We start from the raw sequence: 63,034 nt of genomic DNA, 5'->3' as shown, positions 1-63,034 counted from the left end.
CAAGAAGTAAAATATCACCAAACATTTAAAATTTTACAAAATTAATATTATGTGAATACCTCGTAAGAAATGAAATGAATCGATCACATACATATTCTGTAATAAATTGATCTGCAAACATCCAACATAATTGTAAAATATGACTAATTAAAAGACTAAACACTTAAAAAATCCAAAAACTCTATCAGGACTATATCAAACACGTGGCAAGCGCCTCTCAAATCTTGAATATCAGCCAGTGGCGGAACTAGAAATTCATGTAAGGAGGACCGACATATAAATAATATATTATTATAATGATCTAACTTTCATTTTGCATGAAAATTTATACTATTAATTAATCCACCTGTTTATATTTGAGTTTGTTTTTATGTTTTACTATGTGAATATAGTAGTGAGCCTGGGTCAGTTTTAATGGACCAATGAGTTTGGCTATACTTCTTAATATTTAAGGGGGCATCAAACAACTATCCACAAAATAGACCTATAAAAAATTTGGTTAAGCAGGGTCAGCGGACCCTCCGGTCACATGGCTGCTTCCGCCCCTGATATCAACTAATATTCACATATATATTCAGAAAAATTATCATATAAATATAAATATATATACCTTAAAATCATTTCATGATATTAACAACTTGAATCATATCATCATAGTGTGTAACTCAGTTTTCAAATAAAACAATAAAGCTGAAGAGAACTTTAATCAGACACCTTATATTCATTTATTTCTTTTGCGAGTAGATCCTCTTATGCTTGATTTCCGGCCACAAATCTGAAAAAATTAACATTGAGAATTCGTTAGTTTTATTTGGAAAAATGAAAAGATGTATCAGTTTTGAACTTTTGGTGAGACTTGAGAGAAAAGGGAGAGGAATATCAAATTTCAAATTTTGAACTGAAGTATGTGAGCGTGTGTATCAGTTTGGTATAATAGGTATGCTTATCTAGGTTTCAAATTCAAAGCGTGCAGAACACAAAAGTATGTAGATATGAGTAGAAGACAACTGTTATACTGTACTAAATGAGTACTCCCTCCGTCCCACCAGGTACTTTACAGTTTCCTTTTTGGGATGTCCAATCCAATTCTTTACATTTCAAAACTTACCAAAAATAGTCGATGGGTCCCACCACTATCCAACTTTTCTTCCCTTTTCACACTACTTTTACTTCCTTTTCACACTACTTTTACTCCACTATCTCCCTTTTATACATTAAAAAATAATGGGTCCCACCACTTCACCCACTTTTCTTTCTCTTTTTCACTACTTTATACATATTTTTTAACTTCCGTGCCCAAACCAAACGTAAAGAATTGGCTGGGACGGAGGGAGTATTTAAGTTGTCTAAGCACGGGTGTCACACTGTAGCTTTGACAACAACAAAGAAGCCGTATATTTCAGAAAAGGACAGTGACATACGGTGTAAATACGGCTGCTTTTAGGAGGACACACTTGTAATTAGCCGTGGTAAAATCCTTCAGGCTTTATAATTTAAAGGGATAACAGGTTTTTTTCTGAAAACTGGATGAAAATTTGTTTAGATCTGTTTGGGGTGTTTTTACAAATTATTGTGCTGTCAGGAAAAGTGCTCGTAAAAAAAGTGGTGCTTTTGCAAAAACTGAAAAGCAACTTTTTTCAAAAACATTTGAGAACATGCTTTTTCTAAAAGTATCTTTCAATTAAAAACTATTGTTCATGAAAACTGCTTTTAGATTTACCAAATAGTTTAATAATAGTACCTTCGTAAATTGAAAAACTGTTGTTATAGACAACAATTTTAATAACAGTATATTTACTGAAATGTGGGTAAAAAATTGTTTAGTAAATTGAAAAATAGTTGTTCCAAACAGCTTTTTAATTGGAAAAGCTGTTTTTAGAAAAAATAAGTCATACTACACTTTACACTTTTGAAAAAGCTGCTTTTCAATTTTTCTAGAAAGTTATAGTTTTCACTAGCTTATTCTCTGCCGTCCAAAATCGTGGGTTCGACCCTGGTTCATCCCGACATTTCTGAGAACAGATTCTCACTTGTAAAGTTATAAACCATACTTGCCAAAAAAAATACATTAATTTTTTATATTATAATTACAAATAAGAACATATCAAGAAAATTACCAAACAGTTTTCTTATTTCTAAAACAACATTTTTTTTACATGCATTTTTTCTGACATCACAACTATTTATTTCTATAATAATATATTTTTACGGGTATTTTTTCTAGCATCACGATATTCCTAACACACTCCAGGATGGACCCTTAGAGCAGCAGCAATGGAGGGTCACTTGCGTATCGGGGCGCGCAAACTGTCTTGGTTGTATATAAATGACCCTGGACAACCTTGAATGCATAATAAAGAAGTGGCCCGGTGCCTCTTCGCCATCCCTGGCCACTTTGATTTCTTTAATTTTTTATTAATAAATTGTTCACTTAAGTTTGTCTAAATAACTGCATTGTAGGACCCATAAAATTTAAAAGAATTTTATTAACAGAGGTGAAATGGGCTCAGCATTGGAGGCATGAAACTAGGGATGACAGTTTTACCCGACCCGATGGATACCCGACCCGTACCGACCCGATTGGGTCTACCCGAACCCGATTTTTTTGGATCTGGATCCGGATTTGGATCTTATTTTTAGACCCGAAAGAGTCTGGATCTGGATCTGGATCTCAGGTATTCCGAACCGAGACCCGACCCGAAACCCGAAACCCGATTAAAACCCGATCCGAACCCGAGACCCGATACAAAATATTATATATATATATATATATATATATATATATATATTATGTGTTTAATGTAAAGTATATATATTAAAATATTTTGAATTATTAGGTATGAATATTAACATTTTACTTAATTTTTTATGCTCAATACATAATTTATATTTATTTCATCAATATTTTTCTCAGTTATTGTGCATTAAAAAATCTAAATATAATAAAATATAAATGATAAGTTAAATGATTGTATACAATTAAGTTAACATGTTTCACGTGTTTATTGTATTAGACGAAACTTGTAAAACCCTTTTTTATGTTCTTAAATTTAAAAAAAAAAAATCAATCATCACATTTTTTATAGCTATATAATTTTTATTTTTTATTTATTTTTATTTTTTAAATACCCGAATGAGACCCGAACCCGAACCGAAACCCGAAAAAACCCGACGGATCGGATCCGGATCTTCATTTTCCAGACCTGGACCCGAACCCGAACCGACCCGAAATATAATGGATCGGGTCTGGATCTTAAGAAACCCGACCCGACCCGACCCGTTGCCATCCCTACATGAAACCATTTCATTTCACATGACCTCATTTGCTTACGTGGCTTTACCGTGGGGTCAGAAAATAAAGAAAGTAACCCCAAGCATCTTAATTCCGCTGTTGTACATGTACGAGAGTGCATTAGAAAATTACAATTTGATATGATAGATAGGATAGGCTACGATCACATAGTTTAGACGTGACAGATAAAAAAAACGCCGAGATTTAACGATTAGGCAAGAATTAGATTATGCCACGATGTCAATCTTCTCTCTTAAAAATATATTCATTTTCGGGTAGATCATTTATAACATATAAACAAAAAAATATTTAATTGTTTTAAAAAGTATTGATTTTAATTTTCTCTGGGTATTGAAATTGTCTATATGAAAGTTTTAAAACAAAAAATTATAATTTTATATTAATATAGATATGGAAAAACTAAAATCAATATATCTATACTTTATTATTAAAAAATAAATGTTAAAAGTTTTATTCATCATTACTGGCTACCAGACTCCTAATTTACAACATATTTGAGTAGGTCTTTTTTATTATAATTAATTAAAATTTAATTAAATATTCTCATTAAAAATTATTTTTTGAACCAATTTATAATTCAAAATTTTAACTAATAAAGCTTATTTAACATGTAATGTAAAAATATTTATAACCAATAAAGTACATAGTAAATTAATTAATTACTAAAAAATATTGAAATAAAATAATAATAATATTTCTTCTTTTTTTTTTGACAAAATAATAATAATATTTCTAAATAAAATTGATATTATAATATACTCTTGGAGAGGAGAGTTTAGCACGTATTGTGATGGTCGTTGAAAATATAATTCCGTAACTTATGTTTTAATCTTTTTACTTTTGAATAAAAATATGATATTTGAATTTATATATATAAAATAAAATTTTAACAATAAGTTGCGGAACTATACCTTATAAGAAGTTTAAAATACATGTAAAACGGTAAAAGAAACTTCAAAAAATGTGACAGCACGAGTAAGTGAGAGAACGATAATATCTGTAATTAATGGCTTTAATAGAGAACAAATACTCTCTCTATCTCATATTACGTGTCGTGTTTGTTTCTATCACGTTTGCCAACACACACTTTTAATCGTTAATATCTTTAATTTCGTATCAGTATCAAGTATAAAATTTTATTGTATTAAAATAGTCAGTAAATACGAATCAAACAAGATCACACACAACAACTATACTTTGTCTTACACGTAAATTAATAATTTATATTATTTTATAAACAGTCTCGACATATTAAACAGAAATAAAAAAAGAAACGGAGGCAATAGAAAATTGGCCCAACAAATAACAAATATTAAAATAAATAATTTGTTCCCGAGGCCTTCAAGCACCCTCTCAACGCAATACACATACCATATATCTGCATTCTTCCCCATTAACTCCTATGCACATTTATATCTTAGTTTAGGGTTTCTTGGGATCACCACCACAAAATCTTCTCTACCGCAAAGCCACCCTAATTCCAAATAATTAATTTCATTTGATTAATCGGGAAATTATTATTTTTTATTTTCCGATTAGTTCATGCCAATGGATTCCGGAAATGAAATGACGGCGGTCATGTTAACGTCGGGCGCAAGCGGCCGCATCAACGCGCTGATTTCTTTACGCGCGTGGAGGAGTTTTCTGACGTTACTCAATGCGTTTCTGTTGATTTTCCTGTTCCCATTCCGTGGCCGGAGGAAATCGCCGGTGACGCCGCCGGTATCTCCGGAGAAACCGGGTGGTAATAAAGGCTTGCCGGCAGTTAGGGTTCCAACGAATATTGTGCCCTGGAAGAGCTGGTCGACGGAGGTGGCGGCGCGGCGTTCCCTAGCTATCCGGAGGGTTACGCAGGAGAGCGCTGCGTTAGAGGGAGAGTCGGCGAGGGAGTTTTGTTTTTTTGGGACGCCACGTGGCGAGACATTGTTTACGCAAAAGTGGGCGCCTGTATTGACCGAAGCTAGGTGAGAATAAAGCTTGCACTCTTTGTTTGAATATTTTGGCATGCATGTGTGTGCACATTTTGTTTGAGTAGATTGCGGTTCTGAAATTTATTAGATTGTCTTAAATAATATGCTTCGATGACGGAGTATTTGTTTGGTGTTCAAGTATGGGTGTATTTTTCGTGTGGCTTTCGAGTTACAATATAACATTTTAGATGTTAAAGTTATAGCATTTTGGTTAATGTCCGGGAGTTTTCATCTTGGAGATTGATTTTGAATGATTTGTTAATAGTTGATTTGAATTTTCGCATTCAATTTTTTGGTGTTAGTAGTGTATGGTGGCATTCCGTAGAATGTAGATAGAGAGCTTGCACCTTGCAGTAATGATGTTTATGTGTCGTCGGCCAACTGATACATACTGTATCATGTGCTCAATTATAAATGGCAGATATGCTGACAAGCATTCACATTATTCTTATGAATTATGTGCTCTCTGCAAGAAAAGAATTCCTTGAGGTTTACAGTTGCATCGTGTCTTTGTCATGATAGTGACGATTCTGTCAAGTGTACAATTTGAATTTATGCAATTATTGTTTCAGGGAATTTGGATTTATTTAAGCTATTGATTGATACAATTATTGTTAGTACTTGTGCGATAATAATCCTGACAAGACATCAAGTGGCGCACAATGTTTGCATTTTTTTGTTAAAGTAAATATTTGGTGTACTTATGAGGAAAATAGAGGGCACACAATTCTAGGTAGTGATATGTTGGGAAAAAGACCACTGATAATGATATGTGCACCTGTTGCCTGTAGGGTCTATTTTCTATCTACCTGCACTATGAGACTAACTACAGCTAAGCATCAGTTTTAAAAGCTTTGGATGAGATTAATTCTTAGTCTAAATGTCTAATACAGTATTGTTACAAATTTAATCAGTTGTGGACCTATTCCAATTTGAATCTCCGTGAAGGAGGAAAACTAGAATAGAGGATTATTAATAATAAGCTATTTATTAATGTTTTGTCGATGCATCTAACCTTGAGCTTGATATTTAAAAAATGGAACAAAAAAGATATTTAGAGTCAGCTGATTTGATCACAATTCAGGAAGACAGTTTGTGTTTCTACATTGGGTTTAAGTAGAAGACTAGAAGTTATAACAGAGCAGAATTTTGTAACAAGCCAATTAAAATTTACTCAAGAGAAAAACTGTTTAAAAGTAGTGCAGGATGGGATAATATAATGTTACTATGAAACCTATTAACTAGTCTATAATGATTTTTGAACTTATAAGCTTAAGTGAGGGGTCTGTACTGTTTTGATTTCATTGGTTCAAAATATGAACAGGTTTACTAGAAATCAATATTTTAAAAGTGCATCTCTGTCTCTGGTTATTCTTAAGAGATCTGTATATACCAGAAATTTATTGCAAATTATCTGAAGTCCAAAGTTTGTAGTGTGTTGAAACTATCAAGTCCAACAGTGTGTTACCCCGAGTACTTGGTAGTTGACACTAGCATATGGACACTTGGTAGTTGAGACTAGCATATGGGTACTCGGGGTTTGACACACCAAACTAATTTTAGGCCAAAAACATGTAAATTTTTCATTATTGCCGAGTCCATGTTAGACACTTGTAGATGAGTCCAGGCAACATAGGTCCAACATCTTTCTATGTGTCTATGTTGCAGACATAGCATGTAATCACATTTTTCTGCTTGTTTACTACCGAAGTACATACCATTTGTAAGTTAAGTTTAAATCAGTTGCCTGTTTCTCCCTAGTAACTCAGTATAATATAAAGCTGAACATGCCTCTGTATATTGCATATCAGGTTGTTAGTGGCAATGATTTATTCGTAATGTCTATTTATAACTCTTATGATGAGGAACATTGCCTATTTGAGAACATTTTTGTTGAAGTGAAATCTTGCTGGTTATCTCATTGGATCAGTAGCTAATGACATTTCATCTTTCTTGTACAGGGGACTGGTTGTTCTTTTACATGGTCTTAATGAGCACAGGTTTGTGAAAAGTTTCTTATATCATGTCTGGCGTGATGAATTGTTTAAGTGTTTCTAATTACTGACGGCTTATGTCTCCCTTACTGCAGTGGAAGATATAGTGATTTTGCAAAGAAACTAAATGCAAATGGATATAAAGTTTATGGAATGGATTGGATTGGTAAGCTATGCCTTAATTTGGATTGCTTTTCTGCATTTTTTTTTATGTCTTATTGGCGTTCTGAAGGGTTTTGTACTGTGGATTGGAATTTTAGATAGCACATATGTAATGATGCTCAGATAACTGTAAAAAAGGACCAATTCTGTCTGTGCCTTTAAGCTATCAAAAACTAATACATCTTTTTAAATTTCAGTTTGTGGAGGAAAGTATACCTTTGATATATATAAATATTGTTACCATATAGGACACCCTACCCTTTTTATAGCGGCTAGTAAGATTGAATCTTTTACAATTTGGGTAGTTTACTTATCCTGAAACAAAATCATTAATAATTTTTTTTTATAAAAAATACAATATTATGAACGTCTTTCCTCACCTAAAAAAAGACCCTCTTCTAAGCCTAGAGATGCCAGAATACAAGAGAGGGTAAAATCAAGCTAAACCCTGTGTATTAAGAGGATAAAGTAAAATTGTTTGTAGCCTACTGATTGCCCTTGTTTCTTAGCAGCTGTAGTTGATGCAATAAGTGTTCCTTTTTTATGTTTAGTAATTAAAATGTGTATCATAACTCCAAATTCCATTTGTTGTGCTCCTTGGGGTTGCATATATAAATCAGTTGGCAAAGATTGGGTAGCTTATACCGGTAGTCTGTTGAAATATGGAAAAAGAAATGCTGATAAGATTTGCATCCCATTAGAGCTACTTAGTCAAGTAATGTTTTCTTCTCCGTGTCACATCTAGAAGATAGCTATGGGGAAATAAAATTTATATACAGATGGCTGATTTTTTTTTCATGTAAGTTATGTATTCAGTGATTTGTTGCATCCTATTCTAGGATCTATTTCATTTTAAAGATAGATATACCTTGCAACCTAAATGGAATAATCATAAATAGTTGCAAAACTGAGAATATGGTTTGTAGTATTTGAAGTTTGAATCCTCTGAACCAACGATACCATGTATAAACATATGATACTGTTTAAGCAATGCAATAGACTTCTAACATATTAGTTCATTCGTGAGCTCCAGGACCATTATTCGATGGTTATCCACATATTCTTGCACGGTAAGATATTGAATTGATGTCTGCCGGAAGCTTGAACCGGTAGTTAGTAGAAGTTTTTTAATAATGTCTACCCATTGCCTGAATGAGTGTTGACCGGCAGTTCTATTATTGCCAAATCTTTCTATATCACCGTAGTTGCCCTTCCTGTAGAAGTGGTTTTTTGAAAGGGGTTGCTTTTTCTTTCTGTTAATTGATTCATCTGAATGGTACTGTAACTGTACGTTTGGGTTTGGTCGATTGTTATCGTGTCACTATACTTTTGGATTTGATTGATGGTTATGATGTTCCTAATGAGATAGTTCAGTTATTTGTGGTTTAACTGATGTGTAACACAAGCATAGATCACATACATATTTATACATTTGCTTGTATGGACATAGAAGTGTGGACATTATGAAAATCTGTATATTGGACAGAAGACCAATAAGACTTAGTTAATAGAAGAAGAAACACCAAGCTACTCAGAAGCTAGGAGCATTTTCTTCTTAACCGTTTTTAAGAATAAAATATTATGACATTTACAGTGATATTATTAATTTTAGGATGAAATTTGCTGCCACCGGGTAGATAAAAATAGATGTCTCCGAGCTTGACTAAAATTTTGTATCCCTGTTCATTTATCTGCTTCTGTGCTCTATGGAAACCTTCAGGTGTCTAATAATCTTCAGAAGGAGCATTGCGTATTTTGTATACAAAGCATTTATTAAGCCGCACATTCCCATGCACGTCTAATCCTTCAGAGGATGTCATCATTATCTCCCATTCTTGTTTTTTATTAGTTTAGTAGTTACGATTATTCAACTATGCATGCACATATTTGGATGTTGCAGGGACTGAAAATGTTCTAACTGGGGCCCATTGGCACATAAACGTATAACGTGTGAAGCTTCTGCTGATAAGTAAGCTTATCTTTTTGTCTTTAAATCTGGCGGTGCATATATAGGAATTGTTAAGGCGGCATTTGATGGAGAATTTAGACACCTCTTCACAAGTGGGAAATTGATTGTAAAATCAGTTACCTTTTTCTTTCTTAATGATATAGGGAGATCTTGGTCCTAGTGGCCTCTGTTGTAGAATTTCCGTGGAATAAACCTTAGGTGACTATATGCACAATATACATACCACAAACTATATTTAGAAAGCCTGAGTTCCTTATGTTAGAAAAAGGTACTCTACTGAGCTCTCAAATTTTCCAAGTAGTTCTGTTGCTCATTTTAATGGTTAGCTAAGGTTTTTTGTGTGAATAATTACTAAGCAATATCCCTTCTCCATCTCGTGGCTTAATTGTCTTTGTAGTTCCCAATTTCTCCAAACTTTCTCCAAGGCCTCTTACATCCATGTAATTTATGTACACTTTAATTTCATCTCTAATAATCACATGTTTCTTTACATGCTGTCATAAACTTTAAGTTTAAACTTATAAGAAGGTGACATCTGCATGGTTTAGCCTTCAGATTACAATTAGTTTGTTTTCTAAATCCGTGTTTGTTTCTGGTAGTTCATCAACCCAGTTCAAGTTTATGATACAAGTTCCCTAACTCTTGGTATCTTTATTGATCTATAACTATTCAGGGCACGGTGGGAGTGATGGACTGCATGCATATGTTCACTCTTTGGATGATGCGGTTACAGATGTGGTATGCTTTTTATTGACCAAGTGTAGAAAATAAGAACAATGATCTAATGCAATTGCAATCTTAAAAACTTTGTCTTCAAATTTTATAGAAATCATTTATTGGAAAGGTATTAGCTGATAACCCAGGGCTTCCATTGTTTTGCTTTGGACACTCAACAGGTGCAGCCATTCTTCTCAAGGTTAGGCTTGTTGAAGCCATTATTTTAAACTAGTTAATAATGAGTATTTGAAATTGGCATATCCAAATTTCTGATTTCTAATGATTGTCCATCTATGCAGGCTGTACTTGATCCTAAGATTGGAAGCCGTGTAGATGGTGTTGTGGTGACATCACCTGCTGTAGGTGTTCAACCTTCGCATCCAATATTGCGGGTGAGAACTTCAAATTTTTTCAATAACTATTTGTGTTATTTCAGGACAGAAAATAATGTTAAAGCTCTTTTGATTAAATAACAAAGCTTTCTATTAATGTAAAATTGTGGCCAACTAGGATGTTTACTGCAAATTGGATCCCAACCTACGTTACCCGGACTCTTCATTTTGCCTCGAGTACCCGTGTCGGACATTCGACACTCGGACATGGGTATGGACACTCCGACACTTATTTTAAGCCAAATACATGTGAAATTTTCAAAATATTGCCGAGTCTGACACTCGGACACGTATCCAGTTTGGACACTTTCAGCCGAGTCCGAGTAACATAGACCCCAACCATTGTTAGACCGTTTTACATTCTTATTATATCGTTGGGGGATTCTTCTGTGTATGATTTGTGTATATTTTGAATAATTTTTTTCATGTAATTGACTAATTGCAGGTTGTGGCACCAATTTTTTCTGTACTCTTACCAACATATCAATTTGGTGCCGCAAATAAGCAGGGTACTGTTGTTTCTCGTGATCCAGCGGCACTGCTGGCTAAGTACTCAGATCCATTAGTTTATACAGGATCAATTAGGGTACGGACAGGCTACGAGATCCTTCGCATATCAGCTTACTTACAGCAGAATCTTGAAAAACTGACAGTGCCATTCCTAGTACTCCATGGCTCTGCAGATGCAATAACTGATCCAGTAGCTTCCCAGAGACTGTACAAGGAGGCGTCCTCGGCTGACAAAAGTATCAAACTGTTTCCTGGGCTCCTGCACGATTTGCTCTTTGAACCTGAACGAGAAGAGATTATGCTAGCCATCATTGAATGGTTGAACAAGAGGGTGCAATATCTTAGGCATTGCATTATAAGTAGTAAGGTTGTTTCACCGAAGACCATTTGATTTGCATTCTTAATTATATTTCCAAAGTCACCCCTAGAGGCCTTGAGACGAAGTGGGGGAGCTGGGTTTCGTTACTTAATAAATTATGACTACATTTATATAGACGTTTAAGAACCTGACTTGAGGTTCTATTTTGAGTTGTAAAACATGAATGCAGTCTTTCATGATTCCTTGTACTTTTGGAAGGTTTAGTGTGCTAGAAGTGCAATGCCTGTTCATCGGCAATTTATACTGAATTACAGGTTAATTGGTTAGGCAACCAATGACGTTCTAGTCTGATGGTGAAGAATTTGGTCTTGTGTACAATGGCTAATTGGTTAGGCAACCATTGAGGTTCTAGTTTAGTGGTGGCTCAGGTCCGTCCTGTGTACAATAGCTATTGATTATTGCTCCTTAAGTTGTATTTTGGGTAATTCAAATAAATAAATATTACTCGCTCTGTCCCCCTCATTTTCTTTACATTACTTTTTGTCATGTTTTTCCACACTCATTTAAAGTATAGCTCCATAATGTATTTTTTTTAAAAAAATCTCTGAATAAAAGTTTGATGTTTAAACTTTTATTCAAGAAAACAAAATTTTAAAAAAAAGTTATGAAACTATACTTTATAAGAGTCTCAAAATTTGTGCAAACAGTGAATGTAAACGACAAATTGCTATGTGCATAAACTATATACTTTATAAGAGCCTCAAAATTTGTGCAAACAGTGAATTTAAACGACAAACTGCTATGTGCATAGAGGCTCCGTGTATGTTTATGGTGATAGTTGTTTGCAACCTTCCCCCATCTATGTGCATGGAGGCTCCGTGTATGTTTATACCTCTTTTTATTCAGGGGCCTAAGGATCCGACAAAAAACTTGAATATTTATTTTAGTCCATTGATTGATGAATTAAAAGTTTTGTTGCATAATGGTGGGGAAACATATGATAGATTCTCACAATCAAATTTTTATGAAGGCAAATAGATGTGGATGATTAGAGACTTTGCTGCACTTGACAAGTTGAAGGGTCGACATGAAGTTCGAGTGGCTCCTCTTAATAGTGATGATGAAATTTTATGAGACGAGTACAAGACTCATTATTTCTCACAGTATGTTTGGATTTCCGTTATAAAGTATTGGGGATTATCAAAGGTAAATAAAATGTCAACTTATGGCAAGGAAGCGCACAACCACTTGAAGTTTTTTCCCACATCAGGGCCACATTCATATGATGTCAGACGAAAGGTATGTTAAATATACCTTTATTGTTTATTGCTTACATTAATTCTAAATTTGTCTATTTTTTTTAATTTTCAAAGGTCATTTTTTGTAAATTATATAATGCTAAGGTTGTCGTTTGTTAAACTTTATAAGTGTTATGTTAAATCTTTAAGTGGATTTTAACCTTTCTTTTGTTTTGAAGCTTTTTATTTTATATTCAAAGGTCATAGATGCTGAAAGAGAGAAACAAGGGAAAACGCGTATAATAGATGAAAAATTCATAAAGTTGGTATACAACCCTGCTGTCCTAGCCATCTTGGCTTTCAACGTTCATTTGTGTTTATTTATTTTAAAGGATATAATTTAGGATATGATGAATTTTCTTTATGAAATTTGAGAAATGGAACCCCAAGTTTGCTACAGATCATTTGGAATTAACATCAATATGTCCTGGAAATTGAGACCAAGCAATGCTACAAGTATTATCAATATGATCCTAATTTCTGAATACAAAGGATATGCCAATTTACGTCAACTGCCATTCCTCTACAAAAAATTATACACTGCCTAGGGTTTTCAACGTAATTGCACAATCCACTTGGATCATCTATTACAGAACGGGTCCTGACCCGATGCATTTTACGTCTGATTCAAGCATGAATTACAGGAAGATCCGAACTTCACCGTGTGATCCATTAATTTTTTTTTGAATTTGTTGTTCAATTATGACACCCCACGATTTCAGTAGACGGTTATTACTTCGATTTCAAACCTACGCAGACATGTAATCCCGCTTCCTTTTGAAACCTCACTTTCCCAAAAATCCGATCCGCACTGAAATTGGTGACCATGGACGGTGGTAAGTATTAATCTTCACTGTGTGTGCTTCATTGTGTGTCAGTGGTGAAAGTTTCTTTTACAATACATATGTTTAATATTTAATTTTAATATCTTTTTATTTGCATTTATTTTCCCATTGTTTTGCCCAGGATATTGTTAGCAGTCAGCAGATAATTGCAATTTTGCTCCTAATCTATTCCTTATTCCATGCCTATAACGTCGACGGGTCTTGCATGGCTTTCGAACTGGTTAGTCTTCTCGGTCGGATTTTGCTGCGGTATTATTGATGAAGGTGGGTTTCTTTGCCTGCAAATTTCTCTATTTATTGATTTTTCTTTAGCTTTGAATTTGATTGGGATTATAGAGATTAGTTGTTTTAAATGTTTGTATTAGCAGCAAAGAAACGGATAAATTGATTTTGTGTATTGAAGAACGGCCATGGTCACAACCAAAGACATTTTTTGACTTTTCCGATTTACACAATTTCTTTGCTTTGACAGGGATGTCATGAACTTTTGTCAATAAGTGGTATTAGCATTAAGGAAATGAAGGCAGTAGTGGTCGGTCGAAGTAACATTGTTGGATTACCAGTTTCACTTCTACTTATTAAGATGGATGCCACTGTTACTGTAGTCCAGTCACGTACTCCAGATCCAGAGAGTCACATACGTGAAGCAGACATAGGGATTGTTGTAACAGGACAGACAATGATGGTAACAAGTTTCTTCATTTTTATTTTGTGCGGTATGTTTGATATTCTTAATTATGGGCACCTAATCTTTTCTTTCACTGTTAATTCCTAAGTTGTGAAATTTGTTAGTGGTATATGTAGTGTCTGACATAATGTTTTTTACTCTCTGCATGATCTGTACAAGGAACTACATACCTTTCTGTATACCTAATAGGCCAATAGCAAAAAAAATGATGAATATACCTTTCTATATACTGTTTGATGTTTTATGTGTTATATACAGATATTTTGTGAGGTGCTTATGGCCTGTTTATGTGTTTACACAGTGCCAATCTATTTTAATTTCCTGATGATATCTTCATATTTGCCAACAGTGAACTGAAAATTGTGGTCTGTCTGAATAGAGACTCGAGGAATCGTGTCAGGCAAATTAGTAAGTATATGTAAATTATGATTCTTTACTGCATATTTTGGTTTCGTCATTCAAAAGCCTAACTATTTTTTAATTTTTGGCTTTATTTTATTTTTGGAGACATTTATCATGACATACAGATTATTTTGTCTCACGTTTTCAATAAGATTCGATGATAATTTTTTTTTTGGATATTTAGAAATGTCATTTTGTTGTCAATGTTTTCATATTTAGCCAGAGGTTTTATTTCATATATTTCACGATAGTCAAAAATATAATAAATAAAAATTTGGATAAGTTAAAATCATGCAACTCTTAGTTTCATATATGCTAAATAAAAAAAGAATTAAAAGACTGAGTTTAGTTCATTCTTAGAAAAGAAGGGACTTTATGTTGGCCAACCATGACAAACTTTTAAATACAATATGGAAACTTTCAAATGAAAAATAAAATTAAGCACAAGCTTGCGTAGCAAATAGTATTTGTACATGTACTCAAACTCTTGCTGCTAAAACAACCAAAATTTCCTACTACTCGACCCAAGGTCCAGGTTAAAATATCAGTTCCGTTAAGTCCGTGTTCTATCAGTTGTCACAGATGAACAATGAAATGCACAATGTATACACAGCATTCTTACTAACCTTTTCTCGATTTGACATTCTTTATAATTGATTCTTATCTTAAGTTCTGGGGTTACACATGTCATGACTCTCTTAATTGCCAGGCTTGAAATCCACCGACAATATGATACAACATAGTTATACAAGGTACACATTGCGACATCAATGCCACTAATTATAAACAATTAAATATCTAAATATATTTATTTCTTAAATTGAATAAGGCAGCTGGGAGCAACCAGTTTGTAAAACTGGACAATGGTATTCAAACATAAAGATTCTACTTTAACTGAACAGGGGACACATCAACAGCTTTTATTAAGATACTGATATAAAGGTGAAATAAAGTGTCTGCAATATTAGTCCCGGCCCATTCATGGTATATACTACTCCTATAATAACTTCAGGTTCCTGCCACATTTTTATTCCTTTTAGTGTTTAAGTTGTTTAACCCTATCATTCTTTTAAGAATATATATACTCATGGATGTTTCTAATATCTTTCAATTGGATGTCCAATGTATTCATAATACTACTCCCTACTGGTTGTAGCTTCATTATTTCTGAATATTTTGGTTAAATATTTGTCAAGTTAAATGAGATATATATGCATCACTTACATATATATAGTGCAAGGGCATAATATATTCATATGATTACTTATTTTGATGTTTCTGGACTAACTTAGCCGTAGTATTATCTCATGTGCTTCAAACAAGATATCTCTTGGTTTGTGCTATAGAATACAATTTGAATAAAAAAGAGTAGAATACAGTTGGATCACTTGGATTAATTTGTGATATTTAGTTTGTTCGGCACTAAGTGCAGTCATACCTTTCTAATTTTTGAAACTATGGGTGAGGTGAGGGAATTTTTAGTATTACTTGGAAAGCTTCATACGATATTTAAATACAACTACTGAGCTCTGTTTACGTCCTTTTTAGGATAGCAAAAAACACAATACCATATGCACCTATATTTATAGTTTCTAATGAATATTTTTGGCTCTGTTTGTCTATGGTATTGGTAAATTAAAAATTGTAGCCATCTTTTCTCATTTAGTGGAGTAAGAAATATCAAGATTTATAGTTAGCAAAAAAAATATCAAGAATTATCTTTGATATCTAACATGCACTACTGGTATTATGGATTATACAAACTACGATGATATGAAATATGCTATAAGTTGTTTTTAGTTTGGTTTATATTCCAGCTGTTCTATTTTACAAGATTTGTATTTTGATTCATCCAATTTTATTTTTAGATTGAAATAATTAAGTTTATAATGATTTCAGATCAAAAAATTGGATGAGTCGAAGTTTAAAAATGCCTGTTACCGCGGTGTGCTTTGAGTAAGATATGAACCGACTACAATTAGTGTATATGTTGCTTCTAGCCTTTGTTTAATGTATATATATTTGTATCCACATAATTTACTGATGTAGGTAAAAGTTAATGATTCAAGCCGCAGTCCAGGTCACAGAGGCAGGAGTCGCAGCCGAAGCCGAAGTAAGAGTCGGAGTAGGAGCAAGAGGTACAATTGATTTACATAATAAATGATTTGTAATGCATTCCTTTCGTTTATGGTATTAATATAGTGAGTACTCTGCAGCGTTTAATGATGCAACAAACAAAAGGTTGCAGAACTTAAGTCAAGGTGAATTTATTTCAGGGTAGACATAACAAGAAGATATTGCTTTAGTCGATATATTTGGACTTGAACCTCCACGCTCTTTAGCACGAGATTTTGAGTCTCGCATGTCTACCATTTCACCACCAAGACATCTTGAAAGTGAATCGTATTCCATGAATATGATATCTATCTAGTGTGATGTATGGAATATATGACAAAGGTGGAGTATTTCTATTGATCGGTCGTGTTATATAGGCCCGAGTTGGACATCCAATTGCTTCGATTTGAATTATCCGTACAATGCCTTTGCTTCAGTACGCTGGTGATTCCTAAACAATTCACACCAAGAGCTTTCTGATTGGTCCAACACACTAGCAGATCTGTATCAATGCAAGCCATGGCACCAGCTCACTCTCAAGCTTAATCAATTTGTAGCACTGGCTGTTTTTCAGGTATATTTTTACCATTTCTTGCATTTGTTGTGTTAAAGTTTTTATTTTTATGTCTAGTTTTATTATTTGATTGAAAAGCTGTTATCTTTACTGCAATAAGGGATTCTGGGTTGTCAGGCTCTAATTCTTTACGTGAGAAATACGGAGTTGATGATAAAAGAGAAACAAAGTTTGGAACTTTAATGAGTTTTTTGTCGTTGAAGATCATTTTTGAATTCAGATGTGATTTGGGCTTTCGAAACTAACATTTGGTTAGGAATTAATAAAGCTATAGATAAATGGCACGTAGCATTGTTCGGTTGGTATTAAACAGAAGATTAGCATAAGGAGGTGCATCTATATGGTTTTAGGCATGTATGCGTTTCATATATATGGTCAATTCAGTGACCGTGGTGATATACTGGGTGTTTAAAAATTATATACTACATAAATTATATAGTGGTCCAACCACAATATTCACGACCTCTATAGGTGCTAGATAGAAAGGAATCAAGAACATACTTTTATTTATTGACTCTTGAATATATGATACACAAAATTTTTCTAAAACTATGTCCGAGAAGGCTTGGAGATGCCACGGCTGTGTACGCATCAACAAAAAAGGTTGGGAAAGAGCTTGGTTGGAAGTAAGTTTTAAGTTCTTACTATTTTAAGTTTAAAGTTTTAGAAATTTATGAGTTGCTTATTGAGAACTCATTTGAGCTCATTTGCTGCAAAGTCAGGTATTTTGTGGCAAATTTAAGGTAAGCACTAAGCAAATAAGTTAATATAGGGTACTAGAACTTCTATTGTTCTATGTTTTTAAGGCAGATTATTTGCTTTCTACTGTGAACCATTTATTAATTTATAGTATTTTTTTTATGTAACAATGTGTTCCGAGGATTTCTTGTTTGGCTGAAGTATATTCCGAGGATTAGCCCATGCTTCGCTCACGGTAACTTTTGTATTTTCTATATTTTAACTTTTTAACCTCCATACACAATCCAAGGTCAATTATGTCTTTTTTTATCTGATTCCGGTGGTTCGACTACACATGGGTATGATCCATACCCGGATTCAGTTGTTTTTACAGCTTTGCATATCATAACCCACACTTACATGGGTTACACCCGCACAAAATTTTGAATTGTCAGTCAGCAAGTAGCGTCGTGTTATTAAGCACCATATCGTGTGAAACTTCTCTCCATTACCGTGATTATAGGCAAAACCATGTTGCTATCGAGGCTTGCTTATGCATTCCTTGCAGCATCGATTTGGCTTGGTAAATACTGAACTCTCCTTTGTTGAAGGCTGCTACAAATAATTTTTTTATGATATTTTTCAGCATTTGCGTCAACACATGTTTATTGTACCAAAACACATGTATCCAATTCGGTTGTATACAATTCGGTTGATATTACATCATTACCCGCAGGTTTTGTGTTGAATGATATAGACGGACCAAACCATTTTTGTAATATAGCCCATACTAATTTTGAACCTACATTTAAATATTGAGAGCAGATAAAAGTGTTGGATACAGGTGATATTAACAAAGAATATTTCCTCTGGATTGATTATATTAATAATAGTTTTTAAAATATTTTCAATTTTTTTAACAAATATTTAAAATTGAACGGGTAATGAAAATAGACCATTAAGTAATCCTATTGGTTTCCAGGAGCACATTACAGTGGAGCAAGATGTGAGATAATGTAAATGTTTAATACAATTCATGCTACCAACTTTAAAGAGGGATTCACAGATCGAGTGGTGAATCGCGTTCCAGTATGGCAGAATCTCATAGCTATTTCACAATATGGAATGGTTTTTTGCTGAGGCATGTTTGGACACCTGCAACATCACATAAGTAGGGACCTGGGTCTATTCTTCCTTATCTGCTGCCAAACTTCACACATGGATCATCATTTGGAAACAGTAGTTCCTAATGTTTTTTATATTGTAATTCTTAGTAAGTTGCTTCAAAGTTCTGAGCATAGTTTGCTTCTCATACTTATAATCTTATTCCTAGTGGTTTCCTCATGCAGTGACATTGGAATGCTTTGAAGTGGTTAATTTATAAAATCTATATCAAAGTTTATCAAAAAAATAAAGTATCATATATTCGTTCTTCACTCATAAAAATTAATTTTAAGTTGAATTAGTTTACCTGATATCTTTTCTAAAAACACACATGAATATATATTTCAAAAATTCATAAACTATTTTTCAATACTTCTGTTGTATTCACTTTCATTGAAATCAGGGATTCAGTTGCATATATGGTTGCATATGAGGTTGTATTCAATTGATTCTATTGTAATCTAATGGCCCCGCAGGGGCACCCATACATCAGTTGCAACTTACAGTTTTCCGTTGCATATGAGGTTGCATGCAACCTCATATGCAACCTCATATGCAACTAAATGCAACTGAAAACTGTAAGTTACAAATGATGTATGGGTGCCCCTGGCGGGGCCATTAGATTGCAATAGAATCAACTGAATGCAACCTCATATGCAACTAAATGCTTGTATTCAGTTGCATATGGTTGCATTCAGTTGATTCTATTGTAATCTAATGGCCCCGCCAGGGGCACACCATACATCGGTTGTAACTTACTCAGTTGCACTTAGTTGCATATGAGGTTGCATTTAGTTGCATATGAGGTTGCATTCAGTTGATTCTATTGCAATCTAATGGCCCCGCCAGGGGCACCCATACATCATTTGTAACTTACAGTTTTCAGTTGCATTTAGTTGCATATGAGGTTGCATATGAGGTTGCATGCAACCTCATATGCAACGGAAAACTGTAAGTTGCAACTGATGTATGGGTGCCCCTCCGGGGCCATTAGATTATAATAGAATCAATTGAATACAACCTCATATGCAACCATATATGCAACTGAATCCCTGATTTCAAGTTCCAGTTTTCAAATGTCATTTTCGACCTTATCGTTGGAATCGATATATATGGTTGAAATCAGGGATTCAGTTGCATATATGGTTGCATATGCAACCACAGTATTTTTGAAAATATTTTAGAGAAGGTAGTATTTTTGAAAATAAGATTGGATAAGGTGGTATTTTTGGAAATAAGATTGAAAACGTGGTTATGAATAAAAAAAAGCCCTAATTTTTATATCTTTTACTAATATTTAAAAATAAATTTAGCTAATATTTTATATTATCTTAAACTCCTTTTTTAACGAGGAGAGATATTAATTCTTCCACTATTTTTGGTCGGTTGGTGGTTATTTTACATTTTGCAAGTAGTTGTATCATGTACTTTAATACTAAAATCACATTCGATTACATCTTGAGGATTTTACCAAGTTGGAATGTGTTTTCCAGTGACTTGATAAGGTCGTCTGTGATGCTTATAAAGACTGCATTAGATGGAGACGATTAAGGATAGGCTTCGTTTAGGTTTTCAATTTTTTTCCTAACTGTAGAAGTAGTTGTTTTATGTTTGCATTGTATTACTTTCTTTCTTGACTTCAAATTTGAAGACTATTGCTACAACCATCTAAAACATCTTATATTTACTTTGATTTAATAAATTAAACTTCAGTGTCTCTGAACATCCTATTCCACAATATTCGTCTATGAATTTCTTATTGAGCGCGCTACAATTAAGAAGACATTGCAATCAATTATTAAAATATAAAAATAAAAGTTATCCGTGGGTGAAGCACATGCAATATTCGTAGCACTATAAACATCCTATTACATTTTTATTAGTCTATATCACAATCATAAACACATTAAAATCAATTACTTAAATATTATAAATCAAACGTTATCAAAGCCACACAAACATGATTTTTACTTTTTACATGTATCATTTTGAAACAACACCAACTTTTGAAGAAAACAAACGTTTTAAGTTATAATTTGTTAACTATATACTTATGTAAAGAAAAAACTCTTAGCAGCTTTACGGTATCATTTATTTCATTATTTATATCGTGCTCCCACTAGGTTTGTGTTAGGGGTGTACGCGATCCGGGTTGACCCAGTTTTAGCTTTTTACCAACCCAACCCATTAAAATCGGTTTGCCAATTTTTGAACGCAACCCATTAAAATTAATTTATAACCCAACCCAATTTATCGTGTTCCGGATAGGGTTGGTTTGGGCTAGTTTGTACGGGTTAAAAATGTCACAAGTGTTTCTCATCTAAATCATGTTATGCTTCTATCTTCTATCATATGCTGCTAGTGTATATTAATTTAGTAAATGTGATATAAAAGAGCTTGATAGGTCACTGTAGTCTAAAGACTGAGAAGGTGAAGGTGACTACTGTATTCAGTTTCGGTATATCAAATGATGAGGTAAAATATATCCATGCAATATTTTAACCATGTACATAATGATTAATCCTTGAACTTGACTAGTAAAATGGCATGGCTTTCATGATCTCATAGATCCATTTATGAGCAAATTGTCACTAAAAAGATATATAAGTTTTGGAAAATTTTTGATGATTAAAACATATCAATCAGTGGTAACTAGTAGTAAAAAAATTCTTTCTCTTAATTATATATATTATGTATTTTTAATATAATACTCCCGGGTTGGGTTGGGTTGGTTTAATGTTATTTAGACAATGCAAACAATAAGTTAGATTGTAGAAGGGGGGGTTGAATACAATCTACAAAAATTTCAATAAATTCTTGCACAACAGATTATATTCAAACTACAAGAGAACATGAAAACTAAAACAGAAATTTAAAGGACAAGGATCTTAAAAATTTCAGGTGGATTGTTTGATCCATCTGAGAGATTTTTATATTAAGAACCTTCCAAGTAAAAATACTTGGCTGCTTACAGAAGAATGAAGAGCAGAAGCTTACGATTTCTTGCTAACTTTCTCTAGTGCTTTGCTCTTCAGTTCTTGGTGTTTGGATACTTTGAAATGTAAATTACAAAGTGAATATATACTACTACAAACAAAACTAGTCTGTAAAAGTATTTTCCTACTCAATTTCTAGCTGATACAAATATAGAATTTCTTGGACTTGATACAGCATTTGGCAGCCTGAAATCCTTGTTGCTTTGCCAGAAATGGTAGGCTTCGAGGTTCTCAACATTTGACTAAACTGCTTTTGGTTTAGCTTCCAAAACTGGTGCAGTATCTGTCACATCAACCCATGTGCTCTTTGTCTTTTACTTGACTTGTAGCTGTCAATTGTTGATTGTCATTATCGATTGATAATATTCTTGAACTATCAATTGATAAGTTGTTCTGAATGAGCGATTGACAGTCTTCCTTGAATTATCGATTGATGGTGTTGATGTAGCGATTGATGAGCTCTCTTAATTTAGCCATTGATACTTCATAACTAGCGATCGATCTTCACTTCACTTGGATAGATTACATGACTTCACATATTTACAATTATGTCACCCTATCTAAACATCCATTGATAGATCAACTGCTAATCTAAAAGTATTCATAACATTACATCAATTGCTAAGATACTCCAGCTTTGTTACAGTACCTCATCATCCGTTGATGGGTTTATCTGATCAATCGATACTGCCTTAGCATGTTATCAATTGATCAGCTACATGCAATTTTATTCTAAGTGAGAATAAAAATATTTTGTATCATCAAGCATCACATATCCCTAACATTTAATAAAATCTAAAACCATGCCCAACCCATTAAATTCGGGTTAGAGCCGGCTCAACCCAATTAAATAACGGTTTAAGATTTTCGGTTTGGTTCGGCCAAAAATAGGGCCGATTTGGGTCGGGTAAAATGGTCTGTGTACACGCCTAGTTCAGGTCTCCTATTGAACTTCAAATTTCGAAACATAATTTATTTGGGTTAATTATCAAATAGGGCACTCGCTTCACACGAATATATCAACCGGGACACTCCCGAATTTTTGGTATCATTTAAAACACCAATTTCACAAATTGTATCATTCCGTTAAGTTTTTAAAAATGAGGTAACGGTGCCAGCATCCACGTCATTCATCAGCTGACTCAGCAGCCACATCATCCAGCTCATTTCTTCCACCAACACCCAGCGTATGTATATATTAGATGTATGTATATATTAGATTATTAGGGTTTCTTCTTTTTGATTTCAATCGATTAACCAGGTGAGGATTGTGATTTGGTTTTGAGTTTTCAACTACTTACTTTGCATTTGTATATATATCCACATGCTTGATTGTTGTTTGAATTGGTTGAATCGGTGATGAACGGAGGTTGAGGCTGGGAGTTTCAGGCGGCGGTGATAGCCGCGGTGGTTAGGGCGGCGACGAGGCTGCACATCGAATCAGTGTTGTTTACACAGCAACATGGCAGTGTAATCACTATAGCAGCGAGGGTGTCTATATGTGCCTGTATTATGGGCGTCGTGCTTATGGTGTTTGAATTGATTGGTGGTGGCGGTTAGTGGTCGTGAAGGTGGAGTTCGACGGAGCTGTTATGTAGGTGCCATGTCACGCCCAAGTCAGCGTCCACGTACATGACATTAACGATAACCGTCTGTTTTAACGGCGTTCTTTTTAAAACTTAACGGACTGATACAATTTGTGAAATCGGTGTTTTAAATGATACCAAAAATTCGGGAGTGTCCCGATTGATATATTCGTGTGAAGTGAGTGCCCTATATGATAATTAACCCTAATTTATTTTAAAGGCTTGATTTACTTAAAAAATTAATGTAAATATCTATTTGATCCCTCACAACATGACTTATTATGTTGAACAAATTGTAGTATTATAGTATTAGTATATTAAATTTTAGGAACCCTACAAGCTGATTGAGAAATATTTCAACATATATACACCATGCATGCCAGTGTAAAACTTATTGTTGCTGCTAGTGATAATTGTTTGATGGCGCTTTAGCTACCGTGCATGCACAAATGATATATGTTTGACTCATAAATATAGTTGTTTAAAATGGCGTGTCAACAATTCTCTTTCTCTCTATCTTGAATTCTCCTTATATTTGAATCTACACAGACATATTGGTCTATAATTTCTAAAATGTTGGTAAAGTGTTGTTACTGACTTCCTGGCATGATTTGTTTCATGAAAAACTTATCATCATAAGAAATTTTGAATAAAATTATTGTAAAATTATAGTATTATTATGTTCTCTGTTTAGTTGCAAGTTTAAAGATCATGATAATAATTTATAAAAATTATTAGGTAGTATTTAAGATGATAAGAAATAAATTAAAAATTAAATATATTAGGGTTAATTATCTAGTTGGTCACTGAAGTGGGCTTAATGTATCAAATTGGTCACTGAACTCAAAACAGTATCAAGATGGTCACTGTAGTGGCCATAAATATCAAACAAGTACCTTGAAATATAAGTTCAAGCAGTAAAAATATTTTTTATAAAGTTTTACACATTATTTTTGAATGTTACCAAAACCAAGTAAAATGTTATGACTTATTGACTTCTAATATTTATGATAATATATTTAGATTTTATCAAGTTTATTTACTATTTATTTTTAATTAAAACAAAGAAAATAACTATATAATAAAATATAAATAATAAATAAACTTGATATTTAAATATATTATTTTAAATACTAGAAGTCATAACCTTTTAGTTGGTTGTGATAACATTTAAAAATAATGTGTAAAATTTTATAAATAACATTTTTACTACTTGAACTCATATTTCAAGGTACTTGTTTGATATTTATGGCCACTTCAATGACCATCTTGATACCGTTTTGAGTTCAGTGACCAACTTGATACATTAAGCCCACTTTAGTAACCAACTAGATAATTAACCCAAAAATATTATGAGTGATATCCTTTTTTTGTCATGTAATTATCTGTAATATTTGATAACGCATTGTCCTCCCGATTGTATGTTCTTATTTGTATGGCTATCTTACTTGCAAGAGAAAATGAAACAAGTAAGGTCTTCCCTTAATTTTTCTGAAGATGTATCAGCCAGTGATCAACCTCTGTCCCCACGTACGGTAAAATAAATTCATCGAAAGAAGGGCATTATGGTGACTGAAGAGGCAAGGAAACCAAAAAGAAGGAGCGCAATCCTTTATCCCCATCAGACATTACAAGAGCTTCGTGGTATACATGAAGCTACAAAATATGCTGAAAGTTCACGTAAAAAGGTCAGGGGCGATATTCCTTATGATATCTACACTATGATGTTGAATATTTTTAGCTTCGTAAGTGAGATGGTTCGTTTTTTGCCTATGCAGGAGGCGACGAAGGCCCTGTTGAATGAGGAAGTGCTGAAGTTGGCCAAAAATCATTTTTGAAACCCGGTACGCATAATGCACACACATTATATATGTTTAGCCACTCGATTGCTACCTCAAATACTTAAGGACAATGCTAAGGTCATTATACAGGTAAATTTGTTCCTGTCTCTCTATCTCTCTATTTTCTTTGTACGTGCCTGAATTGTATCTTCCTCCTACACAATATTCTTTAATTAAACGATTCATGAGAATTCTATTTTTAATTAATTTTCATGATCATATTCTTGATTTGATATTTTATTAAATGGATTTGAACACATTGATACATGCATTCTCACATAATAAAGAGGAGAAAAAAAAAGGAAAAATGAATTTTTATATCACTCAACAATTTATTGGTTTAGAAACTTACCACTGTATTATAAATATTTTTTTGATACCAACGTTACCTTCAAATTAGAATTTAGCCATTCTGTTAACTATTCCATTAACTCTTTCATTAACTCTTTTAAAATAGAATTTTTTTTATCACAAAATTATTGACATTTTCAGAAAATTACCATCAAACAATAAACTTAATTGATATAACCACGAACATTACATACATTTCTCATTTTAGATATTCTTGGTATGTTTTAATATTAAGCGTTAATATATATCATAGATAGTTTTGCTGATATGCACTTTTCAAAAATGCTACGTCTACAGAAAGCATTTAATGGATGATTTATTTTTTTTTTTATTTTTTATTTTTTTTTTTTTTTGTCATAAGACGGTTGTATTATACCAAGATTGAAAATTACAAAATCCGGATGGACAGAGTTTCCTTCATTCAAGAAGGTATATCATCTAACCGAAAGTATGTAAATACTCCGGAAGCTTAGACAACATAGCCTTTCAAGTCAGAAGAGATAACCCACAAAAAAAGGGCCTCGTTAAAACCCCTCAAGAGTAAAACCCGGTGGGAAAAAACTCAAGGGGGAAAAAGAGTGCCCTACAAAAATTACATCGATTACAATTACAAAACAGACTGAAATGATGTCTTCTTTATTCCTTTATATCCATATTTGTAGCTCAATTGTCTAGGACACCAAATTCCCGTCTCTTTCAAACATCCTGAAAATAAGACAAAACCGAATGAAAGTGATATAAGCAAATTTGAAATTTATTAAAATAAAGACATAAATGAGCCAAACATTATGGCACTTAAATGCCTTTATAGGCCAAAATGCCCCAATCATGGTCGCCATAAATGGTACAAAAAACCTTAATTAAGAATAATGAATATCCTTAATTAAGGTCCAATTATCGCCCAATTTGCGCCCTTCTTTTCCGCCCCTTCCTCTTCTGGATCTCTCAACCACCATGGATGTTATGATCTTTGTTAGGCAAGAAGCTCCTGCATCCATGGCAATTAGCAGTACAAGAACAACCCACACACATAAAAGATGAATATTAATATAAAAAGAATAGTACACGTAGTACGAGAATTAGAAACAACAGCGGAAATAAAAAACAGAGCATCAATTAGATACAAGGATACAGGGTTCTGGTCCTTCTGGAGTGCTTGTCTTTACGCCACTGGCGCAACGCAGCACCTTCCTCCACCATATCTCCAGAAGGCGGGAGCACATGACAAATACGGCCAAACCCACTAAGCCAAACACACACAAGAACTCACGCACACACTCACACCTCCTATACACTCACCCACACCCCTCCTGGCCCCTGTACACCACATACCAGCACACACAATACACACACACTGGTATATACACACAAAGACACGCTATATATACACACACGGAAACACACGCAACAGTGGGGCTGGGAAAGGGAGAAAGAATCAGGGAGAAAGGAGGGAGAGAACCGGAGGGAGACGGCGGGGACTGGCGGAGCGACCCGCGGAGGTGGCCGGAAACGGCGAGGAAGAGAGAGATTCGTGAGGGAGAGGGCGGCGAGAGAGAGTGGCTCAGGAGAGAGAGAGACGCAGGGAGAGAGATGTATGTGTACATCTGGAGCTAAAATCAAACACACACACTTGAGATGGATGATTTATTTTTAAACATTAATTTTAGTACTTGAAAAATCTAGCTTAGCCTCTACTTAATGAAGACTTATCAATTTAATTTATTGAATCATTTTGATCATTCTACATGAATATTTTAAATCCCTAAAATAAATACATATGGCTTCTCCGAATAAGTTCAGTATGCTTAGATTGGGAATTGAATGAGGAAGAAGAAATACCACAACATATTACATTAAAGTTATTTGAAACCTTAACTTATTTTTTTCCCCAAATCACAATAATTAAAATATATATATGCACGTTATCGAGCATAGAATAGCCAAATTATATATATATATATATATATATATATATATATATATATATAGAGAGAGAGAGAGAGAGAGTTAAGTTCTATGGAGACCACTTAAGTTCTGCAAGTAAAATATTGCATAAAAACGTTACAAAACGTATAATTTTGCGAATCGTTGTTGTACGAAGTCATTATTTTATTCAAAATCTTAAATATCATAAATGTTTTGCATGTCGAACGGTACAAATTGTTTTATTCTATGAAATATGTTTAGTTTGCAGAATATTTGTTCAACTTGCAGGACATACACATTCTACTTATCAAACATAAACGATCTTTAACAATTTTAATAAATTGGTGATATTTCATCTGATACCTAGGAGACTACGTATGTTTTGCAATCAAAACACTACAAAAAAAATATTATTTTGTGAAGTATGTTCTACAATTATTTCCGGATGATTGCTGCATACCACTGATAGAAGTTCATTCAATATGTTCATGCATCAGTGACAAATAATCTTTTGTAGGATCTCAGGGAGTTTAGAAGGTGTTAAGTTTAAAATATTCATTTACTCAGAAGATTCCATTTGATACTGTTAGGTCCTATAAACTCACTATATAAGTTGATATAGTGATCACAATCTGTAACACAGTATGACAATATAAGAGATTGAAAGCAGTAAACTCTTATATTCACAAAGCTTTTTATGGTTACAAAAACTCTCTCAGTGATTTATATTGTATCACTAAGAGCTGCTAGGGTTCTTAACAATATACTCGATAACTCTACTCATCTAGAGTAACCCTAATATGTGTTTATATAGACACAGTTACAAAATCAATCTCTGATTTGATATCCTATAAATCTGCTATGAATTCTATCAATCAAAGATTGCTCCAGTTTTCTGTTTAGTTTCCATAGTCAGTAAATCACTCCTCCGCTTCTATCCTTCCTTGAAGTATATCCGCTTCTGAGTTCTTTCCACGTGTAAACTCTGTCGAGTCTTGACTATATAAACTCTGATCAGACTTTAACAAACTCTGTCAGACTTTACTAAACTCTGATCAGCTTCCTGATTAAACTCTGATGATTCCTGTTCTAAAACAGACTTTAAGAATATTAGTAATCATCAATTATATCTAACAATCTCCCCCAACTTGTGCATAAATAAATTATGTGCAAGTTAACAGATAATTGATGATGTCAAAACATATAAGTCAAATGCAACAGAGTTTAACTTTATAACAGAAAACTTTTAATACTTACAGATACTTTACTCCTTAGCTACATAGATGCCATTTGCTGTTTTTAGATACCCTCTGAGGAGTTCTTTTTCAGCTTCTTCAAGCACTGTAATCATTTGTCTCTTGATCTCTCTCAGCTCTGGATCTGAAACTCCAGTTTGATAAATTGCAGCTCTGAGATCATAAATCTTGTTCTTCTTCAAGTCTCTATCCAGCCTGATATTGTAAGCTTTATCAGACTCTTCATTAAATGCAAGAGTTCTGATTCCACCTATTGTTTCAATCTTTGCTGAATTTTTCTTCATCTCAACCAGCTGTCCTTTATGATTGAGGTATTTAGGAATAAAAGGTCCAGCATTTTTATTTCCTGTAATCCCCATCTTTCTTCTGATTTGATCCTTAAGCAGGTTGGAGATGTGTTGTCCTGACTTGTTTTTCACTTGAAATATGTGTGATACATATCTCAATTCCTCCCAGTGTTTAGCATAGAGATCTGCTTCAAGTACTCTAAACACTGTTCCATCAGACATGAAGTAGATAAGAATATTATCTCCTCTGTCATTCTTCACCAACTGGACTGAATCAAGTTTGTCCATTTTGTCTTGCAATGCTCCAGTCTTGGGAGCACAGAGAGATGAGGGGTCATCTGGTCTTGATCCTATACTCTGATCAAACTTTTCATATTTGGATCCCAGCCCTCCTTTATCTCTTCCTGCCTTACGATGAGAGATTGGTTGAATTGAGCCCTTTTCAAAGCTTATCTCAGTCATCAAAGTAGGCTTTGCAAATCCAGCCAGTGGAGTAGTTGTTGGTTTAAACACAGCTTGAGCTTTGTCAGAGGCTGTGTCTGTTTTTGCATCCTTATTAACTTGAGCTTTGTCAGAGGTTAATATTTCTTTTTGAGGTTCTGCAACATGAGCTTTGTCAGAGATTGCAGCTTCTAATTTCTTTTCCTTTACAACTTGATCCTTGTCAGAGGTTGTAGACTTCTTCTTTTCCCAGCCTTTCTCCAGACGTTCATCTACTTTGCTTTTGCCCTTGGAAGTATATTCATCTTCAGAGTATACCTTTTTGACTGGTAAACTCTGATCAGCAACAGTAGGTTCCTTTATCAATATTCCTTTTTCTTTTGGCTTGGTAGTTGACTTTGCAGGCTTTTGGATCTTTCCAGAGTTTATGGCTTCAATATGTTCCTTTTTCAGCTCAGCTTCCTCTGCAGCAATCAACTCCAAATCCAAATTTGCTTCTGGATTTTCTTGTTCAAAAACCAATCTAGCAAGCTCTTCATCAGTCAATGGTTTATCTGATCCAGCCACTGGTCTTTGCTTAGATCCAGATGTGAAATTATGTGTTGAAGCAGACTTTGTGCTTTGCTTAGATTGCTTTTGACTGTCAGAGTTTGAAACTCTTCCACCAGTCCCTGCTTGAAATCTCTTGTGCTTGGTGAAATCATCAGCATCATCATCATCACCCTTCTTCTTTCTCTTCAGAGTTTGAGTAGTAGACTTGCATTTGACTTGAGCTACACTCTCCCCCTTTTTGACATCATCCTCATCAGGAATCAGTATGGATGTGATCAGAGAAAGTGAAGATTGGATGGCTTCAAGCTGTTTGGACATCTTCTCTTGATTGGATTCAATCATGGTCATCCGTTTGTCCAGAGATTCATTGGCAGTTACCAGCTTCTGTACATTCTCTTTCAGAGGAAGCATGGTCCTTTTCTTTTCCAACTCATTTGTCTCCTTGACTTTTGCTACCTCTGTTCTTAGACCATCTATTGATTTAGATGTCTGGGCATGAGCAGGATGAAATGTCTTCAGATAAAGAATTGTGCCTTTGAGGCTTGACATAACATCAGAGTTTGAAATTTTATTCTCTGCCATAGACAAAAATTCTTCAGCTTTAGTTGTCTCCAGAGAATGCTGATGACTAAGCCAGAGTTTATCCCATACTTCATTTGGAGGATCAACTTGAAGATCCCTGGGAAGGGGCTCAGAGTCTGTGGTCAGAGTTTGTAGCCTGGCAGTATACTGGCTAGTAGACTCCCACTTTTGTTGTGTCAGAGGGACTCCATCATTCTCATCATTTTCAGAGGAACTATCATCATCCTCAGTATCAGCCTCAGAGTTTGCTTTGTCAGCATCAGGAACAGGATCAACAACTTTCTCCACACTATCTTGAGCAGATTTTCCTTTAGCTTCAGACTGTGATTTGATAGGCTCTTTACCAGTCTGAGAAAGAGATTGTAGAGCTTCCATAGCTACCCTGTCAGATTCATCAACTACATCAGACCTGTAGTTGTCTGGAGCTGTATCATGAACTATGGCACCCTCTGGAATTTTCATTGGAGAAGTAGGAATTTGAGTAGAGGGTCCATGATCAGATACTGGAGTATGTACATCAGACATATTTGCTCCAGCTTCAGTTGTGATAGGTTCCTTGCAAACAATTTCTTCATCTACCTCAGATGAAGTGGAAGATGTTGTAGGAGATTGCAGAGGAACAGCTGTGATAGGAAGCACCATCAGAGCTTGAGAATCTTCAGCTACTGTAGTTGATGGTGTTTGTTCTTCCTCAACTGTGAAGTCTGTTATTTCAGTGATTGGAACTTTTGCTCTTGCAGGCTTTTGAGCCCTTCTTTTGAATCGAGCTGGCTTTTGAGGACTTGCTTGAACAGGTTCAGAGACTGTTGTAGGAATAGATTCAGAGTTTACAGCATGTGCAGGTTCAAGATCATCATATTCATATGCTGCAACAAGTCTTCTTCTTTTCTTCTGCTTTTGAGGAGTAGCAGCTTCAGTGTGGACAGGAGTCTCAGAGTTTAGAGCTTCAGAGTTTAAGTGAGCCTCAGAGTTTACTTGAGCCTCAGAGTTTAAATGAGCCTCAGAGTTTACTGGCTCATCAGTGTTTGTCTGCTCATCAGTGTTTGGTTTGAGAACATGTGTGGTAACAGAGGTTCTTGTTCTTTTTGCAGTAGAAGGGGCTGCATCAGACTTTGCACCCCTTTTGTGATATAAGCAGTGTCCAGTTCTGGCAAATTGAAAGCGGTTCTGACTGTGGCTGGAGTAACAAAATACTCCTTCCCTTCATATGAAAACACAATCGATGGTGATCCATCTTCACCACCATTGTCATACTTGCCCGTCCTCCAGAAGTTTATGATCTGGCTTCCTGAGAGTCTGGCAGGAGCTGTGAGAGCGGTAGCAATGGTACTTTGTGCCAGAAATTGCTGCATAGGATGATAATCCCGTGGAGCGTCAGCAGTGTTTAGGATAGCAGCATGGTTATTGGTGACAAATTCCACACCTGCAAAGATGAATGTTGTAGTGGCCATTATAACAGAGTTTGTGAGTAGAGAAAGGTGTTTGAGAAAATGTGTGTGAGAAGATTTGAATTTCAGAGAAAAGAGAGTAAGAGTTTGTGAAGAGAGTGGGTGTAGGGATTGAGTGTATAAGAGAATAATGAGCAATAAAATCTGATGTGATAAACCCTTCAGATTTTGTGTAGCTGTACACGCACGTCTCTTTGTTCACATGGACACCTGTCAGTTTTTAACTGGTGGACGAGAGTTAGTGGCATGGAGAAAAGAAAGTAATCATTATGAGCGCAGTAAAACAGTGCAGTTATAAATGCTGATTACACGTTCTCCTATTAAAATGTTTTTCATGTAAACCCACTAACAATACATCCGTTTGAAATACTCCTTTCATATTCTCTGAATATTTGTACTCCTGAAATGTACAAGATTTAAAAAAAATCAAGATTAAATCTCTCGAATTTTAAACTCTGAGATTTACATCAAAGAAAATAAAATTTCTAAGTACCTCAGAATAAAGACATGATTTTTTTAGAACATTCATCAGAAAATCAGAGTTTGTCATAAAATCTATAGCTCAATAATGTGCTTGTGAAATTATGTGTGTGATTGAACATATGAGATCAGAGACTAGGGAATTTCACAATTTCGTAATTATAAGGTAGACAAGAATAATTTATTTAAACTCTCAAGACATAGACAATAGGCATACTCTGATGGAGAAATGTAAAATAAATTAACCCCCCCCCCTTTTTTTTTTTTTTTTTTTTCAAGGACGCTTTTCAGTGTAAATGAATCACGACCTTTAAATATTAATGTGCAACAGTATTTCTCCAGTAATCTGAGATTGTGACTGGTCACCATAGATTATAAAATCTTGGCAATTACTTAATACCAGTAAGTGTTTGGGTCTTCCCAGTCACTGTCATATAGACATCTAAGATCTCAAAGGAGTACCATGCTTTATTTGCAGGGGTGTATATATCATCAGAGTTTATAATCACTGTCTAATTTACTGAGAGAAAATGCAAATTAGTCAGTCTCACTTATAATTAAGATATGTGAAATAATAGAGTCTCAATGATATCAATATGCATATAGTGTTAAGTAGTAGCACAAAATTGAGAACAAGATTAAGGAACTGAACTGAGATTTATGATTACTAATTCATATCATGCTTCATAATATCTTCACAGGTTCGTTTTCTCAGAGAATTAAAAATGAGATTATGAATCAAGATTCAGAGTTTACAAACATCAGAGAATATCGTCAGAGAATAGCAATCAGAGAATATCATCAGATTTTAACAATCAGAGTATGTCAAGGCAATTTTTTTTGTGAGCAAAACATATGGTAATTTGACAATTGAAATTTGAAAGATCTGACCAGTATGTTTACTCAGTCCCTGATATCATTCCTAGCTCATTTACCAGCCTTGTGAAGGTTGCTTCACTGAGTGGTTTGGTGAATATGTCTGCTAGCTGCTGTTCTGTGGGAACAAAGTGAAGTTCAATGGTTCCTTCCTCCACATGCTCCCTTATAAAATGATATCTTATACTGATGTGCTTTGTCAGAGAATGTTGAACTGGATTTCCTGTCATAGCAATAGCACTTTGGTTATCACAATAAATAGGAATTTTAGAAAAGGCTAACCCATAGTCCAACAGTTGATTCTTCATCCAAAGAATCTGAGCACAGCAGCTGCCTGCAGCTATATACTCTGACTCTGCTGTTGATGTTGAAATAGACTTCTGCTTCTTGCTGTACCAAGAAACTAGTCTTCCACCTAGAAATTGACAACTCCCACTTGTGCTTTTTCTGTCAATTTTGCAACCTGCAAAATCTGCATCAGAGTATCCAATTAGACTAAAATCTGATTCTCTAGGATACCATAATCCTAATGATGTGGTACCCTTGAGATATCTGAATATCCTCTTTACTGCAATCAGATGAGGTTCTCTTGGATCTGCCTGAAATCTTGCACATAGACATGTGGCATACATGATGTCTGGTCTACTTGCAGTCAGATAAAGCAGAGATCCAATCATGCCTCTATAGTTTGTGATATCCACTGATGCACCAGTATCTTTGTCTAGTTTGGTTGCTGTTGCCATAGGAGTAGTTGCAGCTGAACTGTCTTGCATACCAAATTTCTTCAACAGATTTCTGGTATACTTGGCTTGATTTATAAAAATCCCATCTTCAGTCTGTTTAACTTGTAAACCCAGAAAATAGCTGAGTTCCCCCATCATGCTCATTTGGTACCTAGACTGCATGAGCTTGGCAAATCTTTGACAGAGTTTAGCATTAGTGGAGCCAAAAATAATATCATCAACATAGATTTGAACTAAAAGCAGATCATTACCATGATTCAAATAAAACAGGGTTTTATCTATGGTACCTCTAGTAAATCCACTTTCAAGAAGAAATTGAGCCAAAGTTTCATACCATGCCCTTGGAGCCTGCTTTAGTCCATAAAGTGCTTTGTCCAACCTGTAGACATAGTCTGGATGTTTTGGATCCACAAATCCTGGAGGTTGTTCAACATATACTTCCTCATCCAGTTTCCCATTTAGAAAAGCACTTTTGACATCCATCTGAAATACCTTGAATTTCTTGTGAGCAGCATAGGCCAGAAAGATTCTGATTGCCTCCAATCTTGCAACTGGAGCAAATGTCTCATCATAATCAATACCTTCCTGTTGTGAATACCCTTTTGCTACAAGCCTTGCTTTATTCCTTGTGATGACACCCTCACTGTCAGTTTTGTTTCTGAACACCCATTTTGCACCAACTATGGATCTATCTTTAGGTCTTGGTACTAAGGTCCATACTTTGTTTCTCTCAAACTCATTCAGCTCTTCTTGCATTGCTTGTATCCAGTCAGCATCTTGAAGAGCTTCCTCCACCTTTTTAGGTTCTGTTTGTGACAGAAAGCAATGATGTAAACACTCATTTGCTGTAGCTGTCCTTGTTTGCACACCTGCTTCTGGATTTCCAATTATTAAATCAGGTGTGTGAGATTTTGTCCACTTCCTAGCATGTGGAAGTTGACCATTTTCATCATTGGATCCTCCCCCTTGATCCAAGCTCTCCTGATTCTGTTGATTATTCTCTGTAGCTCCCCCTAAGTTTGTGCTATCAGAGTTTGAATCAGTATTCTCTGATGAGTTTGAGTCAGCATTCTCTGATGAATCTTGGGTAGAGTCTGAAACATTCTGATGCTCCCCCTCAGCAAGTGCTTCATCATCATGAACTTGTAAATTTTCATCAGAGTTTGCTGTATCTTGTTCACAGTCAGAGTTTGGCTGTTCATCAGAGTTTATCGAATCAGAGAATATTTCTTCATTTTCAAAATGCAGTTTTTCATGATCATCCATATCTGTTAAGCCCATGATTTTCTTGTCATCAAATGACACATGTATGGATTCCATGATCACCTTGGTTCTTAGATTGTAGACTCTGAAGGCCTTTGTTATCAGAGGATATCCTACAAAGATGCCTTCATCAGCTTTTAAGTCAAACTTGGTAAGCTGTTCTGGATGAGTCTTCAAGACAAAGCATTTGCACCCAAATATATGAAAATACTTCAGATTTGGCTTCTTTTTCTTCACCATCTCATATGGGGTCTTGCCATGCTTATTAATCAAGGTTGCATTTTGAGTGAAACAAGCTGTTTGAACAGCTTCTGCCCAGAAATAAGTAGGCAATTTAGCCTCATCAAGCATAGTTCTGGCAGCTTCAATAAGAGTCCTGTTTTTCCTTTCAACTACACCATTTTGCTGTGGTGTACCAGGTGCAGAGAATTGTTGCACTACACCTCTTTCTTTGCAGAACTCTTCCATTGTTGAATTTCTGAACTCAGTTCCATTATCACTTCTAATGATCTTCACTTTGTCTTCAAATCCATGATCCAGTTGTTTCACATGATCCATCAGATGCAAGGCTGTTTCATCTTTAGAGTGAAGAAAATATACCCAAGTGTATCTGGTATACTCATCAACAATGACAAGAGCATATTTCTTCCTTGCAATGGATGGTACATTGACTGATCCAAATAGATCAACATGTAGAAGATGATATGGTTTGTTTATTGAGAATTCAGTTTTACTCTTGAAAGATGTCTTTCTCTGCTTGGCCTTTTGACATGAATCACATAATCCATCAGATGTGAGTAGTGATTCAGGGAGTCCTCTCACAAGCTTTTTCTTTATAAGCTCATTTATAGTGTTGAAATTCAGATGTGAGAGCTTCTTATGCCACTTCCAACTTTCTTCTGCAGAGATCCTTGTAGACAAGCAGATTTCTTTTCCTTCAGAGTTTGTAGGCAAGTGGATTTCATAAATATTCCCATGTCTGTGAGCAATCACTGCCACTTTGCCTGTTGACTTGCTTACTATCTCACTGTGTTCTTCATAGAAATCAACATGATATCCTCTGTCACAGATTTGACTGACAGAGAGTAAATTGTGTTTTAGCCCTTGAACAAGAGCTACATTTGATATGATGACATTTCCAAGATTGATGTTGCCATATCCCAGAGTCCTTCCTATGTTGCCATCTCCATAAGAAACACTTGGGCCAGCCTTCTCCACAAACTCTGACAGCAGGGCCTTATTTCCAGTCATGTGTCCTGAACATCCACTGTCCAAGACTAGAATATTCTTCCTGTTGCCCTGCAATCACAAAGACCACTAATTGTTAGTTTTAAGGACCCAGACTTGCTTGGATCCCTTGGCCTTATTAAGTTTGTTAGCTTTTGCAGCGGTATTATTATCAGAGTTTGAGCTAACAGACTTTGCAACAGAGTTTGTACTAGAAACAGATTTTGTACTTGCAGAGCTTTTATTAAACTTCTTCAAAGAAGGTTTCAATTGATAATAATCATAATACAAACTATGATATTCTTTGCAAGTATAAATAGAATGCCATAAACTACCACAATGAAAACATGGATCTTGTGGTTTATATCTAATACTACTTTTTCTAACTCCAGACTTTGTAGGCAAGGAGTTAATGTCCTTGTTCTTCCTGCAAAAATTAGCAAGATGATTAGTATTACCACAGTTATGGCATGTCTTCCTAGGTGCATTTGGAACAGGCATGTAGTTATTACTCTTGTCTATTCCAATCTTGCCATTTCTATTTTTCCTAGGCTCTTTGTTTTTGTCATCAGACTTTACCTCCTTAAGCTTATGTTTAAGCTGTTTCTGAGTCATCAGTCCTATGTTAACCTGTTTGGGCTTATCAGATTTTAAATTTTTGTTAATCTCTGATTTTGGTCTACTCTGTTTAGACTTAGAGGATTCAACAACAAATTTTACAGGTTTAACCTTAGGTTTTTGAGTTTTAACAAACTCTGTTTTTGATGACTCAGCTTCAGAGTTATCAGTGTAACCTAGTCCTTTCTTCCAGTTTCCACTACCTAAGATATCTTGAGTAGTTTTGCCTGAATTAGTCCATGTCTTTATGATCTCCCTTTCCTTAGCAAGTTCTGATTGAAGAGATGCATACCTCTTTAATAATTCATCTTTGACAATGACAGCATCATCTCTTTCTTTCTGAACTTCCAACATCTGAACTAATTCTTTTTCTAGAAAATCATTCCTTTTCTTTACACTCAGAGTTTCAGATTTTAATCTTTCATTTTCTAAAGTCTGATCTCTAAAGCTGATATGTAAAGTTTTAAGAAACAATCTTAACTCAGTTATATCTTCAGTATCAAAGGCAAGAGTAGAATGAGGTACCTTAGCAGGAGATTCAGAGTTGTTGTCAGTGTTTGCCATCAGAGCATAATTGACTTCTTCTTCTGAATCAGATGTATCTGTCCAGTTTCCTTTCTTGGTGATAAAGGCTTTTTCTTTTTCCTTCTTGGCTTTCTTGCATTCAGATGCAAAGTGTCCCTTTTCACCACAGTTGAAACAGGTATACTTGTCAGCTTTTCCAGCTTTCCCTTCTTTGCTCTCATTCTTCTTAAAGTTCTTCTTGTCATAAACTCTGTCAGAGTTTCTGTCTTTCCTTGAAAAACTTTTGCCTTTGTTGAACTTTTTGTAGGCCAACTTCTTGAAGCTTTTCACCATCAATGCTGCTAACTGCATCATTTCATCATCACTTTCTTCAGAGTCTGAGGGAACATCAGAGTTTGAGTCATCAGAGTTTGATGACTCAATGTCAGACTTTGTGACATGAGCTTTTCCCTTGCTCTTAGCAGCTTCCTCTTGAGCTTTCAGAGCAACAGACTTTGATTTTCCTCCATGTCGTTTGCTCCTTTGCTCCATTTCAAGTTCATGAGTCTTCAGTCTTCCATAAATATCATCAAGAGACATTTCTCCAAGATCAAGATTGTCTCTTATTGTAGTGACTTTCAAATCCCATTTTTCAGGAAGAGCTAGAAGGAATTTGAGGTTTGAGTCTTCAAGATCATATTCCTTGTCCACCAGAGATAAGTCATTCAACAGTTTGACAAATCTGTCATACAGATCTGTCAGGGACTCACCAGATTTTGAGTCAAAGTGCTCATACTCCTGTGTAAGGATTGTTTTTCTGTTTTTCTTAATGGCCTGAGTTCCTTGACATCTGGTTTCCAGAGCATCCCAGATTTGTTTAGCAGTTTTGCACCCAATCACCCTATTTGACATTGCATTATCAAGGGCACTATGCAACAGATGCTTCACCTTTGCATCTTTACTGATAGATGAGATGTCCTCTGGAGTATAATCTTTCTTTTCTTTTGGAACCATCTTTTGAGGTTCATCTGGAATCCCAACAGAGAGCTTGGTGGGCATATGTGGTCCATCATAAATCCTGTCAAGGTATTCTGGATCAACAGAGTCTAAGAATATGATCATTCTTTCTTTCCAGACTGGATATTCAGATGCCTTAAGGATTGGAACTCTAAAGGATGAAGCTTGTGATTTTTCAGACATGATTGTGTTTAAGATCTCACTGTAGTAATCTTAACAGACCTGGCTCTGATACCACTTGTTAGGTCCTATAAACTCACTATATAAGTTGATATAGTGATCACAATCTGTAACACAGTATGACAATATAAGAGATTGAAAGCAGTAAACTCTTATATTCACAAAGCTTTTTATGGTTACAAAAACTCTCTCAGTGATTTATATTGTATCACTAAGAGCTGCTAGGGTTCTTAACAATATACTCGATAACTCTACTCATCTAGAGTAACCCTAATATGTGTTTATATAGACACAGTTACAAAATCAATCTCTGATTTGATATCCTATAAATCTGCTATGAATTCTATCAATCAAAGATTGCTCCAGTTTTCTGTTTAGTTTCCATAGTCAGTAAATCACTCCTCCGCTTCTATCCTTCCTTGAAGTATATCCGCTTCTGAGTTCTTTCCACGTGTAAACTCTGTCGAGTCTTGACTATGTAAACTCTGATCAGACTTTAACAAACTCTGTCAGACTTTACTAAACTCTGATCAGCTTCCTGATTAAACTCTGATGATTCCTGTTCTAAAACAGACTTTAAGAATATTAGTAATCATCAATTATATCTAACAGATACTAAGTTATGAAGACGTACTTTAAGACGAAGAATCGGCCAACTTAAATGTTTAACTAATGGAGGATATTTAGTTTAGTTAGGCACAGATGAACCACGCAGTACATTTGTGTGTCAGCTATTTAAATTAAATGTTTAACATCAAAGGAAGGTGGCCATTCAGTTGAAGGATAATCAAGAAAAAATTCAACAAACTGAAGATAATGCTGCTGAAGGAAGGTAATTAATGGATTATTTATTCCCTACTCAATATATTTATATTAATCGATTAATTTATTTGCTAATTAATTCACAATGAATTAGTTTATTTCTTGAATTATTACAATTAAATATATAAGTGAAAATTAATTCATTAATTAATTATGTAATTTATATTCAAATTCTTTTATAAGACAATTGATTGTCTTACACTGCTAGATTGTCTCGTTGATAAGATCGGCAAGACAATCCGCAAGACAAAGGGATTGTCTTGCCGAATTATTTTGTTAAGACAATCACAGATTGTCTTGCCAGTATACCGGATTGTCATTTTAAATTGTCTTAGCCAAACATGTAAATTGTCTTACCTAATTGACAACTGATTTGATGGGTGTAGTTGTAAGACAATCTAGATTGTCTTACCAGATTGTCGTACCGAGTTTTTGGATTGTCTTATCGAGATTTCATTGTCTTGCCCATGGATTTGATTGTCATACAAGGGTATTTTGGCCGTTTAAATTGTCTTTTTGACGATTTAAATTGTCATGTTCAATTGTCTTTGTCTTGCAAGTATTTTCAAAGCTCTATAAATATGAGGTTTGGGTTTCATTTCTTAGTGTTAGAAATTTGTAATACTCTTGATCAAGTTGTGAAACTTGATTATTGTTATATTCACAGACTTTCGTTGTTTGATCACTTCGATTATTTTAATCGTTAAACACGAACAATTCATGTTGAATTTATTTTAGATTGTTTAGTGGACATTAACATCAGTCCATATTACTTCTGTAACGATTTTTAAGTTTAACTAATTGTTTCTCTTGAACTTAATTTCATTAATTAATATAAATCTGATTTATTAAACCATTAAATTTTAATCAGATTAATTCCGCGAAAAATCGTAAGATTGTATTCAACTGCCCCTACAATATGGCAGGGACAAACACTAAACATGCTTTACACATATCCTAAATAAGCTCTAGACTTGCACAAGATCCCCAAATAAGCAAAGGTCCCCACCCTGGCCCACCTTGCCGTTCATTTTCTAGATTCGACAATCCTTCATATTCTCCTTGACAAGATTGGGTTGTATTTGCTTTCATAAATGATATCTGTTATATAACAATACAAACAATTAGTTAGATTGTAGAAAGGGGATTGAATACAATCAACAAAATTTTTGAATACTACTTGTATAAATAGATTGTATTCAAACACTAGAGCAATTAAAAACTAAACAGAAATTTAAGAACAAGGCTTTTCACAAATTTCCGATGGATTATTGTGTCCACCTGAGGATTTTTATATTGAAAATCTCCCAAGTAAATTAACTTGGCTGCTTACAGAGAAACTGAAGAGCAAAAGGTTTACATATCTTACTTGCTAAAACTATTACTCTTGCTCTTCTGTTCTTGATGTTTTTGATACATTGAAATGTAAAATTTCATTTTGAATATATAATAAATACAAACTAGGTAAGACTGAACTAGTTTGCAAAAGCATACACCTACACTTTTCTTTACAAATAAAAATATAGAATTTCTTGGACTTGACAGAAAATATGACAGCTGAAATTCTTGTTGCTTTGTTTGAAATGATACGCTTCGAAATTCTCAATATTTGACTAAACCCTTTATAGTTTAGTTTTTAAAACTGGTACAACACCTTTCACATCAAACCATATGACCTGTAGCTGTCAACTGATAACTTGTTGAACATCAACTGATAACAAAGAAGTAACCGTTGATGGTTTCTTGAGTGCATCAATTGATAGACTATTATGGATAGCCGTTGATGAGTTGAGATAGCAGTTAATGATGCTATTATTCTTCATCCGTTGATGCTTATGGATAGCAGTTGATTCTTCACTTGTGCAGATTACATGACTTAGAATATTTACAATTTGTCATCTTAACTACACATCACGATAGAACAATTGCTATATCAGTTGATCAAAATAACATATATCAACTGCTAAAGATACTACTAGTTTTGTTACAGCACCTCATCATCCGTTGATGGGTAATCTGATCAATGGATAATACATTAAGTATGTTATCCGTTGATCAGCTACATATTTGCCAAATTGAAAATAATTATAATATTTTTGTATCATCGAGCATAACATATTCCTAACAGCATCACTACCCATTTTTCACTTACAAATGATGTCATTATATTTATGACTTATCATAAAAAAATGATTCCGTCATTGAAATTTTAATTAAACATTAACTAAACCATAATTTTTAGTTGGATAATATTGTAAATATTCAGAAGATCAAATTTATGTTAAATTAATAAAATGAGTAAATTATTTGAGCAAGATATATAAAAGTATTGAATAAAAGAATTATATTTGGAAATTCACGATGAATTGTAAATTAGTCATTTAAATAAAATTAATTGAATAACTTGATAATGTAATTAAAAAAATTTGTTGGAAAATTTTGTTTCCTCTGTCCACTCAATTTATACGTTTTTTGCCTAATGCTCGGCATATACTTCAATGTTTATATAAATATATAATCCTATGACTTATTTTTTTGATTTTATTATTAAAAATTTAAAAATTTACTTTTTTATTCAGAAAAAGAAATTAAAAATAAACTATAGAATAATATTTTATAAGAGGGTTAAAGTGTGTTTCACGTACTCGTTCGCGTATATACTATCGGGTGGGACTGAAGAAATATTATATTCTAATATAATATACCGTATAATATTTATTTTTGTCACAATAGCACAATATAATTGTAACTTCAAAATTAAACTCACCCATCAAAATTTGAAATTTGAAAGAGAAGATTATATAAAATTTGAAATTTAAAACTTGAAACAAGATAAGCATGAATGTACATTGAGTAGATAAAAAGTAGATAACAAATCCAAAATACTCCCAAACGTCACACATAGAAATGTTTTTTAATATACGTTGTATCTGTACAACTGATAAAAATATATATTTTAAAATATGTCAAATCTTCATACAAAAATATGTTAAATCTCCATAATTGTTAAAAAGAATTTACCCCCTCTCATCAGATTCTTTAGGCTACTTTTTGACACTTATTTCGAAACTCGTATAAAATATAGTTTTATAATATTTTTTATTTTTGGAAAAATCTTTAAAAAATTAACGTTTAAATTGTTATTCTAAAACAAGGTAAAAAAAATGTTAGGAGTATTGAACTTTATAAGAGTATGGAAATACGTGTAAATAGTGAATATAAGCAAATAGGAAACACAAATTTCTCTCGGTTTTTAAACTGACCATTATCTACTATAGTAGGATACAGTGTATTTTGATACTTCATCATTATTTCTATTTTGTATCTCTCTTTTATTATATTTTGTTGTCATAGTTGCTCTTTTGTTGTTGCTGCAATGGAAGCTTACTCAGATCTGTTGCCGCCGGCGGTGACTCCGCCGGCCGTTCAAGTGTTTGACTCCGGCGTTGACCATGCTGCTCAATTTAACAACAACCCCCCTTATGAAGAGGTAAAAAGTGGTTTTTACTGTGTGATTATATTTGATTTTGTGGATAAAGTTTAAATCTTTACGGGTTTTTTGTGTGTTTTTGTTTAATTTGAGCTGTAGTTGTGTAATTTAGAGTGAATAGAGTGTTGGGTTTGGTTGGATTTTGGTTTTAGGGGATATAGTTTATATCTTGAGTTTACTCTGTGAGTGTATCTCTCTCTCTCTCTCTCTCCCTCCCTCCCTTCCCCCCTCTCTCTCTGATTGAACTTCAATTTTGGTTAATAGAGTATGTATCTTGACGGTTGCTTTTGTTGGTTGTGTGTGTGCGAGACTACAGCTGCAATTATATATTTGATTTGAATTGTGATAAATGGTGTTTGTATGATAATTTTTGTTATTTTTGTGTGTGTATTTACAGATGATTACAACAGCAATCATAGCCTTGAAAGAGAAGGATGGCTCCAGTAGACAGGCTATTGATAAGTATCTGGAAAACGTTTATAAAAATTTGCCACCGAATCATGGTACCTTTTTGACTCAGCAACTGAAGAAGATGAAGAACGAAGGGAAGCTTGTCATGAATAAGCATTCTTATATGCTTCCTGGAGTTCAATTTGTTGATGAGAATGTTGGTCAAGTTTCAGTGGGGTTGAAGAGGAGGCCTGGTAGGCCCCCGAAGGTTCAGACAAATGGCAGTGGCGGGGCTGTTAATTTGGAGGCTCCACCGGCTTCTGTGGGGGTTATGGGGGATTCTGGGCTTGTGGGAGGTGCTGCTCCTTTTGATCCAATTGAAGCAGTGCCGAATGTGGTGCCCATTGGTGAGGTTGATGCAGGGACGGTGGTTAAGAGGAGGGGAAGACCACCCAAGGTTCAGGCTATGATGGTTGAAGGTGAGCCCCCTGTGGTAGTTGAGCCGGTTGTAGGAGCAACACCAATTCCAGTTGGTAGGAGGCCGGGGAGGCCACCGAAGGTTAGTTATGGGATGGTTGGAGTTGTAAATGGGGGCTCGATATTGGGAAAGAGAGGAAGGGGGCGTCCCGTCAAGAACCTTGGTGTGGGATCTGGTTTGGTGGGATATGTGGGTGGTGCGAAGAGGGGACGTGGAAGGCCACCAAAGTTCAGAGGAGTTGGGCTGGTCATGGGACAGAGACCAAGAGGGCGACCAAGGAAGGGTACTGTTGCTAGGCCTAGGGGTAGGCCACGAAAGAGTGTGCCAGTTAATGGTGTTGGTGCATCATTCTCTCCTGTTGACGGGATGGGAGAAACTGGAAGACCTTCTAAAATGGCCGTGAGAAGGAACCCAAGAAAACTCAGCGGAAAACCTTTAGGCAGGCCAAAGAAGGTAACTTTCGTTTAACTTTAATGGTTAATTATGTTTGGTACGCTCCGTGTTTATTTGTTTTATCATATGAATCCTATATATTTTAAGATTTTCTCACGAAATGCGCTGTGTCTTGCAAGGTATTAATATATTGTTGATGTCAGAAAAAATCTTGAATGCCGCAATGAACGATTATGTAGATATATATATTAATTAGTCATCCATATCCTCAGTTGTAACTTCAAGTCTTTATTTTTGAAAAAAATTAAGTATGTTTCAGCTATTTTTCGTTGTAGTGTGGTGTTGAAGATATCCATGAATGTTTCACTGAGATTATTTGTGTATCTTTAGCAATTTCATTTATCTCTAACATCTCTGTTATGTTCCAGATGTAGTTATTACAACATTAGCGCGGTGATTGCGTATAATTAGCTCTCGGCTACTTAAGTTGCATGCATCTGTTGTGTGTTAATATGAGAACTGGCATCTTATCACTCTCATGGTTCAAGTAGATTACTTTGGCAAAGTGTTAAATTTAAATAGTCTTTACTCTTTACTTTATTTAATCTGCTTGATTTACCATGTGTATATATTGGGAAAAAATATATAGGACCACGCAATGCGTTGTGTTCAGTTTCCCATTTACCTGATACACATATGGATTATGGAAGATAAAGATTTTAGTGGTAACTTGGGACCTCTTTACAAGTTGTGTATTAGGAAAAGACGGAACTAAATGCAGCGCATTATGCGACCCAGATATATAATATAGAGACTATGGTTATGATTTTGCATATATGTATCTTTCATTACGCTGCCCAAATATGAACAAAACACACTTTTGTAGTACGCACGGCCTAAAAGTGTATATGCACAATTCAGCATCAATAGTTCTGGTCCATAACTGTATTTGTACATCTGAGACATCTGTAAATTTAACCTAATTGAAAAGTTTGTGGCATGATGTACCTGCTAAACAACTTTTAGAATTAATAATATTTGGGTGGTTTCAATATTCTCATTGTATGTAGAATTAAATCTTGTTCTCGTTCTTAAATTTGTGCTTGGTGATTTGAACTATAGGATGCTTCAGCTCAAGGACCAGGAGTTCAAGCAGCAATTCAGCAGTCAAGATCCTTGCAAGACTTAGCAGCAAGAGTTGAGCATTTTGTAAGTCCACATGGAGTAGTGTTTAAGTTATTGTTCTAGTTTTATTTAGATGTTGGAGTAGTGCCAAGTGACATCTGGTGTATGTGCTTGTCATTTTATTATGCAGCAATCCAGGATTAAGCAATCAGTGGGTGTTGTTAAGTCATATCTAGACATTGAAGTTGCACCTATTGCTGTTCGTGTGCTAGAAGAGCTAGAAGTGATGGCTTCCAGTGATTTGAATGTTGAACTAGGTGCACCAAATGCTGAAAATACAGGAGTAGCAGGCGCAGGTGCTGCACCATCAAGTGACCAAGGTGGCCAGGAAAGTGCCCCAGTTGCACCATTGCCTGTTTAACAATCGGAACCTCCATATCTTAATTAAGGGCATCTTTTGACTGTCATGATATATTTATGATATTCAAAATGTTTGATTTGATGTTTGTAGAGATAGTTAAGGAAGTAGGGCAGAGGAGGAGAGATCGTTGCAAAATTTGACAACTTTCAGATGGATGGAAAATCTGTTGTAGTTGTAACTTATCACAACTTGTCAGTCAGTATTGATTTCAAATAAGATCTGAAGGCAATTTAATGTCTTCAAAACGATAAATCTTTATTTGATTCCTTAGGCTATGATAGTTTAGTTTTGAATAGTATCTATAAATTATTGCTGAATATTTATATTAGTATAAGGTTCATTATCCGGTACAGGATGTTTTGTTATTGCTGACCAGGGATATCTCTTTGAAATGATCTTCCTGTATTATGTTATGTGCTTGCTGGCTGCTTAGTTGCTTGGCAATCTTTGTAGTGTGAACGAACTGGAACAGCCAGCTACCTGAGGTGGTGAAGGTATGACTCTTCACTCTTATATGTGTTCTGCCATTGCTTAGAACTCGCGAGCAATTCCAAGCACGAAGAGCATATACTGTTTTCTCGCCTTCTGTTAGTAGAACAATGAATGTTCATTAGTTGTGTTTTTTTCATTTCTAGTTACGAAAACATGCTACTCAAACACGTGAGTCTCTCAAATAGAAAGTTTAGGTTACTAAGACTTGCCATTGTACTTGCACAGGTAGGAGTCCCAAACAGACTGTTTTAGGTATAAATATAGTGAATCTACACACGTTCTGTAACAGAATTGCCTGTTTGAGTAGCAAGTTTTCATAACTAGTAGTTGTTTTGAAGAACTGGGATTCTGTAACGGAATTGCCTGTTTGAGCAGCAAGTTTTCATAACTAGTAGTCGATTTGAAGAACTGGGTCGACTCTCATCTAGTCATTACACAAGAGCGAGTTAATCCATGGTCTGTCTTCTAAACATACATATTGTTGTGTTGTTTATTATAATCATACCCTGACATTTTTTGGTTAGTTTCATGTAATTGAATCATGTATGAGCACAAGAGGCTAAGTTAATGTCGCATCGATTTCTATTGGCTCTTGTATTGCCTGAGGCCAGAAAATATATTAATTTTCTGTTTCCCTGTAAACAGAAAAAGATGACAGCCGCTGATGAAAATTGCAGAAGTAATCGAGTGAGAGAATCCTTTCGACACTACATATGGCCCCCAAATCTAGAAATTTGAAGGTCATTCCACAACATTTATCTTCTGATTTCTTCATAAATATCTTCATCCATGGGTTCTGGTATAGTGGTATGCTTCTAAATTTGTTTTCTATTCTCATTGATTAATCATTTTACATGTTTCGTATAAAAATCCTTATGCATACAAGCATATATTGGATATGACCAAGTATAAACTATGAACAGGGATTATAATGCCGAAAGCCACAGACTAAGGGTGTTGAGAATCGCCTGGTCTTTTTATTATCTGATATCACTCTTTTTATGGTAAGCATGAAGATCATTTTGCATATGTAAAAACTATCCGTTCGCTGGAATGAGCGCAAAGGAGAAATATTTTTAGCTTCTAATATGAGTATGATTTGGCAGCTTTACACAGGGCAGGAGCTTATAAACACTTGATGATGACGAAGACTAAGAACTTGAAGTGCCTTCAAGTGTTCAAGTAAGAACACAAGTATGCTAAATATGGTGAAATAGCAACATCTCGAATGTTTACTGTTATGCCTTTGTAGTCTTCTCAGCTGGGAGATTTATCGAGCTTAATCATCTTTTCTTTCTTCACAGCAAGTATGATCTGTATGTTAAAAGAAAAGAAAGAGTTGATATTGAGAAAGTAAAACCATACTATCTGTTTCTTGCTGACAAGTAGGGGTGAACATAAACCCGTTCAACCCGCTAACCCAATCCAAACCGATCCTTTTTTAGGCCGATTAACCCGACCCGTTCAAAATCGAAAAATAAATGGGTTAATTTTTAAAAAACCCGATTAAGTTGGGTTGGGTCAGGGTTTTACAGATTTTAACCCTGAACTAACCCAACCCAACCCGATTATATATATATATGTATACATATATATATATGTATACATATATATATATATATACATATATATAATATTTACATACCTATTTTACATTTTTTAGTTTATCTCAATCAATCTCTAACCTAATTTGATTTATCTAGGGTGTGTCTATACATTTACAACAGCAATATGAATAATTTTAAGTATCTCGATAACTATAAAATGTAAATGATGACTTTTGGAATTTGAACATGATTAATGATTTGTTAATGAACTGATATACACATTATAAATAAGAGTTCATAACTGAGTGTGTATACAACAATTTCCTATTATTTCACCATTGTTTAAATGTTTCACCAATGTAATAGGCTTCCCTCTTCGATCAAAAACTTACGCATCGACTGATATTGGTGAATGATTCATAGAAACTGAGTAACTATAAATATGTATGCCGACTGTTACTAGCTACCGGTGTGCGAGTGAGTTTTTTTTTTTTTCCTATCGCGATGAATGACTAAATTTTTATTTATTATAATTTTCGCAAGTTTAACCCAAACCAATCCGACCCAACCCGAATTAATTGGGTTGGGTAGGGTTGGGTTAGATAAAAAAATTTCAGTTAACGGGTTAAGTTTTTATTAAGCCGAACTAATTGGGTTGGGTCGTTTTTTTCCAAAAACCCGCCCAACCCAACCCATGTTCACCCCTACTGACAAGGTAAGAAATTCAATTTGCAGGGCGGTCCTAAAGTTCGAGGGATCCTAATCAAAATCGGTTATGGGATCGTAATTCGTCTGTGCTCCACATTTTCTTCAGATTTATATACATGTATATATACATGTGATTCTGAAAATTCAGGCCCCTAAACGTTTGAACTTAAACGCAAGGCTTGCTAGTCTATAATCAGAGGGTATGCCCTGTCAGTTACTTGATACATATTTCAGATTTTGTCTTGATTTACATTACAGTGTTCTGTTAAACTTTCTGTGTGTGTCGCAAACTTCCTGCAAAGCTGAAGTGGTAAAACCAAGCTTTGTATTGATAGACAACAGAAGATTAGTTGGGGAAACATCTTAAGTTAGAATTCATGCATTCATCAGTCGGTTAATTTTGAGCGAGCCACTCGATCTTCTCATTTTTACGTGTTCGTTTAGATTTTTTTTCATTCATGAAATCCGAGGGTATTTGATTGGGATTGTTTGAAATCCATTAAATCTCGAGGTATTCAATTGAGATGTTAAATTATGCTACAAAAATATGGTGGTATTCAATTAGGATTTTAAATTATGCTTTAAAATCTGATGATATTCAGTTGGGATTGTTTAAAATCTAAGTAAAATCTGATGGTATTCAAATGCCGATAGATTTTTTGAATTTCATAAAATGATGGATTTTGTGACATTTTTCGGTGTATTATAAGGTTTTTGAAATTCCACCAAAATCAATGAAATTTTGAAGTATTGCGCTTAAAGCCTATCAAGAATGCACACAAAATCAAAATCGCATACAATCCATTAAAATTTATAAACTAAAAATAATTCATTAAAATCTCAATTGAATACACCTCATTAACTAAATTAGTCGAGTCAACATCTTAATTAATTTAATTTTTTGAAAAACGTCGTAAATTCGATATATTTCGAGAATTTGTAAAATTATAGTATCTGGGCCGAGAGCCTATATTTCCCGGGGCTAGGAATCTGGTTGATCACCCTGGCAATTAGGTAATTGAGGTTCTAAAGGGGCCTAATAAGACAAACTACGATTGAAGGGGCAATTAGGAATCTTTGTTTGTGTCATTATCCTTGTGAAATACTCTCCCTCCGTCCCAATTTCACAATCCCTCCGTCCCAATGAATTGTATATAATTTCTTTTTTTAGACGTCCCATCAATTGTATACATTTCAAAAGAAGTAAATTTTTATAATATAAAAAATCATTACACCAACCACTTTCTTCCACTATCTCCATTTTATAATAATATAAACACTATTACACTCACTAATTTTCTCCACTATCTCAAATCTATTATTAAATATAAATGGTCCCATCATTATACCCACTTTTCATCTAACTTTACTTATTTATTACACAGTTTCTTGGTCTCCGTGTCCCAGTCATTTGTATATGACTGGGACGGAGGGAGTACTTTTTCTTTAGAGCCTTCTTTATTTAGATAAAAAGGAATAATTGGGAACTTGGCATATGAACTATTTAAGAGCTTCATTCATTCCTAATAGTATTAGTTCAAAATTCCGTTCAATAAATTAAATATTATTTATGTAAATAAATTATCCATTTCGTGACTCCTTCAGAAATTGTACGGTGAGCAACACTTTCGCATTTTTTACAATTTCCGATATAAGTTCAGAATAATTTCAATCTAATTTTAAAACTATTTTACCACATATAACAATAAGAAATTAAGTATTAACATATTTGTTGTTATTGTTTACAATATTTGTTTGAAAATTTAAAAACATATAATTAGTTTTATTTTAGCGGGACCTTTCGAGTAGTATCTTGAACGGCTTAAGTTGTAAGACGAAAGCCATGTCCATACAGTACTCTCTCCATCTCTAAATAATTTTTTTGTTTGTGTTTTTCACATTTGCCAACACATATTTTTGATCGTTAATATTTTTCATTTTGTATTAGTATTAAATATAAAAATTTCACCGTATTAAAGTACCCGTGAATACGAATATAATAAGATCAATCATTGTTATATTTAATTTTATAAATTAGATATAAATTAGTATTTATCTCATATTATGAACAATACCAACATCAAGAAGAGGAAAAGAAAAAAGAAAGGGAAGCATACGTGCATTTGGTTTTTGAGTTGGAGCCGCTAGAATGTTGTTTTTACTTTTTTTAATATTTCGTCAAATTTCACGTATCTCGTTGTCATTCAGTGTACTTAATACAGTTGGTGTAAACATGGCGCTTTTAAACGTGCTAGATACTCCTAATTTACATTTTGTTATTTATTTGTCAAACACATCCGTGTGATTTTATTTTATCCAAATTTATATTAAAATGTGTTTATAATCTCTTTTTTTTGTAGGATTTTAAAACTTACATCATTTTTATTCTCAGATCTGATCGACAATGATCAATCGTATATCGTTTGTATAATTCATTGAATGATAAAATATTGAATATATGCTGATCTGATATAATAATTCACAGTTATGATAATTTAACTAATAATTATAAGATTTAATTGATTATTATCTTTGTAATCATCAAATTGATGGGTTCTTAATATCTTCTCATTTAAATATTATATTAGAATGTAAAACTAAAATAAAAAAAGTCTCTTTCAATTATAATTTTGTGTTGTAAGAAAAATTACAAATATTTAATCATTATTATTAATCAACAATCCAAATGTCAAGGAAAATGGACAACAGAAAAAAAAAACCTAATATATAACATTGATTTATTTATAATCTTTTTCGTGTAGTGTTTTCATTTTTTAACACCAATTTCAATCCGTGAACCTAATTAATATCAAGAACCTCTCTATATGTATGCTTGTATAACTCATTGGATTAAAGGATAAAGGATATTTACACCTATTTATCATTATAGTTGGATAAAATTGTAATAAACATCATTTTAACTCTCTTATCTACTGAATATTATAATTATTCTTAGCAAAAAATATATTATAATAGTTAACGAGATATTATAACTAGAAGGAGAAGTGTTTTCAAACTCGAAATTACACCCACCCTTTTGTCCCTATCCTTTCTTTCTAGATTTTTTTGTTATTTCGCACACATTTTAATGCGTAGTTTCATAATTTAATTTTAATTTTTTTTACAAAAAAAGTAAATATTAAATTTTTATTTATAAAAAACACAAAACAATTTATCAAATTATATTTTATAGGACCCTATCCTCGATAAAAAGAGAGGGACGAAAAGAGTAGCTAAATAGATAAGTTTAATTAAAGTTTTGTGTTGGTATAGGAAGGAAAAGTAATTTTATTTCAATTATTAGAAAGGCTATTAGAAAGGCTGGGAATTTAATTATAGTTTTGTGTTTAGTTTTGTGTTGGTATGAGGGAAAAATATGGTTTTTTCGATCTTGCACGAATAGATATCAACAACCTGATATAGGTCAGGTTCAAGAGAACCCGTTCTTAAGATAGAATTATAGAACCACTAATGTTCTGTCGCAGAACCCTAAATTTTAAATATATATTTAGGAGACAAGTCTAAATACATATTTTTTTCATGTTTTTCATCATTGTGTATGTTCAAAAATAATTTTAAAATATAATACATATATATTGATATTTTTTGCATGTGAAGTTCTGCTGCTCAACACTAACTAGTACTAGAAATAAGGTAATGATCGTTCCCTCTTGAACATGAGTCACCTCATATATATAATACTGATTATATGTAAATTTTAGTCATTAATATCCTAATTTGATGAATGAAAAACAGGCCTCCTAATGTATCATAATTCAAAAACGAATTTGACGATTAATTTATCATTTAATCAATTCTCTTTTTAATTTTTAATGGAAATCCAATTAGAAATAGAACATTGTGATATTGACAATTGTACCCCTCATTCCAAGCTGTACCTTGGCCTTAAAGAATTCCCTGGCATACAGCGCACAGTAGATTTTCCTGTCAACTCAACTTACCCACCACCCTTTGGAGTTTGCAAATTCCATTTACCAATTAGGGTGATAAACAAGATATTATTCAGAGAGATTAACAGAGAGAGATACTGACAGTGAGAGAGATTAGAGAGAAGGTGGAGAGAGAGATTTTGAGAGAGATTCAGAGAGGGGAGAGAGAGCAAGTTGGGTTTGTTTGCCACCAAATAGTTTACCTTTTACTGTGACTTTTGAAAATCCATATGCCTCAAAAACTTCAAGTGGGTCATATTCATTTTATCTCTGTAGCTTTGAGGTCCTACAATCCCACTTGCCTCACTTGCTAGTCTTTGCAGTGTGTGCCTTGCCTTTCTCTTCTTTATTTCTCTAAACTCTTTCCCCAATTCACCAATCTTTTTTCTCCATTATTTAATTCTAGTATTCTACTTGTACTATTTCTTGTTTATTCTTCTCCCCCATCTCTATTCCAATTTCAATACCTTTTTTTACATGCTTTTCTTGATCAGTCTTGCTTACCTGTCATTGTAAATACAATCAGCCTGTTGAGTGTTGTCTATTGTTGTTGTACATATTCTTGCATTTATATTATAAAGATTCAAGCTTTCTTGTGAAAAGGTGTTTAATTTGTAATCTGTACATCTGGGTATTGTTATTTATGTGTAGATTTTGGTGGATTGGTGTTGAAATGGTTTGGTATGGTTTATGATTTGATATGTGTGTTTATGGGTTCTTGGTGTTGACCTAGGTTGTGTTTTAAGGTTTATTTGAAGATTGGTCTTGCTCTGTTTGTAATTGTTTCACTGAGGAATCCATGCATGGTTTAGTGGAAGAGGGTCTTATGGTTATAAGACTGATGTAGCTTAGGAAAATATTATGAAGAATCTTCTAAAGAAACTTCACATCATGTCTAATCAGTCTGAAAATTTAGAAGGTTCCACTTCATCGAGAAGCAGTAAGTTTAGGGATGTTTCTTCACCTGATAGGGTTTTACAGGCTCAATCGAGTCTTAATTCTGAGCATAAAGATAAACCCTTTTCGGGTCTGTCTGGGTGGTTAAACTCGGTTGCAAATAAACGTAGCCCTAGTCCTACTCCACCATCATCTTCGAATGTGACTAGAAAGGGAAGAGCTGAGCCATCTGATTTGGCGAATGGTAGTTCTCAGGATGTTGTGAGGCGTGATATAGAGTCTAGTAACTCAAGGGATCCTAATATTGTGAATGAGGAGTATCAGATACAAATGGCTTTAGAGTTGAGTGCAAGGGAGGATCCAGAAGCAGTACAGATTGAAGCAGTTAAGCAGATTAGTCTGGGCTCTTTTCCACCAGATAATGCCCCTGCAGAAGTTACTGCATACAGATATTGGGTATGTATTTATCATTTTCTATCTGAACAACATTATTATCTTATATATGGAAGTTTAGAATGTGACTGTATATCTTCCTAAGCACACATCTGGGGCAACACAAATTAGTTTATGTCATCACTTGGCTCCATTTGGCCATGCAGGCCAGTTGAAAACAAGAATTTACATGTAACATACTCTGTTTAGTACTTGGCCAAAATTATATATGATTGGGAAGCAAAAGTAATGGGTTGCTTGGGTAGCATTATGGAGGGTAGCTAGTAGCTGCTGACGAAGAAAATTAGCTATAGTCGAAATATTTTGGTAAAAAATTGAAATTAATTAGGTTATACAGTACTTGGTCAACATTATACATTTCTAAGTTGATAATTAAATTTAACAAGCTGCATGGGTAGCATAATTAAAGGTAAGCACCTATGGAGAGTTGTGGGCTCTGGTCAATATTTCCATTTTAAATTGATAGGATTTTAAAATATTATTATCTGTATGAAATTTCACAAGGCTTTTTACCCAAAATAATTGCCGACCTACTTTACATAACACTTAGTCGGTAGGAAAAACTGACGAGGGATCCCAAGATTGTAATATATACATGATAGATAAAGGTGCGCCACTTCTCTACTATTAGCAGTATGTTTGATAGGTATTGGTTTATACGCCAACACAAACCGAACTGACCTGACATAATGATTAATCAAATTATTTTGTCATGCATTTTCTTAGATAAGTTGGTGATCTTTTGCAAAAAAAATACAGATAAGTTGGTGATTGTTTTTAAGCTTTATTTTTATATAGCTAGAATATATGCATTTGTTTGCCGGTGAACTATGTGGTTTATTTCTCGCACCCCAGCCTGCACCCTTGCTTCAGAAGTTATAAGAATTAACTTCTTCGCTCATCAATATTAGTTATTAAAAATGGTGTGGTGGATAAATATTTGGTCTTCTAAATAAAAAAATTCCACTTTAAGAATACTCCAATGCTGCAATTATTTTTTTATATTATGTAATAAATATAGGAGTATTCCTATATTAATTAATTAGTAAAATAGTAAGTTTGTATGCTCTGTTCAAGGTGGTTGCCCATCTTATTAGTTTCATGCGAGGTGCTAGGCTTACATTGTATTGCACATAATTGGGAGTATCATCATGATTATTACATCATTTAATATTAAATTTAAGTGGAGCCTTTTTCCCAAATTGCCAAGATGCAATACAAATACATAAACACACCCCATAAATTACAAATTATAAAAGACCAACTAAGCTTTGGGTGAACATAGTAGTCCTTTAATTAAGCCCACTCCTTGTAGAGCTAGAGAATTGAATCTCATTTTGAAAATCGATGTGATTGTGCTTTCCTGTTGGTAGTTAATATGATTTATCTGCAATTATATATACGGGTATTTCAGTTGGTAGGAATTGATTGAAATAACCTAGTTTTATAATTTTATATGGTTGCATCACCAAGCTAAATATTATTTAAATAATTCATAATAACTTTTGAATTTTGATGTTTGAGCATCTAATGCGAACTGTCAATACTTGCACCATAATTAGAAGAAAAACAAAAATAGCCATTTTGGTATCTTACATAGACAGTTTTGCTATGAAAAAGTACTATAATTGGGATGGGAATATTGGTGCATAGTTTGCTTGAGCTGTTACTGTAATTATAAATAGAAGGGGCATAGCTAGCACCCTGTGGTTCTTCTCACCATGGCCTATTTTTTTGTGTGTTTGAAATTCTGACATTCCTCTTTGTTTTCCTTTGGTTGTTTATTATTATGTATTTCATAGTTTGTGGTAACACTTGTGAAGTTGTGCATTTTTTTTACTTGCCTGGCCCAGTGTAGAATATGCTATTCCCTAGCAACTTTGGAGCCCTTGAATTCTTCACATATAATTTTGCTTGCATAATATTTTCTTTGGACATGTTATTTACCTTCTAATTTGGTATACTTGGTCTCATGCTTCACAGAATTACAATTCTCTTAGCTACGATGACAAGATTCTCGATGGTTTCTATGATCTATATGGTATCTTGATTGAGTCCACTTCTTCAAAGATGCCTTCTCTTGTTGATCTTCAAACAACACCGGTGTCAGATAGCATCACCTGGGAAGCTGTTCTAGTTAATAAGGCTTCCGATTCTAAGCTCTTGCGTCTTGAACAGAAGGCTTTGGAGTTGGCTGTCAAGTCGAGGTCAGAATGCCTTGATTTTGATGGTGCTGATTTGGTGCGGAAGCTTGCTGTTTTGGTTTCGGATCACATGGGGGGGCCAGTTACTGATCCTGAAAATATGTTGTTGGCTTGGAAAAGTCTTAGTTATAAGCTGAAGGAAACTCTCGGGAGCATGGTTTTGCCTCTTGGTTCTTTGACAATAGGCTTGGCACGTCATCGCGCACTGTTGTTTAAGGTAATGCCCAGTTTTGGATATTTCTCTTTTGTGGTGCATGATGCTCTTTGGTCAATCGTTGTCTTTTAAAGGGTTGCTATTGAATGAAATTAGTAATTTTGGTTATTTAGCATCCGACTTTGTTCATATTTTGATGATCTTTTTTTGATTTGGTTTTGACTTTTTATGCCTGAAAAGGGTTGAGTTTCAATCAATATGCATTTGAATCTATCTGCAGCCCATTTTTGAGAACACGCACATAAATTTCCAAATATAAATTTCAAACCGCTGACACCTTAGCTATAAATGATGTAAAGTTTTTTTTTTTTTTTTGGTTTGTTAATAATACTTGTTTAAAATTGTATTAATGAGTTGAAAATAGTTCTATTGCATCTACCTTTTATGCACACCTTAGATACCTTACATATTTCAAGTATTGAGTATGTGCTGAATCATGGATTGCAAATTAGTTTTGACTGTGGTCATCTCTGGCTCACCGCCAGTTTGTTGCAGCCTGTAAATGGTTAAGATGACAAATTGCGGGAACAGATTTTTGAGAACTGGCCCCTCGAACGGACTGATAATACCTTTTAGCATACAAATATGGTTCTATCTTTGTTTGGATGCTGTTTAGCCTTCCTCTTATCTGTTTGATTTTAAGGTGTCAGATTGCAATGTGATTTGTAGATTTTTAATTTTCTGAAATATGGAATCTCATTATTGTAAAGTTGTAGTACCTAATATCTATCTAGAATTTTATACTAGCCACTGAATAGCTTTCTACCTTTTACTCTGCTGTTAGTTATTATATTCTATATTCTTATAAATTATAGTGTAGGCCAAGGTTATCACGGCGCCAAGTCGAGTCTCGGCGCCCGGATACCTTGGAATCGACTAGTCGACAAGTCGCCCAACTAGTCGTAAAAAGTCGACAAGTCATTCATATACATATTTTTACTAGATTTAATAAATAAAATATAGTTGAACACACATCAGTTTATAGTTTGAATCAAAAGTAAAAGATAATAAGCAATAGTGAGATGTACAGGACGTAGCAGATTGTTAGTTCACATGTAAATTGAAGCCAGAAAGTAGTGATAGGAAGGAAATAATAATGTGATGTTGAAGTGATATAAAGATTAGGGATGTACTGATATGTTGACAATGATACAAAGATTAAAGAGCCTGAAGCCAGAAGGTAGTGACAAGGTAGTGCAGGAAGGAAATAATAATGTGAAGTTGAAATGATACAAAGATCAGGGATCTACTGATATGTTGAAAATGATACAAAGATTACGTAGCCGGAGCAGGTAATTAGGGCCTACACACAGATGACAAGTCTATTAGTCAGACTTGATGTAGCCGCCCAAAGCCTTATCTTTCTTTAAAGAACAAAATTACATAAGATTTTGCTTAAAAAACCCTACTTCTGAAGTTTCTGGTCAGGGTCGGGTAAAAACTCATAAGTCGCCAGACTAGATAAGTCGTTGCTTGACTTTTTCTATAGAACGACTTGTCTACTAGTTGTCGACTTGATAACAATGGTGTAGGCTGAGGAATAGTTTAAACAAATTTTCGTCCCTGTGAAGTTTTGATTGAAGTTGGGCTATGCGATATTGTGGCTGTCTGTAAAAGTTTGAGATGACTAAAATTGTAGAAATAGAGATTTTTGGGAACTACAGATTCCTAATTATGTACTATTTGCACTATTAGCATATGCGTATGATTTGTTATGTGTTCGGAAGCTGCTAATTCTTTACATTGTCTATCTATCTTTTTGGGTTCGGAAGCTGCTAATCTTTTACATTGTCTATCTATCTTTTTGGGTTTTGATTTGAATTGTTATTTAAAAATGAAACTCAGCTCTGATCTGTTTTACTTACAGGTCTTGGCTGATAGTGTTGGCATACCTTGCCGTATAATGAAAGGACAGCAGTATACTGGTTCTGATGATGTGGCAATGAACTTCGTAAGGATTCATGGTGCAAGGTTATTACTATATAAATGTTTTTGTTTTCTAGTACATGCTAAGTAATGGGTTAGTGTTTCATGTGGGTATTACAACTTTATATCAAGATATATGTTAGAAAGGTTTATACATATGTTTGATGGACTTGCATATTTTGTATGTTGTACGATATGATAAATTTATTGTAACAGCATATTAGTTAATCCATTTTTATATTACCCTTATGTTCCTATTGCGAAATTAAGTATGGATACTTGACAAAGCAGCAAAAGTTGACTATTCTATACATTGTTCTTAACTGTGCTATCCTATACATCTTGGTGTAGGGCGACTTTGAAAAACTGGTAAAACTGAGGGACTGGACCACTAAAGATGTTTTTTATTTAATATCATTAGACTTAAGTTCACTGCCTCGTGAATTTCTGGGCTATTGTGTAGCCGTTGTACAAGCTTAGATTTTTACCTTTTAAGTAATTAGTATGTTTTTAGGAAGAGATTCCTTCGACAATGATATAGTCAAGGAATGCATGTAAGTATGTAATCTCTTAATTTGGATTATACATTTTTTATTGTCTGCTAAAGAAAGGCTGATGTGAATATAGGGAATACATTGTTGATTTGATGGCCGACCCTGGCACACTAATTCCATCGGACACAACAGGATCAGATATAGAGTATGAAAGATCTTTCTTCTCTACACCTTTGGCCGCAGACTCCTCTAGTACAGCTTCTTCGGGTAGCGGTATTACCAGCTCATATGAACAGATGTTGGAGCGTCAAGCTTCCGAGGTCAGGTCTAGATGTAATGTTAGTTCTGCCGAAAACAAGCTTGATGAAAGAAGTGAACATGTGCCTTCTACAAGCTCAATATTACATAGTAAATCTGAGGAAGGGTCTAAAACATCGTCAGCTACCCCTGGGAATTCAGGGAAGGAGATGGTTAGGGAAACACCTCGCAGGTCCAATTTTTCTTTTCCACATGCTAGATCTCCTTCATGGACAGAAGGGGTAAGCTCCCCGGCTGCACACAAGATGAAGGTGAAGGATGTTTCACAATACATGATTGATGCTGCCAAAGAAAATCCACAGTTGGCTCAAAAGCTCCATGATGTGTTGCTTGAAAGCGGGGTTGTTGCACCTCCAGATCTTTTTACTGAAATATACCAGGAGCAGGTAGATATGCAGAAGGCAGAGCAGAATATCCAGTCTGAAAAAGACAAAAGGATTAGAACTAGTGATGAGACTTTGAAAAACAAGGGCAAACCTGATTATATTAAACCCCGCTTTTTACCTCCTCTACCAGCTCATAGTGCAAACGCTAAAGGAGGTCATTCTGGACAAGTAGAGGATCATTCAGGTTTCAAGGAAGATGGGGAGAGAGTTTCCTTGCAAGCTGATGTAGCTCCCAAAAAACATGTTCGCAATGTTCCTGTTGCAGCAGCTGCAGCGGCGGCGGCAGCAGCTGTTGTGGCATCTTCAATGGTAGTTGCTGCAGCAAGGACTTCTGCCGACTCCAATCCTGAACTTCCGGTAGCTGCTGCAGCCACTGCTACAGCAGCAGCTATGGTAGCAACTACAGTTGCTGTTGGCAACCAGCAAGAAAATGTGGATGCTCATTCACCAAGTGCCGCTACTCCCTTCTTTAACCCATTGGGCTGTGCAAAAAGTGATGGAGATGCAGATGCTACTGTTTATGAGCCTCGGGGTAGTGGTAACCTATTACCTGATGCCACGAGGGGAAATTCGGAAGGTGAGAGAACATCAGATAGGTCTGCCGGTAATGATAGCACAAGGTCTGACACCTCACTTGATGAAGTTTCGGATTGCGAGATCCCATGGGAGGATATCACATTGGGCGAGCGTATTGGACTTGGTATAAACACACATTTTACTGTTTTTTTTATTTTAATTTTAAGGCCAGTACATACTTTTTGATATCGTGTGTAGTATATAGCAAACAATCTTAGGGTGATTTCACAATTTTCTAGTGAAATTGATTTAAGTCCTACAAAATTAAATTAACAGTGATAATATATGTGAAACGTTATATAGAACATTGAAACTGTCTTGCAAAAGAATCTACTATATCCTATAAACTTTTGATGGATGAGCTCCGTCATTGCATATTATATATATATATCGACCGCTTTTTTATTAATAGCTCCCTGACTTTGTACTATGTAATATTCTCTGTGTCCCAATTGTTAAAAGCATAACTAATTTGCTAGCATTTGTTCTTTTGGTAATGTTCGTATGATGGATTATGTATATTTGATTGATGAAAATAAAAATGTAATTCCATGAGGCACTAGTATCTAGGTCCAACTCTTACTTGTGAGGAGACTTATGAAAATTTTACTTTACTGAATATATAGCAATATATAATGATCAACTGACATTCTACTGGACTTTATATCTTCATCATATAGTAAAAGTTTTATGCTTAAGCCATCAGGTCTATTATTTTTTTTAGGCCCGGAAAAAAGGGATAAAAGAACTATAGTCAAGAACTTGTTGACCTGCCAGTCTAAAGCATAACCTCCCTGCCGTATGGTGTAGATTTATCTTTTAACAATGTTTGTGGTTGCTGCAGGATCATATGGGGAGGTATATCGTGGAGACTGGCATGGAACTGTAAGTTAATGTACCTTTATTAGCAGAGTGTTACTTATTATGTATTGTTATTATATCTGCTCACAACTATAGTCCTTTCAAAAAGTGATATTTTGTTTTTATATGCTAAAAATCAAATTTTAAATCTAGTATACGACTTTGGAGTTCACAATTTCTACTTGTATGAAAATGTTAGCATCGTAGCATACATTCTTTTTTGTTTTCTCTGTGTAAATTTCTACATGTTGGCCCTGCAACCTATAATTTCACATGGAGGACCAGAAATTATTATTATAAGTATGTTATAAGTTTTAAGTAGCTGGTAATGTATTTAAGCCCATGTAGAATTCGAATAAAAGAAGGAAATATATATATTATAATTGTAAAACAAATATATAAAGTAAAGAAGGGAATCTAAAGTTGACACTTTAGGAAAGTTACCTAAAGTCGTATGCATTTTGTGTATGAAAGTTTGATGGCATTTTTTTAATAATAGAATCCAACCCCTGTATTTACAAAAATAACTTTAATTTTGTATTGAAATATGTCTTAGCTTTAGGTAATTATCTAAACCTGACTTTAGGGCCATGAAACCCATAAATAAAAGAATGTACAGAAGCCAGTATTTTTTCGCATCTCTGTCTTCAAATGCATATCAAGGGACTCTGTGGCTGTTATCTTGCCATTTTCTGCAAGTAAGAAGCTCAGACCTTCTATATTCTAATTACAGGAAGTCGCTGTCAAGAAGTTCCTAGACCAAGAACTAACTGGTGAATCCCTTGAAGAGTTCAAAAGTGAGGTACAATTCCCTCTTCTCTTGTATACTTCAGAAGCTTTTCTGATTAAAAGCCTAGATATAGTCCACTGGCTAATATCAGAAATTTAGAATATCAAGATTAACCTAGGAGCGGTTCCATGGCAAGGAAGAGTAGTAGCTAATATCAAATGCTTAGCAGTTGAGAGGGTTAGTTTATGTTTGTTGTGTGCATACATGCCGTGTTAGCTAGATGCTTTCGTGAGCTTCTTAAATATCCCTTCCAGTAGTGTGTTAAAAACTGTAACCTTAAGCTAAGATAAAAGTATGAGACTTTATTTTTTATATGTTGCATCCTGTCTGTTTAACTTGGTGCATGATGCACTAAATTGTGTTTCGCAAACACCGGGTTGGGAAAAACAGAAGCTGTGTGGACATGCCACGGCGATAACTTAATTTCAGTGAAATATGGCAGGGGAAAGGAACTAGCATATTTTGTATCCTTATGTAAAGTTCATGTAGATGCCTACTATAAAGAAGGTTTGCCTAATGAAGATGATACAGTTACATGCATTGCCAAAACTTTGTTTGCAGTTGAAAAAAATAATGTATATGCACAAATATCATACACTTTTCAACCGTATCTACCTGTCCGAATAGGATGTTCTAGAAAAGGTTCTCTTGATGCATACTGTGGTAGACACTTGACAATAGTTCATTACTGAATTAGTTAAATATGGCTAATCGTGTTGATTATAAATACATGGCCCAACTGTCGCTCACTGCCTTATGGGCACCATGTCTTGGCATTGTGACAAGTGACAACTATTTCAACCAAAGGCATTGTC

General features: G+C 34.4%; 4 protein-coding genes and 1 long non-coding RNA gene across 7 annotated transcripts in view; 4 read left to right on the top strand and 1 right to left on the bottom strand.

Annotated features, from left to right (window-relative positions):
- The first annotated feature begins 4,633 nt into the window (after window positions 1-4,633).
- LOC108192325 (uncharacterized) lies at window positions 4,634-11,654 on the top strand. 2 transcript variants are annotated; one of them, XM_064086375.1, is made up of 8 exons: window positions 4,634-5,277; window positions 7,245-7,283; window positions 7,373-7,443; window positions 10,082-10,146; window positions 10,235-10,324; window positions 10,425-10,517; window positions 10,636-10,728; window positions 10,963-11,654. In XM_064086375.1, exons 1-8 carry the CDS (start codon window positions 4,856-4,858, stop codon window positions 11,416-11,418), a joined length of 1,329 nt encoding a protein of 442 aa, XP_063942445.1. In that variant the 5' UTR covers window positions 4,634-4,855; the 3' UTR covers window positions 11,419-11,654. The 2 variants fall into 2 exon arrangements, with proteins under 2 accessions (XP_063942445.1, XP_017228347.1); XM_017372858.2 differs by lacking the exon at window positions 10,636-10,728 and having other exon boundaries at window positions 4,637-5,277.
- Window positions 11,655-12,561: 907 nt separating this feature from the next.
- Window positions 12,562-14,293, top strand: LOC108192482 (uncharacterized). Its single transcript, XM_017372855.1, has 5 exons — window positions 12,562-12,645; window positions 12,845-12,910; window positions 13,611-13,709; window positions 13,962-14,174; window positions 14,282-14,293. Exons 1-5 carry the CDS (start codon window positions 12,562-12,564, stop codon window positions 14,291-14,293), a joined length of 474 nt encoding a protein of 157 aa, XP_017228344.1.
- An 11,991-nt stretch (window positions 14,294-26,284) lies between these two features.
- LOC135150233 (uncharacterized) lies at window positions 26,285-27,475 on the bottom strand. The gene is made up of 2 exons (XR_010288515.1): window positions 26,670-27,475; window positions 26,285-26,589 (listed from the first exon to the last, which is right to left on the bottom strand). It is a non-coding gene; the product is annotated as an uncharacterized LOC135150233 (long non-coding RNA).
- A 15,850-nt stretch (window positions 27,476-43,325) lies between these two features.
- On the top strand, window positions 43,326-46,661 carry LOC108192414 (uncharacterized). The gene is made up of 4 exons (XM_017372860.2): window positions 43,326-43,596; window positions 43,994-44,917; window positions 45,980-46,066; window positions 46,173-46,661. Exons 1-4 carry the CDS (start codon window positions 43,483-43,485, stop codon window positions 46,401-46,403), a joined length of 1,356 nt encoding a protein of 451 aa, XP_017228349.1. The 5' UTR covers window positions 43,326-43,482; the 3' UTR covers window positions 46,404-46,661.
- Window positions 46,662-53,396: 6,735 nt separating this feature from the next.
- The window catches only part of LOC108192338 (probable serine/threonine-protein kinase SIS8), a 13,757-nt gene continuing 4,119 nt past the window's right edge, over window positions 53,397-63,034 (top strand). The window contains exons 1-6 of one of the 2 annotated variants that reach the window (XM_017372859.2): window positions 53,397-54,453; window positions 56,434-56,871; window positions 58,736-58,839; window positions 59,422-60,692; window positions 61,413-61,453; window positions 62,163-62,231. In XM_017372859.2, coding sequence (XP_017228348.1) covers window positions 53,962-54,453; window positions 56,434-56,871; window positions 58,736-58,839; window positions 59,422-60,692; window positions 61,413-61,453; window positions 62,163-62,231 — 2,415 coding nt within the window. In that variant the 5' untranslated portion in view covers window positions 53,397-53,961. The remainder of the gene's footprint in view (window positions 54,454-56,433; window positions 56,872-58,735; window positions 58,840-59,421; window positions 60,693-61,412; window positions 61,454-62,162; window positions 62,232-63,034) is intronic. The other variant, XM_064086374.1, reaches the window with a different exon arrangement.

The sequence above is a fragment of the Daucus carota genome, chromosome 2, assembly GCF_001625215.2.
Source record: "Daucus carota subsp. sativus chromosome 2, DH1 v3.0, whole genome shotgun sequence".
NCBI classification, from domain to species: domain Eukaryota; kingdom Viridiplantae; phylum Streptophyta; class Magnoliopsida; order Apiales; family Apiaceae; genus Daucus; species Daucus carota.
This window is presented reverse-complemented; position numbering and strand designations above follow the sequence as displayed.

Bases quoted from the DNA above. Each gene is read 5' to 3' on its own strand.
- LOC108192325 (XM_064086375.1), top strand. From the start codon at position 4,856: ATGCCAATGGATTCCGGAAATGAAATGACGGCGGTCATGTTAACGTCG. The intron at 5,278-7,244 runs GTGAGAATAAAG...TTTCTTGTACAG, and splicing joins CCTGTATTGACCGAAGCTAG to GGGACTGGTTGTTCTTTTAC. The intron at 7,284-7,372 runs GTTTGTGAAAAG...CCCTTACTGCAG, and splicing joins CATGGTCTTAATGAGCACAG to TGGAAGATATAGTGATTTTG.
- LOC108192482 (XM_017372855.1), top strand. From the start codon at position 12,562: ATGTCAACTTATGGCAAGGAAGCGCACAACCACTTGAAGTTTTTTCCC. The intron at 12,646-12,844 runs GTATGTTAAATA...TTATATTCAAAG, and splicing joins CATATGATGTCAGACGAAAG to GTCATAGATGCTGAAAGAGA. The intron at 12,911-13,610 runs GTATACAACCCT...TGTTTTGCCCAG, and splicing joins ATGAAAAATTCATAAAGTTG to GATATTGTTAGCAGTCAGCA.
- LOC108192414 (XM_017372860.2), top strand. From the start codon at position 43,483: ATGGAAGCTTACTCAGATCTGTTGCCGCCGGCGGTGACTCCGCCGGCC. The intron at 44,918-45,979 runs GTAACTTTCGTT...TTTGAACTATAG, and splicing joins CTTTAGGCAGGCCAAAGAAG to GATGCTTCAGCTCAAGGACC. The intron at 46,067-46,172 runs GTAAGTCCACAT...TTTATTATGCAG, and splicing joins CAGCAAGAGTTGAGCATTTT to CAATCCAGGATTAAGCAATC.